Source organism: Trichomycterus rosablanca, chromosome 25 (assembly GCF_030014385.1).
Source record: "Trichomycterus rosablanca isolate fTriRos1 chromosome 25, fTriRos1.hap1, whole genome shotgun sequence".
In the NCBI taxonomy this organism is placed as follows: domain Eukaryota; kingdom Metazoa; phylum Chordata; class Actinopteri; order Siluriformes; family Trichomycteridae; genus Trichomycterus; species Trichomycterus rosablanca.
The window spans coordinates 16,764,354-16,836,442 of record NC_086012.1 but is presented as its reverse complement, the minus strand read 5'-3'; the positions used below and the strand labels follow the sequence as shown (position 1 = coordinate 16,836,442).

The window sequence follows — 72,089 nt, the reverse complement described above, 5'->3', positions numbered from 1 at the left end:
TGGGATTTGTTAGCATTCTTAAAGATAGCAGATTATTATAGTAAACTCACTGGCCTTATTATTATCTTTACTACCAGTACATCCATCAACAGCAGGAATTTAGTTTAACGAGGGCAAACGGTAATAACAACATGAACCCTCGCGCTTACGGCCCTTACACCAATGACCCGGCTCAATAAATCAGACCAAATAATGAAACTGTAACCTGCACCCAGACTGTCGACTTAATAAGGTAAAAATGAGCAAAGAATTTTTCTCATGTGCTTTAAGATGTATTTTGTCAGGGCTGAAACGAGGTCTGTGATGGTGCGGCTGGTGCTGGTGGGTTCCTAAAAGTTCCTTTCACGTCTGTGTCTTTTCTCTGGTTCCTTCCACGCTCTAAAACATGCAGAAGGTGAATTGGCTTCTCTACATCGCTCTCAGTGTAAGTGAGCGAGTAAATGTGTGAGTGCTCATTGGTTACGGTGGATTTTTGCCCCGACATTCTTCGTACCCGGTGTCTCCTGGTGGCACTGGAGCGACCCCAAGGCGTGTGGAGTTTGCATGTTCTCCCCGTGTCTGTGTGGGTTTCCTCCGGGAGCTCCGGTTTCCTCCCACGGTCCAAAAACATGCAGTCAGGTTAATTGGAGACACTGAATTGCCCTATATGTGTGTGTATGTGTGTCTGCCCTGCGATGGACTGGCGCCCCGTCCAGGGTGTTACTGTGTGCCTTGCGCCCACTGAAAAGCTGGGATAGGCTACAGCACCCCCCTCTGCGACCCTGATTGGATAAGCGGTTAAGAAAGTGAGTGAGTGAGTACATCAGTATATTGGAGGGGGGCATTTTTAGCATATCTGAATATTGGGTGGGGGGATTATGGCTTCAATCCTGGCAACCCTGGTTCAATTCTTAATTTTGGACACTGACCGTGAGGAGTTTCTCATTTTCCTATGTGGACCTTATAGGTTCCCTCTTGCAGCCCAAATCATGCAGAAGGTGGATTGGTAGATTGGCAGTAGTCCTGGGATACTGTACAAGTGTGTAAACCTTTGATTTTACTGGACGTTCAGTCTGAGCTTTAATAAGAGAAGAGCAGAGTGATAACACACACACACACACACACACACAAACCAGCCTGTCCTGTCACCCCCAGACGGCCCCCGCGTGAGTAATAACTCAGCAGCGCTCGGCTGAATGCAGGGACGGGTTCGGCGAACGCAGCACAAAGCGACCAGAATCCTCAGCGATAAGACCCGAGGCCGTGCACCACCCATACACACTCACACACTTCAAAGTGTCACACCTTCATCACAACACAAAGCCAACACAAAACCTATTTTAGTCACCTGACAGACGAGGTGTAATTAACGTGTCACGACTAAACACCGGCTGTCAGGATCGAACAGGAATCCGTTCTCAGAAAGTGATTAGTGTGTTCTGCTACCGCGCCGCTCAACCAGATGCTCGGACGCCGCCGTCGCCGTCACCTCATGAGACGGGAACAGACGTTGAATGATTTACGGGCACAAATTCTCACAGACACACTCTAAAATCTTTCACAAAGCCTTCCTGGATGAAAGAAAAGAAAAAAGGGGGGGAATGGGGGGTAAGAGAATGCTAATGTGTTACCGCAGGATTTTCTGCAGTCTGTTATTTTTCTTAATGCCCAGTGCAGACACACTTCCAGCCCCAGTGTTGGGACGTCTGGTGGAGATGACTTCAACCCTGCAATCTTCCGGACCCATAATTAACTGGAGAGAGAGAGAGAGAGAGAGAGAGAGAGAGAGAGCGAGAGAGGGAAGGAAGGATGAAGGACAAAATTACAGCTCTTCACCGAGGTCCTGCTGACTCACATTTCTGGCTTCCGATCGGCTGCTTTTATCATTATTATTATTATTTTTTAGCTTCTGTGTCTACTGAAGAGCCTTGAAGTTCTCTCACCACCTCTTCACTTATTTTGCACCATTTGATGGACTTCGAACGAGCAGATCGAACTAAACTCATGCCAGCCAGTGCAGGCAAACGGCTGCTTAATAAACCGGCCACCCTGAGACACTTTGAGACACCCTGGAACACCCTGAGACACTGGGACACCCTGAGACACCCTGGAACACCGTGGGACACCCTGGCACACCGTGGGACACCACACCCCTTCTGTACAGTCCCAGAATCATCATGTATGAGACATGTGTTTTGCATCTCTGGACGGGCAGTGGGAATTGGATCTCCTACAGAGAGTAAAGTGTAGTGAAATATTCAGGAACACACAGTCGGGCCCTGTTATTAAAGCCTCGACCGCTGGAATGCGCCCCGCCTCGTGACTACAGAGAGCGGCTCTGTTTGGAGGGTGTCGGTGTGAGAGGGAGCGAGCGCTGTGGGTTTGTGTTCGAGGGCTCGGCTCCGAGCGAGACGACGGCTTTGTGTAATTACGAGCATGACGGGACACGATGGGGGCAGGTACCATGTCGGATGTAAGACTTGGACCGAGCTGCTGTTTCTCTTTGATCTGCTGCTGCGGCAGCTCACACACACACACACACACACACACACACACACACACACACACACACACACTGCCAAAAAAAGCTTCTAGTAGCCTGTACAAGCTTCTAATGTACATCAGCCAACAGCAGGGCCGCCTGGACATCCACGCTCAGACATTTAGGTCAGTATTAGAGCGCTGACCAGTCTGATCAACAATCATTAATGCTGGTAGTTTTTATTTCTTATTTTTTTAAAGAATTTGTTGCTTTTATTTAGGAAAAAAAAAAATCAGTGTAGAAAATCCAGCGTCTCTTTTATCCTCTTTATATTTTAGCTTTTATTTCTCTATGAGTAAATTTCTAATGTTTTATTGTGACTTATTATCATAGTTCAACATCTTGTTTAGGATAATTTTAGATAATCCTACAGCTGGGATCCTGGGTTTGAATTCTAAGTGGTGCTATCGGCCAGCCGGGCATCTACATACAGACATGATTGGCCCAATTATGTGCCACAATGGGTTGGCATCCTGCCCTGGATGCGGTACTGCATCGTGCCCAGAGATCCTGGGGAAGCCGGACCCGCCAAGACCCTGACCAGGATGAACACGGTGGTAAAAACATGAGAACGAATAAATGTACTTCCAGTATGAATACATTTCATTTCCATGTCTGTGTAGACGCCCAACCGGCTGATAGCACTGATAGATTCCAACGCAAGCACAAGAAGATAATGAAGTGGCTCCTTTTTCACTTATTATACGTGTGTATGTTCATTTCCTTAAGCGTTTTATTCTGGTCAGGGTCACAGTGGATCAGGCTCCAATGTGAACGACCGGGCACAATGCAGGAACACCCTGGACAGGGCGCCAATCATCTGACATAGCCAATCATGTCTGTGTAGACGTCTGATCGACCAATAGCACTGCTTAGATTCGGACGCCGGATCTCAGCAGTAGTGAGCTGGCGTATTTCACCTTCATGTGTATGTTTAGGTCTTCATGCTACACAATCGTAAAACGGGGGAGAAAAATTTAACGAGTATGCGGTGCCCAGGATACCATTCCGAGCAGCAGTTGGCATGTCGGCTTTGTTAGACCCGCCCGCGGTGTTTTCAGGCGCCACGCTGATCTCTGTCATTCTCAAACACCCGTCCGAACACTTTAATCACGGTGCTGAAAATAAGCGCCTTCGCTTAAACAGAGGACAGAAAATAGCTGGGCGTCTTCAGAGCTCCGGCCTGTTTATGATCTGCAGTCGTGGCTTCAGGACGACGGTTAAAAGCACGCAGAGATCAGAGCTCAGATCAGATCAGACCAGATACGGTGCAGATTTTTCTCCTACAGTTTATAACGTGGTAATGATGTTTTTGTGTGATGCTGTATAAACTAGATGTTCCTTCAGAGCTGTAACATCAACATTCTGGACCGGGAGCATAAAACTTACAGTACTACAAACGTTTTTCCTGATTTATTCTACATTTAGCTTTTACACTGAACGCTTGTTTTAAATCCCTCCAAAGTTAGAATCATGAATTTCAACAATAATCTGAGAGGTAAAAGTGCAAGGCTACACTACATAGCCAAATTATTAGGTACTGATTACTGAGTCCGGGCAGAACCGGTGGGGCAGTGGGTAGCGCTGTCACGTCACAGCTCTTTCTGTGTGGAGTTTTGCACATTCTCCTTGTGTCCACATGGGTTTCCTCTGGGTGCTCCGGTTTCCTTCCACAGTCCAAAGATGTGCAGTCAGGTCAACTGTTGCTACAAAAAAAAAACCATCTTTTATTTACCTGTCTGTCTGTATGTCTGTCTGTCTGTCTGTCTGTCTGTCCACCTACCTACCTATCCACCTATCTACTTGTCTGTCCACCTACTGACCTATCTACCAATCTATCCATCTGTCTGCCTACCTACCTACCTATCTATCTGTCCACCTACCTACCTGCTTACCTATCTACCTGTCTGTCCACCTACCTACCTACCTACCTACCTACCTACCTACCTACCTACCTACCTATTTGTCTGTCCACCTACCTACCTGCCTGCCTGCCTGCCTACCTACCTACCTACCTACCTACCTACCTACCTACCTACCTACCTACCTACCTACCTACCTACCTACCTACCTACCTACCTACCTACCTACCTACCTACCTACCTACCTACCTACCTACCTATCTATCTGTCTGTCCACCTACCTACCTACCTACCTATATGACCTAAAAGAGACACAATCCATGTCATTAACATGATCAGATTATATAAATACTAAAGGATTAAAGCACATTAAAATATGATTTTAAATTATTTTTAGTCGATTGTTAGGGGTAAAACACGCTCGCTCACCAGTTCTGACACCACCTAAACCGGGCGTGTGTTAGTTACGGCCCTCCTCGTTCAGCAGTGGAGGTGTGCAGCAGACGAGGTCACGAAATGTGATCGGGTAAATTGGGTACGACCAGATTGGGAGAGAGACTGGGGGGAAGCCGGAGTAAAAATAATGTTCATGAGTTTTTCTTTCCCTCATAAATCTGACTGAGTGAAGTTTTTAACACAGGAAACTGGAGCCGCTGGAGATGAGCGAGGATGTTGAACGTGTCTTTTAAACTAAAATGCTTTTCTTTTCTTCTGAACGGGGATCATGTGTCTTCAGTTTGGGGTCCCAGCAGCAGACGACTGAGTGTTTCCTGTCTGTCAGCGAGGTTCACGCAAGAGAGCCGAACACGGGGTAGCAGTGGGGGGTACCAGACCAAAATTTACACAACACACACACACTTTATCAAGGAGTTTCTTTAAGTTAGCCTGAGCTCCTGAGATGACAAATAGAACTTAATAGTGATCTGTGTGTGGGAACATCTCACTATATAGTGGTTGAGGAGCAGGGCCCGTGTTTTTTCTGCCATAACAGGGTCCTACAACCAGGCCCCTAACCCATAACTCAGGTCATGACCTCAGGTCATAAAAGCAGGCTCACTTTAAGTACTGAGACTTTCTTGTAGTGTTACAAGAGGTATCAGGACACAAAAACTGTGATCGGGAGTCCAAGAGAGCGAGTCTGTCTCGATTCTTTTTGTGATTTCTTTTCAATTTCCATTTCAAATGCCATTAGGGAAACTTCCACCAGTTTTTAACCTCTTAGCTTAACCGTGTCGAATTAGAGGAGAGTCACCAGCGCGTTCATACCTCGATCTTTCTTCAGTGTGAGCCCAGCGCGCTCCCGCGTTAACCCACATTCCAGCCACCCGTAGTTCAAAGTGCACGCTGGCTCTGCCCAACAGGCCGGGGAGATTGGAGCACAGGCCTCCGAATCTGCCCCCCCTTAAATCCTTCCGTCTGTCACATGACCTGCTGAAAGGGAGATAATGGCTGAGGGGGAGGTGAGCGAGCGAGGCAGGGTGTTTTGAAGTGTCGAGGCTGATGTCAGACAGAGCCTGTCAGGATTCTGGTAATTGACTTAAAGAGGCATCAGTGGGTCGGTGAGGGTGCCCCCCCCCCCATCCCCCACCCCTCCCGTTGTGAACACTTTTTTCTTTGTATTCGGTCGGAATGGAGATGTTCCAGATCTGAAGTCTGTCATTTAGAGCACTTTGATATCATCTGGCGTGTTGAAGCAGGCTCGGTGTTGCACCGCGGCGTGTCGGAGTGCTAAACATTCCTGTACGTTAAGAAAGTGTCTTCAAACGCTGATGTATTTACACAACAAGGTATTTACAGGTAAACAACTGAGTATTTTAAATTCTGTCTTCTGCTTTTAGTCACATACTGACTAATTAAAACAAGTCATTTTAATTTTTTCACTTATATAGGGGTGGCATTTATCTTTTCGCATTTAGCAGATGCTTTAATCTGTAATGACTTACAGTTGTGACAGTACACAATCTAAGCAACAGAGGCATAAGGGCCTTGCTCAAGGGCCCAACAGTGGCAACCTGGCAGTGGTGAGGCTTGAACCGGCAACCTTCTCATTACTAGTCCAGTACCTTAACCACTAGGCTACAGCTGCATAGTGTTTACATCTGTGGCATCTAGCAGACGCTTTTACAATTAAAGCAATGCGGGGGTAAGGGACTTGCTCAGGGGCACAACAGTGGCAAACAAGCAGTGGTGGGACTTGAACCAGCAACCTTCTACATACTAGTCCAGTACTTTAACCACTAGGCTACAACTGCCACGCCACTCCAGCGTTGATTCTGATGATTTGACGAATCAATAACTGGTTACTCAAACACAAGTTTGAGACTCAAACCCATGCCTCTGTGATGGATGGCTAGCAAACTAGATGGCTGAGCAAGCGCATTGTTGGGGGACAGTCGTAGCCTAGTGGTTAAAGCTTCAGGCTATGAATCAAAAGGTTGTGGATTTGAATCCCGGTTCTGCCATGCAGCCACCGTTGGGCTCCTTATTAAATACCTTATACATTACTACTGGGTGCGGTACAGGTACAGTGGGTGGGGCTGTTGCCTCACAGCAAGTACTTCTGTGTAGACTTTGCATGTTCTCCCTGTGTCTGCATGGCTTTCCTCCTGGTGCTCGGGTTTTCTCCAACAAGTCTAAAGACATTAAGTCAAATTAAATGGAGCTACTAAAAATTGCCCTGTGATGGACTGGTGACCTGTCTGGGATGTTTCCTGCCTTTTTACCCACTGTGACCCTGACCAGGACAAAGCAGTGGTAAAACAGACATGAATGAATGAATGTTACAGTCAGTAAACCAAACTCTGTTTTAAGGAGCTGCTGTTGTCAGTAGATGTTCCTAAAAAAAGAAACCCTGAAGAATAACGGGCGGAGCTTCATATTCAGTGCCTCCCTGTGGGTGTAATGACGCCCTTGGCTAAGCTCACATTAAACCCATAAGAACCGTTATAGCCGAAAATATACAGAGTGCACCAGAATGAGATCCCTGTTATTACTGTCTGAAGTAAAATGCCGGCTCTTATATTCAGAGTATAAAACAAAGCCAGATCGTTCCTCCACTTTGCTCTCTGTAACTGGCTTACTAAACAGTGTGAACCATCTGCTATGCAGACACTGTTGGGCCCTTGAGTAAGGCCCTTAACCCTGTCTCCTACAGGGGAGCTGTGCAATGACTGACCAGGCGCTCTGACCCCAGATTCCAAACAGGCTGGGATATGTGGACAATGAATTTCATTGAACCGCACATGCGTAACTATATATATGACAAATACAAGCATTCTTGTTCCTTCTTCTTTAGACTGGCCTACACGTGCTTCCTGTAGATGCTTTAATCAGAAGGCTTGTTCAACCTCGCTTTATCCCCTTTAGCCACAAAACTCAGGGTGGAGGAGCATCAAGGCCCTTCTCTGTACTGGCACCCCCAAAACACCCGGATAACTCACGAAACTTTAGGGTTCATGGTCAGTTCATGAGATGTTCAGATTAGTGTTGGATACACGGTGTGAAAATCAGGACGTGAACGTAAGAGCTTTAACACTTCGCACCGCGTCCACAAACTTTTAGCACCAGCCAGCAGAGCCCCAGTCGTGTCTGTCTGGGTGCCCAGCCGGTCGATATTCAAATCCGAGAGCTCAAGATCTCAGCAATGGCTAGTGGATTAGACCTCTCTGCCACCTGAGCACCCCATGAGCATATAATTCATTTAATTTAATACATTGAATACACCTTTAAGGAGTACCTGAACTAAATAATTAGTAGGGCGTCCACGTGCGTCCACATTATTGTTAGTAGTCGGTCAAAAAACACAAGCACACCACACTGAATCTGTGTCAGACATGTAATATTTACACGAGTCAATTACACCAGCAAGACTGAGCGTCCATCTGTACAAACGTTAAAGCAGTTCAACCAGATTCTTTATACAAAAGTGCAAACGCTAACGCCGCGTCTCATTTTGGGTTCCTTCGGTCATTAGAGGTCCAGTATAAAAGTCCGTCGTCTGCTTGTGACTAAAGTAAAGTGCTTCTAGAGCAGCAACCACATGGGTGATGCCTTCAAGTGTTTCTCCTTTATCAGTCTCTCCTGTATAAAAAAATGTAAAAATTAAATACGGTCAACAGGAAACGTCCGTCAGACGTGCTCCAGCTTGCCTCGCGGTCCGTGCCGCCCCCAGTGCACCAGCGACAGGAGTCTAGGCCCGCTCAGCTCCGTCTGTCGGATCTTGTCGCAGGTCAGGCAGCAGTTTTCGTGCCCGCCCAGGGGCACCATGCACTCCAGATCCAGCTTGGCGCCACGCCCCTTGGCCAGCGGCTGCCCCTGGAAGCCGTACTGCAGGCGGGAGAGCATCTCGCTCCGCTGCTGCCTCAAGCGCCGGTTCTCGCTACGTAGCATCCGGAGCGCCAAAGTGATGAGCAGGATGAGGACGAGGCCTCCGGCGATGGGCACGGCGATGACGGCCGCACGGAACCACACCTCCTTGGCGGTGGGGATTTCCTGCACGCGGGCCACAACCTGGCGCCCGCCTTCAGTCTGAGGACGACTTCTACGATCTGTGGGATAGAAACAAGCGGAAAAAGTGAAGCTAAGGTGCATCGAATGCAACAAATAACTGTAAGGCTTTAATGCTGGGGGTTTTTTGAGGGTTGGTTCGTCAATGTACAACAAATTACAGAAAAGATGGAACAGGGACTTCTCACCTCTGTGTACAATCACCTTTACTTGTAACAATAATATGGAACTGTTTAGGAACTGAGGACACAGTTCCAGCTTCGTAACACGACCCTACGATTCACTTTTACACAGATTTAGAACCGAGTAGCGTGCTCTTACCCGGACTTCCTCCCCGGCCGTGGGTGAGATCGTGAAGACCTTTGTAATTGCACATGTCCTCGTGACAGCACTCCAGTGTGGCGGGGCCGTACAGGGTGGCACGACCGGACTCGGCGTGGCACGGGGCCCCGGCGTTCAGCAGAGGGTCGTAACAGCCGTGCGATAACGGAGATTTGGAGCTTTGCGGATCCAAGATGCGAGTGAAGCAGGAGTTCAGCTCCGACTTGCACATGTAACCCGTGGCTACGCAGTGAGGGGCGTCACAGTAACAGCGGATTTCCCCTGAGAGGGAATAAAACACAATGATTTAATCAGTAAAGTATAACAGCTTCATCAAGGTTTTAATATCAGACTAATGAAAGCCTTGCTCTGGCCAGTAGCCACATCTGGATGTGAAATCTGGACATTTAACTGCTGAAAATCTCATGGAGGAAGATGATGACCAATGAGCAAGTGTACATGATGGCCAGAACAGAACAGAGCTACCGATCCACATTAAGTCTTGCATGTTACTTGAATTTGAACATGTAATGAAGCAACCACGTTAGAAGGACTCAGAAGACGAGGAAGATCGAGAATAAGCTTGATTTACAACATCAGGACATGGATGACATTATCAGGGTCTGCTACACGCAATAGGAGAGTGAGGGCACTGGAGAAAGATGATCCATCAGTGCAGCCAACCATCACAAAGCCATGACGGTGTAGTGACATGACGTGACTGTAATGGTTGATTTGTTGATTTGTTGCTCATCTCTGATCATTTAAACTAATCAACAACTTGATTCTCTACAGTCATATACCAACAAGTATATCAGATTACTGTCCACTTTATTAGAAACACCATATAACCCTGGGTAGGACCCCCTTTTACCTCACTGTTTATTGTGGCATAGATTCACTAAGTTTTGGAAACATTGATGTTTTGAGTCACTGGTCTATGCTGACATAGTTACAAGTTTGCAAGTCACCTGTTGTTCCACATCACAAAGGTGAGATATTGGATTAATATCTCATGACTGGTGAGGACATTAAAGTACAACAAACTTACTGTCATGTTTATAAAACCAATTAATTTGAAGCATTTCCATACTAGAAGTAGCTATGAATGGATGCACACGGTCAGCAACAATACTACCAGACTATGGTATTAAAACGATATTCCATTAGGCCAATATGTCCCGAGAAAGCTTCTCTATTACACCCCCAACATCGGTCTGAACTGCTGACACAGGGCAGGTTTGGTGCATGAATTGATGCTGTTTTTCTGATATGGTTAAGATTCATATACAGTGTATCACAAAAGTGAGTACACCCCTCACATTTCTGCAGATATTTAAGTATATCTTTTCATGGGACAACACTGACAAAATGACACTTTGACACAATGAAAAGTAGTCTGTGTGCAGCTTATATAACAGTGTAAATTTATTCTTCCCTCAAAATAACTCAATATACAGCCATTAATGTCTAAACCACCGGCAACAAAAGTGAGTACACCCCTTAGTGAAAGTTCCTGAAGTGTCAATATTTTGTGTGGCCACCATTATTTCCCAGAACTGCCTTAACTCTCCTGGGCATGGAGTTTACCAGAGCTTCACAGGTTGCCACTGGAATGCTTTTCCACTCCTCCATGACGACATCACGGAGCTGGCGGATATTCGAGACTTTACGCTCCTCCACCTTCCGCTTGAGGATGCCCCAAAGATGTTCTATTGGGTTTAGGTCTGGAGACATGCTTGGCTAGTCTATCACCTTTACCCTCAGCCTCTTCAATAAAGCAGTGGTCATCTTAGAGGTGTGTTTGGGGTCATTATCATGCTGGAACACTGCCCTGCGACCCAGTTTCTGGAGGGAGGGGATCATGCTCTGCTTCAGTATTTCACAGTACATATTGGAGTTCATGTGTCCCTCAATGAAATGTAACTCCCCAACACCTGCTGCACTCATGCAGCCCCAGACCATGGCATTCCCACCACCATGCTTGACTGTAGGCATGACACACTTATCTTTGTACTCCTCACCTGATTGCCGCCACACATGCTTGAGACCATCTGAACCAAACAAATTAATCTTGGTCTCATCAGACCATAGGACATGGTTCCAGTAATCCATGTCCTTTGTTGACATGTCTTCAGCAAACTGTTTGCGGGCTTTCTTGTGTAGAGACTTCAGAAGAGGCTTCCTTCTGGGGTGACAGCCATGCAGACCAATTTGATGTAGTGTGCGGCGTATGGTCTGAGCACTGACAGGCTGACCCCCCACCTTTTCAATCTCTGCAGCAATGCTGACAGCACTCCTGCGCCTATCTTTCAAAGACAGCAGTTGGATGTGACGCTGAGCACGTGCACTCAGCTTCTTTGGATGCCAACGCGAGGTCTGTTCTGAGTGGACCCTGCTCTTTTAAAACGCTGGATGATCTTGGCCACTGTGCTGCAGCTCAGTTTCAGGGTGTTGGCAATCTTCTTGTAGCCTTGTCCATCTTCATGTAGCGCAACAATTCGTCTTTTAAGATCCTCAGAGAGTTCTTTGCCATAAGGTGCCATGTTGGAACTTTCAGTGACCAGTATGAGAGAGTGTGAGAGCTGTACTACTAAATTGAACACACCTGCTCCCTATGCACACCTGAGACCTAGTAACACTAACGAGTCACATGACATTTTGGAGGGAAAATGACAAGCAGTGCTCAATTTGGACATTTAGGGGTGTAGTCTCTTAGGGGTGTACTCACTTTTGTTGCCGGTGGTTTAGACATTAATGGCTGTATATTGAGTTATTTTGAGGGAAGAATAAATTTACACTGTTATATAAGCTGCACACAGACTACTTTTCATTGTGTCAAAGTGTCATTTTGTCAGTGTTGTCCCATGAAAAGATATACTTAAATATCTGCAGAAATGTGAGGGGTGTACTCACTTTTGTGATACACTGTATGCTTTCAATCCTGAATGAACTGTCCAGTGTCAGTGAGCCTGTGTCCACTGTAGCCTTATATTGTTGTTCTTTCACTGAAGCTGGTGTTTTCTTCCGCTAATGTTCCGCAATGTTCCTGTCGGCTCGAATCAGCTTGACCTCTCTTATTAATAAGACATACAGTAAATATGCTTGCATAAGTCTTGGCATTTTGTTTACATTAGATTATAAAATAATTAAGATTTTTATTTTTTTTATTAGTAATACCACCAAAGACACACGTTTGGTCATATTTATCACAAGTATAATTAAAAATCCAGCTCATAATTAGACTGTATTTGACTTATTGTTTATTTGATATCTATCCAGGATTTACTTCAGCTCTTACGTTGATTATTATTTACTTTACTACATTTTTAGAACAAGATCTCTAATCAAAATAAACTAAAAAAACAACAAAAGTGCTTTTACACAGAACATGCAGCAGTTCCAATGTATTTCCTTAATTTAATCTGAATGTTTCGTATAAAATAACACTGTCGGTGCATTTCAGAACACAATAAAAGGAATTCTGTTTATTTTTATTTTGTATGGAGTTATGGGACAGCACCTCACACCAAAATAGTGGACTGAATCCTTATTTCAATGATATTTAATCACACTGGACCAAGTTACCGGAGAAGTTCCTCACCTCTGGTTAGGAGCACAGCCATGGCCCAGATCTCCAACTGCAGCCAGATGGACACCAGTCGATCCATTTGGGGACACATTAGATCTTCTGGACTGCCACTTTATATCTCTCAGTTGGTCCAGATCACAGAAAGAATGCAGGAGAAGAGATCCGGACGGTAAAATCCACACACGGCTCTGCTCAGTGCGCCACTAAACATCGTAGCGCAAAATCACACCGTAGAGGCGCAAACGCGTCAAACTGCGCAACTACAGTCCGCGATCAGTGCGCATCTCTGTTCAACTTACAGATCTATCACATCCAGAGAAATCACTCCTGTGTGGCTTTCTTTGTTGGTGATATTGTCTAGAAAGAGTCCAGAGTCCGGACTGAAACCTCACCGCTCCACAGCCCGAGTGTAACACTGAACGAACACACACACACACACACACACACACACACACACACACACACCACCGAGCCAAGTCTGCTGTCTGAACAGACTCCTCCCACAAATGCTCTCATTGGCTGATTCTCTGTCTAATTTGTATATTTACGTTCATGACATCCATTCATCGTTTTACCAAAGCTTAATCCTGATCAGGGTCGCGTTGGGTCAGGTTCAGTGGGCGCGCGCACACACACACACACACACTTGGGGCAATTTGTAATAGCTCCAACTGACCTGAATGTATGTATTTGGACTTGCAGGAGGAAACTGGAGCACCTGGAGGAAACCCACACCGACACAGGGACTCAGGAAGAACATGCAAACTCCACACGAAAAGACACTCTACCAACTGTACCACTATTTAGCATTACATATGACAGTAGCAGCCTACTGGGTAGAGCTTTGGACTATCAACTAAAAGGTTGAGGGTTCCATGCAGCTACTGTTGGGGTCTTAAGCAAGGCCCTTAACCCTCTGGGGCGCCATACAATGGCTTCCAAACAAGCTGGGATACACGAAGACAGAATTTAGTCATACTGTACCTCTGTATATGTATACATGACAAATAAAAGCATTCTATTCTATATTCTAGAATCTTGGACTTTAATTATTCCACATTTTTCAGTACATCATACCGTAATTCTTGTACATCTGTACATTAATAGCCTTTAAACAATACCCTGTATATAGTATATTGAACAGATGGTGCTAGTATATATAAGTAAATGTGTGTTTTTGTAATTAATATGTATTACAATTCACTCACCTTACACACCTGTGTTAATGTGACATGACAATAAAGTAATTTGATTTTGCATTTAGCACTTTTTATTCATCCGTGTGACTTACAATTGTCACTGGACACATAACGTGACAGTTTGGGATACTTTCCCGACCTTGGTGGAACCGAGGGCGCCACACTTTGTGTTATGGACTTTTTACTGGTTGCAGTCAAACTAGCCCTAGTTATATGGGTGCTATAGCTAAACTAGCTGGAGTTCATTATAATTAACTGTTAAGGAATTGCAACACCATGGCACATTATGGTATTTTCTACACCAAATTAATCATCATAGTTTCTGTATGTACTTCTTTTACAGAAAACCCACATTAAATAAACGTATTCGTGTACAGAAAGGTTCTTTATTTGTTGAAAAAGTAGTTTTAAGAAATCACAAGACTGGTGTGTAAATACATTTAAATGTAACAGAGCTAAACATTTTTCTGTGAGACCTGCTTAACTATTATTTCGATTCAACTACAGATCATATACTATTAAAAGGGGTGTTCAGGTGGGGTCATTTCTGCCCTTCTTGACACAAAGTGTATTAATCAGCCCGAGAATGTTGTTTTGGGTTACGAGAACAGCCATTATAAGCCCTCAAAAGTGCTTTTAACTGGCCGGCTCAGGTGGCACTGCGGTAAAACACTCGTCAGTTCGAAACTCAGCTCGGCCATCTGGCTGGGCTGGGTAGCCACAGGAACAACGATTGGCTTGTCGTTCATACAGGGTGAGAGCCGGATAGGGACTCCTCATGACTGATACAATTACGACCTCTGCTGGCTGATTGATGGCGTCTGCACAGAGCAGAGGAATAATGTTGATCAGGGTGTGGCTCTCCAGACACAAAGCTGATCCGCATACTCGCCTCGCACATGTTGGATGGGGCGTGTGTTGGTCACAGCAGTCCTCAATCAGAAGTAGAGATCAGCATCAGTAGAGAGGAAGCGTAATGCAATCGGCTAATTGGATACTATAACTATATTGGGAGGAAAATTGGGAAAAATGCATTTAAATAAAAGTGCTTCCAACTATAAAATGCGTCCTACTGCTCAGTCTACCGTCTTAAAGACACTAATACAGAAATATTGAATACTCTGGAGCAAAGTGTAGAGCATTTGTGATCTCTGAGGATCAATTTGACACTGATATTAGAATAGAAGAGACAAAAATCAGACAGACGAGACGTTTTCTGATCATATAAACAGCTTGGTTTATTTCTGAGAGAAATAGCCGGTCGATATCTCTACTACAGACGCACACTCAGGATTCCACGGTGAAACCGGATTATAAAAATCCTACACGACTAGCTGTGAGGGAAGCAAACGTTTACGGACTACTTAGCGAATCGTTACACCGTTCAGCGTCTCGGGTCGAGTCCCGACTCACAGTCGGTCGACGTTCCCGTGAGACCTGAACCTGTCGCACATGCCCCGGAGATCAGTGGGTGTGCGTGGAGATAAACAGTAACCGTGTTCAGAACGGAGGAGCGTATGTACACGGAGGGCGAGGGAGGAATTTAGGGGTTCGTGTAGCAGTGACCTCTCGTGGGCTTTTCGGTTCTCCTGCTTTCGGAGAGAGAGCCCAGTCCAGTCCAGTCTGTAGGTCCACTGTTCAGAAAAGGCAGCCAGCTGCTGAGTTCCTTCTAAAATAAAAAAAAAACACAAAACAACAGAAAACCTGAACCGACAGCTTCTCAGACCATGAAGGAGTTCTGATTCTTCAGTTTCTCCAGCTCCTTGATCTCCTGTCTCAGGAACAGTATCCTTTAGAGGAGAAAGTCTGGGTTAGAATTAGGAAAGTCCATATTTTATAAGCATAGGTGTTTTAATAAGATTTAAACACATCATATAAAGGCCTGCCAAAATGCACCCAGCCTTGAGGTTATTTATTTCTTATTTTATTAGAATTTAAAATGTCATGTTTTACACACTTTGGTTACATTCATGACAGTCATGGACAATGTCTGTATCTCTGATTCACCTCACTTGCACATCTTTGGACCGTCAGAGGGAACCGGAGCACCCGGAGGAAACCCACACACACGGGGAGAACGTGCAAACTCAGCACAGAAAGGACCCTGACTGCTCCATCTGGGAACTGAACCCAGGACCTTCTTGCTAAGAGGCGACAGTGCTACCCACTGAGCCGCCCCCAGCCTTGTGGTAAAAGCAGCCTAATCTGACTGCAAACCAACTAAAAAACTATATATAGCCAAAACATACCATAAATTAGTATAATTTTATGATTATACTGCATATTTTAATTTAAAAATAGATAATAAATACGAATTATGTCATTGCGGTCATACTTGCTGAAGGATCTGAGTGTTTTATGCTTCACACTATTATTACTATTACTATTATCATGTTTACATCCAAAGCTGAATGAACCGTCCACGCTACCAAAAACCCCTTAATGCAGGCGGTCAGTGCCCTCTAGTGTCCAGCATGTTGGAGCCGTTTACCTTTGCTCTCTCAGCGTGGCCTGGATCTCACACACTCTCACCAGGGAACGAAGCTTTTTCATTTCCACACAGATCTCAGACATGTTGATGCTGCCCAGGGTGTGGAAGTCCTCGCGTGCTTTTGCAGCCTGAGAGAAGAGATACAGAGAGAACGCTAAGAGCTACAGGGCTGCCCGATAATTAAATCCATACAGAACTAAGCAGGTTGCTGCTGTTGGGCCCTTGAGCAAGGTCCTAAACCCTAAACTGCTCAGACTGTATACTGGAACAGTACTGTAAGTCACTTTGGATAAAGGCGTCTGTTCAGCGGCTAAGCAACTTAAGGTTGCCAGTTTAAGCCCCACTGTCGGGCCCCTGAGCAAGGCCCTAAACTCTCAATTGCTTGAGCGGTATTTTGCTAAATGATGCAAAAGTCAGTGTAAAGGTGTTAAACATGACGACGTGCGTGATGCTAGTCCAGCATTACCTGCTTCTCTACGTGATCTGACGGCCAGCTCTGCACATGTCTGATCAGATTCTCATTGAAGTGCAGTGCTAGTGAAGGACTGAAGGTGGTGGGAGGACATGCAGAAGTGCTGTTATTCAGCAGGCACCCGTTGGACGCCAAACTCGGAGGCCCTTGACTGCTGTAAGGAGAAAAATGGAAAGACAATAATATATAAAAAAAATGACACATAAAATAAATACTACCTCTGACCATGGAGAACTGTGACTAACACATGCTTCCTCCATCATATGTGCAGCAGTCGATCGCTTATTTTCACCTGCATATATAGGGCTCATATGGGGATCCGTATAGCGCACTGAGAGTCATAATTGCAGAAGTTATAAGTTATCCATGAAATTCCCTCTGCCTGACCAGCAAATTAGAGCCCAGGTGTCCATAAAGGCACCAAGAATGCAATGGGCTTCAACATGATATGGCTATCTGTGAGACCTTGGCAAAGGACGACTGTTCCATGTACTTTTTAACAGGTTTAGTGAAACGAGATATTTCTACTGTATGTGAAAGATCCAATCACTCGCGCACTTACTAGGAATTAAGGGGCCAAGCCCTAAAGGTGTGTATGTTTGATTCTTAACGCCATATCGGTTGCTGCTTTATATGGATGGTGTAGGGTGTTTGAGTAGCTGTGAGGGTGCAGAGTTAGTAAAATACACCGATCAGGCATAACATTATGACCACCTTCCTAATATTGTGCTGGTCCCCCTTTTGCTGCCAAAACAGCCCTGACTTGTCGAGGCACGGAGTCGGTTACCTTTCTATCAGAACCAGCATGAACTTCGTCAGCAATTTGAGCTACGGACCACACGGGTCCGCCTTCGCTCCCCACGGGCATCAATGAGCCTTGGCTGCCCATGACCCTGTCGCCGGTTTACCACTGTTCCTTCCTTGGACCACTTTTGATAGATACTGACCACTGCAGACCGGGAACACCCCACAAGAGCTGCAGTTTTGGAGATGCTCTGACCCAGTCGTCCAGCCAACTCGACTCAGATCCTCACGCTCGCCCATTTTTCCTGCTTCTAACATCAGCTTTGTGGATAAAATGTTCACTTTCTGTCTAATATATCTCACCCACTAACAGGTGCCGTGATGAAGAGATAATCAGTGTTGTTCACTTCACCTATCAGTGGTCATATTGTTATGCCTCGTCGGTGTAAGTTTAATAGAGGTGAGGACCTGGACTCCCTATAGCAGGTAAGTTATGAGTGTGTTTTGTGTGTCCTATACGGACGGCATCTTGTATAAATACAATGTACCCATCATTTTTCGGGGTATTATATTTTTTCTGGGTCTATTTTTATAGTAGGATGGCTCTCCACAAAGGTAATTGACAATACAGAATGTACAACCTAATAAATAATATAATGTGTGTACGTTTTTGCCCTTTATATTTTCAGAATACACAAAAAAGGAAGGAAAAACGTCACCCAGGTTTGAAACATCATAGAAACAAACTCTGTGCTGTGTCTACTGCTCCTACATTCATAATAAAAACACAAAGGAACCCGTAATGACGTGTAACCCGGAGCATTACTTTTGCCTTTGAAGTCGCGGGTCTTCCACTTCCGGCGTTTTATCAGTGGAGTGCTGGAACGCCGATTTCACCCCTGACTCGCAAACCTACAAGAAATAAGAGTGTTTTCTTGTTTTGTTTTGTTAAACCAGATGCCCGAGAAAGCATGTTGACATTTTATAACCGCTAACATCAGCATCACATTAACAGCCCCGGGATACTAGGCTGAAAAACAAAGCTCACGGGTCCCAGACTGAGGACATAACGCTTTATATCAGCAATGCAAAACAAACAGAGACGAAGGTCACGCCGGGTTCGTATCTGGTTCTGACCTTGATCAGAGACGGCACAGAGCTGATGGTGTTTTGGAGGGGTTTCGGGGGCACGCTGTTGGTCTGAGGAGTGCTGACTCTGGGGGACACGAGGCAGGACTTGGGGGACGAGGCGTCTGGGGTCACAGACATGGGCGACTGGCTGGGCTGCTGAGCTGTGGGGCAGAAATACATGATAATAGAAAGGATGCATTTACAGCATAGTTTATTCACATGTAATGCAGGTCAGATATTCATTAGTGTATTTTACATTCATTTCTGTAGCTCAATTAATATTAATATGTCTATATTTTATTGCTTTTACTCTGCACGCTCATACAGCAGTATTATGTTCTTGATAAATGATTACTAAGCTAGTAAAAATGCCATGATGCCTTGTATGGAAATACGTGTTTTATTTTACCATAAAACTCCTTACAAATTGGAAAAAAGTACAGGGTACATGGCTGTTGGTAAAAAAATGGGGCAGTGATCTAGTACACTAGCCCACCGCTGCAGCAATCCAGGTTCGAATCTTAGTGGTGCTATCGACTGTTCAGGTCTCTACACAGATATGATTTGCTCTGTCAAAGGATGGGTTGCCCAAGCCCTGTCTGTGATAGATTGGCACCCTGTCCTTTCCCAGTGAAACCAGTCCTGGCTGGCACAATAAATAAGAAAAAAAGATTCATTTTGCACGAATCCACTTGTATATTTACCAGCCTGTGTAAAAGTCTGCACACACCTGGTCTAATTCCAAGCTATCTTTGTCATTTTGCTGCATATTTTAGGTCCATATGCTGTTAAACAAGCTATAACCTCTGTATACATGAATTAAAATACGCTCAGGTTTGATCCCTGTATTCGACGTGTGCCCAAGGCAAGTAACGCTTGACATAAAGTGTGTATTTGTGGCAGTAATTAGGACTGCAGTGACCGAATGCTGCGAGATGCTGGTGGGATTTGAAATTTGTAGTAAAAGAGAAAAAAGAAAAACGCATCACGGCAGCGTAACTGCCCGACAGAGGTGCAGGCGTACCTTGTGTGGAGAGCTGAGCGGCTTGGGAAAGCAGAGCAGTGATGTTGAAAGCAGACGGTCCAGCAGTGAGCAGTTTATGAAGCATAGACTGTAAGGAAGCTTGGGTGACAGCGGCGGTCAGGACTGGGAGGAGGAACCATACAAAGAAGCAGACAAAGACACCGTTAAAGCAAAGTCGTAACACTGAAAGCCGGCACACAAATACAACACCCGGCTGCACAGAGCTTTAATGTTTTATACCTGTTGCCTAATCCGGAATACAAAAGTAATTGGAGTACTTGAAGTATTCAAGGATTTACAGTTCAGCTTATTACATTCATAATACCAGTAAACTACATTTACAGCATTTTCCTCACTGTACATTGACTCAGTAGGTCCGAAAAATGTACCTTGTACTTACTGTACTGTTTTTTGTCTGTACTGAGAGGAAAAAGGACAATAACAAAACTAAAACCTTCACAAAACCAACAAACCGTCCATGTGATTCCCTAGAAGGAGCACGGAGGGCGCCGTAGAGTGCTTACCCTCGTTAATTTTGGCCATGTCCACGCTGGCATTGTTAAGGTGCAGCGTGGCCTGGAGTGCAGGAAGAAGCTGCCTGAGGAGAGCCGGGTCCTGCAGGAGAGCCGAGGAGTGTGAGGAGGACGCCGTGGACGAACTGGGAGCGCTCGAGACGCTCTGGGACCCGGAGCCACTGCAGGAGGCCTGGGAGTAAGCGCCGTGTGATGCTGGCTTCTCAACCGGAGCCGATTCTGAAACAGGAGTAACGTCGCATGAAAAGACTGCATTGCTTAATCAGGCTAACGGTAAAGTGTGCAAATGCGCGATCAAAAGTATGTGGACTTACTCATAGTAGTGACTGCGTTTGCAGAAGCGGCCGCCTGCATGGCCTCCTGCCTGTAATCTCTGTCTTTGGGAAAACTGTTAACCACGACGGCCTTCGGAGCTTCCTTCTGTCGCTGTTCTCTGCATTAAAACAGCATCAGACGGATACAGGAGTGAGCCAAGCTGCACCACAATGAGTTTTAGTAACACACAGGACGCGTGCTTCTTACCTCTCCAGCCACTCCTTGGGTTTTTCCCACTGCGACACCTCCGTCCTGCAGTTGTAGTAGTACTTCTTTCCAGACGAGCTGATGTGCTCGGACCAGTCGTCAGCCGGATCGCGCTGGGGCTGGAAATACAACGGACGGCACATGGAAACCGAGGAACGATGCAAGAGCATTAAGGTTGCTGGTTTGAGCCCCACCATCAACAAGCTTTGGTAGCTCAGTGGTTAAGATACTGCACTGATAATCACAAGGTTGCCAGTTCAAGCCCAAGCACTGCCAAGTTGCAACTGCTGGACCCCCTAAATAAGGTCCTTAACCCTTAATAGCTTGAACCTCATTTAATGTAAATGTAAAAACAAGCTGCCATGGTTAAGGCTCCTGTGATTGGCTACAAGTGTACGTTACTTTGGATAAAGGTGAATGCTAAATGCTATAAATGTAAACCGCTTTAAGTTGTGGTTGACCGATAGATCAGCTGGCTAATATTTTGGGCGGATATATTTTCCCCATCCAGTGGCCCAAAGCCTAAACCATACTAAAGTGTAGTGTAGGAACGTCAACCATTAACAGGGTTAATGGACAAAGCAGGCATCGTTTGATTACTGCTGTCACCTAAAAAACAGACGAATGATCCTAATCAAACCCTTAATTGTTATTTCTTTGCATTTCTTAAGACTATACCGACAACAAACAATTAATACTATTAACTGGTGCTCACAGTATTTTTAATGAGCCTCTACCAAACAGTTGAGACGATTACAAAAATGATGAATTTTCATGGATGATTTTTCAGCTGCTAGCTTTAGGTTGACATCTAGGTTAGAAAGGCTGTTTTCTTACAACCACAGTGTCATCTACAAATATATTACACGTCAACCAAGGAGTAGACACAACCCAAACAAGACAAGCTTATTTTTACCCAAGAATTTAGACTCATTAAAGGGTTAGGAGCGCAGCTACAGCCTGTAGAGAGTCAGAACAGAAGTGAAACACACACTTACCATTTCTGCACATTTGGTTGGGAGCGAGTGAGAGTTGGCACTGTGATGGCCGTGATTGATAGAGGTCTCGTGTGGAGAAGCGCTGGTGCCTGAAAAACACAGAGATGAAACTTAAAAACGGCCCTCAGATTGAGAAGTTTACATCAAGAAAACAGACATTTTTAGAGACTGTTCGATCATGTTTACATAAATGAATAAGGGCTTTAAATCCAGGTATAAAGACGTGGGGACGCGGCTCAGCCGAGGCTTTTTCCACTGACCTACTAATTCGGACAACAGAGGTGCAAATTTAAAGTATTTTGCTGAATGAAGCAAAGTGACACCTTCTGCACACGCTCAACATAAAAGACTGCTTGGATTAAGAAGAAAATAAGTAACATGTATGTCATAGCAGTTGAAGAAAACAATAGTTTATTAAGCTTGTCATGTCATTGAATGAATGGAACACACATTTCTGAAGTAAATCATTAAAAATAAAGTATTTAAGGACGCTTGGGTGGCACATTACTGAGGAGTGTGTGAATCTCAGGTGCCCCTGACCTGACCAGGTGTTCACACAAACACTGGGCTGAGATATGCAATCTTTAATATAAAAAATATCATTCGCCTCAAGATAGTAACGGGCCTTTATATTAACCATTTAGCATAACTGTATGTGAACGTACTGCTCTCTTTATGTTGATGCATGTGGAGCGCCCTCCCATCGCCATCATTCCGCTTTCCGTCTGGACTATCTGATCTGCGCAGCATCTTATTGGGTGGAGTTTGGTCCGAGGAGTTGTGCTGTTTCTCATGACGGTGCTCGTTTGTGGAATGGCTCTTAGATTGGTACTTAAGGGTCTGTGAAGTACAATTAGAATACAGTTAGTACAAAAAAATACAAACCCAGTTAACGGATAATTTATTCAATGAATAAGCTTTGACCCTGGAAAATCCATAGCAGGGCTCCATCAAAGCCAATTGGGCCCCTGAGCAAGGCCCTTAATATATGTATGTGTGTGTGTGTGTGTGTGTGTGTGTGTGTGTGTGTATATATGTATGTATGTATGTATGTATATATATATATATATACAGTGTATCACAAAAGTGAGTACACCCCTCACATTTCTGCAGATATTTAAGTATATCTTTTCATGGGACAACACTGACAAAATGACACTTTGACACAATGAAAAGTAGTCTGTGTGCAGCTTATATAACAGTGTAAATTTATTCTTCCCTCAAAATAACTCAATATACAGCCATTAATGTCTAAACCACCGGCAACAAAAGTGAGTACACCCCTAAGAGACTACACCCCTAAATGTCCAAATTGAGCACTGCTTGTCATTTTCCCTCCAAAACGTCATGTGATTTGTTAGTGTTACTAGGTCTCAGGTGTGCATAGGGGGCAGGTGTGTTCAATTTAGTAGTACAGCTCTCACACTCTCTCATACTGGTCACTGAAAGTTCCAACATGGCACCTCATGGCAAAGAACTCTCTGAGGATCTTAAAAGACGAATTGTTGCGCTACATGAAGATGGCCAAGGATACAAGAAGATTGCCAACACCCTGAAACTGAGCTGCAGCACAGTGGCCAAGATCATCCAGCGTTTTAAAAGAGCAGGGTCCACTCAGAACAGACCTCGCGTTGGTCGTCCAAAGAAGCTGAGTGCACGTGCTCAGCGTCACATCCAACTGCTGTCTTTGAAAGATAGGCGCAGGAGTGCTGTCAGCATTGCTGCAGAGATTGAAAAGGTGGGGGGTCAGCCTTTCAGTGCTCAGACCATACGCCGCACACTACATCAAATTGGTCTGCATGGCTGTCACCCCAGAAGGAAGCCTCTTCTGAAGTCTCTACACAAGAAAGCCCGCGAACAGTTTGCTGAAGACATGTCAACAAAGGACATGGATTACTGGAACCATGTCCTATGGTCTGATGAGACCAAGATTAATTTGTTTGGTTCAGATGGTCTCAAGCATGTGTGGCGGCAATCAGGTGAGGAGTACAAAGATAAGTGTGTCATGCCTACAGTCAAGCATGGTGGTGGGAATGCCATGGTCTGGGGCTGCATGAGTGCAGCAGGTGTTGGGGAGTTACATTTCATTGAGGGACACATGAACTCCAATATGTACTGTGAAATACTGAAGCAGAGCATGATCCCCTCCCTCCGAAAACTGGGTCGCAGGGCAGTGTTCCAGCATGATAATGACCCCAAACACACCTCTAAGACGACCACTGCTTTATTGAAGAGGCTGAGGGTAAAGGTGATGGACTGGCCAAGCATGTCTCCAGACCTAAACCCAATAGAACATCTTTGGGGCATCCTCAAGCGGAAGGTGGAGGAGCGCAAAATCTCGAATATCCGCCAGCTCCGTGATGTCGTCATGGAGGAGTGGAAAAGCATTCCAGTGGCAACCTGTGAAGCTCTGGTAAACTCCATGCCCAGGAGAGTTAAGGCAGTTCTGGGAAATAATGGTGGCCACACAAAATATTGACACTTCAGGAACTTTCACTAAGGGGTGTACTCACTTTTGTTGCCGGTGGTTTAGACATTAATGGCTGTATATTGAGTTATTTTGAGGGAAGAATAAATTTACACTGTTATATAAGCTGCACACAGACTACTTTTCATTGTGTCAAAGTGTCATTTTGTCAGTGTTGTCCCATGAAAAGATATACTTAAATATCTGCAGAAATGTGAGGGGTGTACTCACTTTTGTGATACACTGTATATACAGGGGTTGGACAAAATAACTGAAACACCTGTCATTTTAGTGTGGGAGGTTTCATGGCTAAATTGGACCAGTCTGGTGGCCAATCTTCATTAATTGCACATTGCACCAGTAAGAGCAGAGTGTGAAGGTTCAATTAGCAGGGTAAGAGCACAGTTTTGCTCAAAATATTGCAATGCACACAACATTATGGGTGACATACCAGAGTTCAAAAGAGGACAAATTATTGGTGCACGTCTTGCTGGCGCATCTGTGACCAAGACAGCAAGTCTTTGTGATGTATCAAGAGCCACGGTATCCAGGGTAATGTCAGCATACCACCAAGAAGGACAAACCACATCCAACAGGATTAACTGTGGACGCAAGAGGAAGCTGTCTGAAAGGGATGTTCGGGTGCTAACCCGGATTGTATCCAAAAAACATAAAACCACGGCTGCCCAAATCACGGCAGAATTAAATGTGCACCTCAACTCTCCTGTTTCCACCAGAACTGTCCGTCGGGAGCTCCACAGGGTCGATATACACGGCCGGGCTGCTATAGCCAAACCTTTGGTCACTCGTGCCAATGCCAAACGTCGGTTTCAATGGTGCAAGGAGCGCAAATCTTGGGCTGTGGACAATGTGAAACATGTATTGTTCTCTGATGAGTCCACCTTTACTGTTTTCCCCACATCCGGGAGAGTTACGGTGTGGAGAAGCCCCAAAGAAGCGTACCACCCAGACTGTTGCATGCCCAGAGTGAAGCATGGGGGTGGATCAGTGATGGTTTGGGCTTCCATATCATGGCATTCCCTTGGCCCAATACTTGTGCTAGATGGGCGCGTCACTGCCAAGGACTACCGAACCATTCTGGAGGACCATGTGCATCCAATGGCGGTGCCGTGTATCAGGATGACAATGCACCAATACACACAGCAAGACTGGTGAAAGATTGGTTTGATGAACATGAAAGGGAAGTTGAACATCTCCCATGGCCTGCACAGTCACCAGATCTAAATATTATTGAGCCACTTTGGGGTGTTTTGGAGAAGCGAGTCAGGAAACGTTTTCCTCCACCAGCATCACGTAGTGACCTGGCCACTATCCTGCAAGAAGAATGGCTTAAAATCCCTCTGACCACTGTGCAGGACTTGTATATGTCATTTCCAAGACGAATTGACGCTGTATTGGCCGCAAAAGGAGGCCCTACACCATACTAATAAATTATTGTGGTCTAAAACCAGGTGTTTCAGTTATTTTGTCCAACCCCTGTATATACATACGTATATATACACACACACACACTTGTGTTGTGTGTGTATACAAGCATACATATGTGTACACACATACATTTATATATATATATATATATATATATATATATATATATATATATATACATATATATATATATATATATACATATATATACACAATCTACACGATTAAAGGTGTAATTATTTACTCTTAGGTGGAAGGTAGACGTAGATTTAAATCGCTAGCTATACACTGAGCCTTCAAACGGGTGGGCTGTATCTCAATTACGTCCTACATTGTGTCAAAGGTTCACTAGCTACGTATATCAATTCTTTGATATCCACCCTAAGAAGTGCACCGATGTAGGGACAGACTAGTCATTTAGGATACAGCCCTAGTTCCTAGCATAGGGAAAGTACACAGAGGCCCGGATCTTGCTAGCTTAGCACGGCTAGCTTAACAGTTTAATGTTATTTAATATAGTTCTAATGTGAGAATCTGGAAAACTAAAAGAGCGATTTGTTTTACATTTGATTATCATTTCGCGTACCTGGTAGGACTGGTAATCCCTTCGCTCGTTACACCTGTAAAAAAGGAACAAAAAGTTTATAAGGAAGCAGCATCGGGTAACTTTTGTGCATATTAAAGCTAGCGGGCTAACTTAGCACTTTCAAACCAACTAAATCACTTAAGTGAATGTAAATCTATCAGTGGGCTCAACTGATTCTGGCTTTCGCAATCATGCAGAATAAATAAAACGTGTAAAATAAATAGAGTTGAGCTGAAATGTGAATGTTTACCCATCAGTGAGTCTCGGTTGTTTCCGTGCATGCATCACCATTAAAGCCCTGTTTAATGTGGCTGCGCTACACTTACACTTGCTTAATTCTAAATAAAGTCTGTACAACTCTTATATCAGCCTATTTATCTTTACTAAACGTTTTAGGAAAGTGATCAGAAGTTGCAAAGCCACTGAGCTATTCGGGAGAAAGCCGACGGTCCATCCTCTCTAAGGTTTACACAGCAGCGCCCTGCAGCGGTGATGCACGATTCACCAGAAGAGAGTCGATTCACCTTTGATTCAGCTTTGAACAACTCCTTAAAAACTGAGTGGGGGAATCGATTCGCAAGCAAGAATGAATCGGTTTTATTTTTTTTAAATTAATTTTCTACTAAAAACTGGGCAAAATACTACGGAAATGTGTACTGACACTCTCCTAGACACGACCTTAAATGTATTTAATAAAATATTCTGTCATTTAAAAAGAAACATAAGGGTTTTATGAAGGGTTTTGGGGATTATACACTCCAAAGGAGTTGAGGCGGCGAACCAATGGAATGTTGTATTATGATCAGAGAACACAATCAGACAGAGATATGTTCCTCATTAAATTGCTCTTTTAATACAGCTTTCTTCGAGAGATGGACATGGTTGCCGTAAAATAGCTGTGTAATGTTACTCAAATGCAGTGTTCGAATGCTGTTTTCAAATACTGTGTTCTAATGTTGTGTTCAAATACTGTGTTCAAATGCTGTGCTTGAATGTTATGTTCAAATACTGTGTTTAAATGCTTTGCTCAAATGCAGTGTTCGAATACTGTGTTCAAATGCTGTGTTCAAATACTGTGTTCGAATGCTGTGTTCAAATACTGTGTTCGAATGCTGTGTTCAAATACTGTGTTCGAATGCTGTGTTCAAATACTGTGTTCGAATGCTGTGTTCAAATACTGTGTTCGAATGCTGTGCTCAAATGCTGTGGTCTACAAGACACACCAAACATATATTTATTTCGAAAAGGCTTTATTTTAATATGAGCTATTTTAAGATGACACTTTATAAAACGATTAATTTCAAATATTCAGTCAAAATTACATTTACACAAACTGTCCACGTTGCCAGATTTTCAGCGTCACACTGTTGAACATAAAGCATCGATTCTTTTGTAAGTCATAATACCTCATTGTAGTCTGATTCACTTCAAAGTTTGTTCGAAAGAATCGACTCAGTTAAGTGAGTCAAAATCCCCATTACTACATGTACAGTACATTGCAGTCCATGTTGTAAGGATGCTGACCCACCTGTCAAATCTGGCTGCACCATGAAGATATTAAGATACACTCTTTGTTCATTGTTAGACATAATACACTCATTTATTTATTTATTTACAATCATTTGTATTCACACAATCACTTACAAGTAGGAGCAATTTAGAGTAGGCAATGAAAGTCAGTTCTGCAGAAGAATGTAACACAGCGACGATAAAGGCATTAAATCACTTATTTGTGTGTGTTTGTGTTTGTGTGTGTGTAATATTATTTATTGCTTGAAATATTATTATTTTCTTATAAATTCCACTGACCAGTTCCAGTGTTTGTCGTTGTCCCTGTTACATGTTCTGTTTACATCAGTGAGCTTTATTGATGATGGGGTTGATGGGAATAGATCACATGTTCTCTTCTCTTCTGCTCATTTAGGTCAGTATTGATAATCGTCTATACAGCAGCACAGCTGCAGGTCTGCTGGATGGTTGTGGTAGGTTCTTGTTATATCCTCTAATTTACTGTATATTGTATATTTATGTGTTGTATGTTAAGTTAAGGTATTTAAATGATTTCTGAAACGTGTCTGATTCTGTGACAGAATGATTGAAAGAACTGAACCCAATCGTTTAGTCACAAAACAGAACAGATACAGAAATTGTCAATATCCCAAAACTGCCACGACATACATGTTTTATTTACGTTTCAGTGTTTCATTTAAACTCATGATTTGTTCAGAATAATGTAAATACATTTTGCTTTAATGAAAGGGATTTAAAAGGTCACATTTTTCTTATCGATTTGAGACTGCGGTCAAGCCAGCCTTCACTTCGAAATGCTCAATCAAATCAGTCCCCACGTTGTTATAAGGATGTGCCTATACTAAACATTACAGTAATAGCGTCTGGTAAAACTACTAAAAAAAAGTCACTGACGACCTGAACGTGACTTTATCAGTTATAAATATAGAAATATATCAGTTAAAATATATATAAATATATCAGTTAAAATATATTAATGTATCAGTTAAAAAATATATAAATATATCAGTTAAAAATATATACATATATCAGTTAAACAAAATATATACATATATCAGTTAAAAATATATATACATATATCAGTTAAAAATAAAAAAATAAATAAACCCATTTCTTCCTGCAAACTGTTTAAGGGATACAATTTCAAGCTTTGAAAAAAAGAGTTGGTAATAACCTGACAGCATTTCTGATGTGTCATTTCTAAATAAAGTCCTTTTATATTATCAAATTTCCATTATTTTCAATATAGACTGTTATTGAAAGGAATTCTCTAGTTTCCACAGAATAATTCCACTTCATAATGATAGTACACCATCTGTAGTTTACACTCAGTTAATATCAAAACAATTCTGATGTGTCATTTCTAAATAAATGCCTTTATATTGTAATATTTGTATTATTTTCACTCTAGACTGTTATTAAAAGGAATTCTTTAGTTTCCACACAACAATTCCACTTCATAATGATAGTACACCATCTGTAGATGTCACCCAGTTAATATCAAGCAATTCTGATGTGTCATTTCTAAAATAAAGGCCTTTATATTGTAATTTTGTATTATTTTCACTCTAGACTGTTATTAAAAAGAATTCTCTAGTTTCCACTGAATAATTCCACTTCATAATGATAGTACACCATCTGTAGATTACACTCAGTAATTATCAAAACATTCTGATGTATCATTTTTAAATAAAGGCCTTTATGTTGTTATTTTTCTATGATTTTTAATCTAGACTGTTATTAAAATAAATCCTTTTAAATCCTTTTGTTTCTCAGTTAATTTCAAGAAATTCTGATGTGTCATTTCTAAATAAAGGCCTTTATATTGTAATTTTTGTATTATTTTAACTCTAGACTGTTATTAAAAGAAATTCTCTAGTTTCCAAAGAATAATACCACTTCATAATGATAGTACACCATCAGTAGATGTCACTCAGTTAATCTCAAGAAATTCTGATGTATCATTTTTAAATAAAGGCCTTTATATTGTCACATTTCTATTATTTAAAATCTAGACTGTTATTAAAATAAATCCTTTTGTTTCCACACAATAATTCCACTTCATAATGATAGTACACCATCTGTAGATGTCACTCAGTTAATATCAAACAATTCTGATGTATCATTTTTAAATAAAGGCCTTTATGTTGTTATTTTTCTATGATTTTTAATCTAGACTGTTATTAAAATAAATCCTTTTGTTTCCACACAATAAGTCCACTTCATAATGATAGTACACCATCTGTAGAAGTCACTCAGTTCATATCAAGCAATTCTGATGTGTCATTTCTAAATAAAGGCCTTTAGTAGTGTAAACTACAGATGGTGTACTATCATTATAAAGTGGAATTGTCCTGTGAAAACTAGAGAATTCCTTTTAATAACAGTCTGAAAATAATGAAAATGGACAATATAAAGGCCTTTATTTAGAAATGATATATCAGAATTGTTTTGATATTAACTGAGTGTAAACTACAGATGGTGTACTATCATTATGAAGTGGAATTATTCTGTGTAAACTAGAGAATTCCTTTCAATAACAGTCTATATTGAAAATAATGGAAATTTGATAATATAAAAGGACTTTATTTAGAAATGACACATCAGAATTGCTGTCAGGTTATTACCAACTCTTTTTTTCAAAGCTTGAAATTGTATCCCTTAAACAGTTTGCAGGAAGAAATGGGTTTATTTTTTTCATTTTTAACTGATATATGTATATATTTTTTAAATTGATAAATGTATATATTTTTAACTGATATATTTATATATTTTTTTAATGATACATTTATATATTTTACCTGATACATTTATATATTTTCACTGATATATCTATATATTTTAACTGATACATTTATATATATTTTAACTGATATATTTCTATATTTATAACTGATAAAGTCACGTTCAGGTCATCAGTGACTTTTTTGTATCAGTTTTACCAGTGTTTAGTATAGGCACATCCTTATAACGTGGGGGCTGATTTGATTGAGCATTTCGAAGTGGAGGCTGGCTTGACCGCAGTGATTTGAGCTACTTTTAACCTGATACCCACTTTTTCTTTTTCCCACTTGATGTAGCCTAGTAATTTAGTGGAGGTCATAAATATGAAGAAACTTGTGAAGTTATTGATTTTCTTACTGTTTACTTGTGTTTAAAGTTTTCAAACCTCACCAACCACTAAAATCATTTACTGCAGAACCTGATATTTGGGAGGCTGAAAGGGGTCCAAAGTGGCAATGCCAGTGTAAACCAACCCATGATACTCAGACAAAGTGTACTATTAATACTGTATAATGTAATAATATTAATGCACTAAACCCCTTTCTAAGTACTCTGCTTCTCACTAAATCCATAAATTATTAATTTTATGAGGCATGTAAGATAATCGGGGTACAAAGTGTTTACATGTGCACTAAAGAACTGAAGTAAAGCACTTTGAGAACGTCAGAACTTTTTTGGCTGGATGATTTCTTTTAGATCACGACAGGACAGGACAGGACAGGACAGGACAGGACAGGACAGGACATGAGTGTCTCCACCAGGTGGAAGCACAATCACAAAATACAAAGGTAAAAAAATCAGATCAACTCTTCCTGTAGGGCGGGATACCATATTTTACTACTTCTAACATCAGAAATGCTGCATGATGCCAAACCAATATGTTGAAAATGACACTAAACAATAAATAAATAAATACAGACATACAAAACTGGACCAGTAACATTACTGTGTTATATTTCAGTTTAGTGCAGCCAATTCACCTTCTGCATGTTTTCCTGTCCTCTTTCTCCCCTGAGCAAAACAGGTCAGTAATCTCACAGAGATCTCAAAAATGTCTCACAGATCTGCCAAAAATAAAAATAACAGCTAAAAAATATGAACATTTCACTGATAGCTGATATTTTTAATGCAGCAGGAACATTTGATCCAATACACAGCAACTGAGCACCAGTCACAGCGTACACTTAGACTTAAACATGTATTAATCTACTGTTGTTATTAATAATGTGCTTCCACTTGATGTTAATTTACATTTGGGGCATTTAGCAGATGCTTTTAACCGACTTACAGTTGTAACAATACAATATCAGCAATTTAGTTTAATGTTCCTTGCTCTGGGGTCCAACAGTGGTGACTTGACGATGATGGGGCTTGAACAATTTACATTGAAACATCCAGAAGAACTTTAAAATGTTTGATTTGTCATTACATCATTACAGTGTGTTCTGGACCTGAGCTCTGATCCATAAACCTGAATTCTTCCATCGGCTGCACTTTCTGATGTTTTACTCGGTCAAGACATGCTGTGTCCATCCACCAATCCTAGAGGTGAGTATTCACTCAAGCAGTATGAGGTTATGAGCTAATAATATAGATAAGAAGCTTTTTAAGAAAGTCGGAACTCATTTATATGATGGTATCTTTAAGCGTAGAAGTGATGTGACGTGTTAAAGGAATAAAACAAACACATTAATGAATATAAATCATTTTTTAATAAAGTTCCATCTTTAAATCACTCATTTAAATCTAAGGATTTGATCAGGTTGACCGCAGATGGATCAATCTGTGCTTTAGATGGCGACCCACAACACAGTCCTGCACTGGGGAGTAAGAAAAAATCCAGTGTGTGTCGGGAGTTCAACCAAATGTTCACTAACTGAAGCTGTAAATCTGGTTCTTTACATTTCTGTGGCACACACACACACACACACACACCTGCTCAGTCAACGCTACACTCAGCATACATGTTTATCTGATGCAGATTTACTAGGTATGTTAATGGACAGGATTGTTGTGTTTGGAAGCTCCGGGGCCATCTGGAGGTTCACGTTCCAGCCGAGAGTGGCAAATCTGGTACAGTTTTCCTCAAATTAAACTTAATAATCCAGGGAAATGATTGGCAGCCATGCGTTCCTCTACATAACGATTTATTTCTGTCCCATGAACGATCCTCTCATGAGCTGGTTTAATGAAGACCGGTCCAATTTTCCTTTTCCTCAGCGGGTGCGCCGTGAGCTCCTGGAACCATGATGCTCTGTAAAATGTGGTGACAGGTGCTCATGAGGTTTCCATCAGCTCTGTCTCTTCGCTTCATATTTTCAGGTGCTTGCAGGATGCTGGTCACTCTGCTGTACGAACTGGAGTCTCATCTGGACTCCACAGAGGACAGCAGCTTCTTACAAGAAATGCTGATGGGCAACACGCTGCATGTGCTCATCAAGGTAATCTATCTACCTGTCTGTCTGTCTGTCTGTCTGTCTGTCTGATACAGAATTCTTGCAGTGCAAGTCATCTGTCTAAGTTAAAGACAGCAAAATGCAAAATTAAGTTATGCAGGAGGACGAGGCTTGCGGGGGGGGGGTGGGGGGGGGGGGGGGGGGGGGTGGGGGGGTGGCTATACCAGCATTTTCAAGGCACACAGTAACACTCTGGATGGGGTGCTAGTCCATTGCAGGGCAGACACACACACACACACACATACACACGCTCATACACACACCCATTCACCTATAGGGCAATTCAGTGTCTCCAGTCAACCTGACTGCATGTTTTTGGACTGTGGGAGGAAACCGGAGCTCCTGGAGGAAACGCAGACACAGGGAGAACATGCAAACTCCTCACACAAAGGACCCGGACCGCCCCGCCTGGGGATCGAACCCAGGACCTTCTTGCTGTGAGGTGACAGTGCTACCCACCGAACCTTAAATGAAGTTGTAGCCTAGTGGTTAAGGTGCTGGACTAGCAATCAAAAGGTCACTGGTTCAAGCCCCACCACTGCCAGGTTGTTACTTCTGGGCCCTTAAGCGAGGCCCTTAACCATCAGTTGCTTAGACAATCACTTTGGATAAAAGCGTCTCCTAAATGCTGAAAATTAAAATGTAAATGTAAATGAATAAATAAAAGTGGTGTCCATATATTATGCCGTCTGTGTTCTGTACATGCACACACCTGCTGCCGGACCCCTGGAGAGCAAGTGTTTACAGCGTTCAGAGGTTCTCGGGAGGCCAGCAGGGGAATTATTTACAGCCTGAACACTTTAGTCCGAGGCTGAAATATATAACGTTGATATAGTGTAACGCTGACATACCCGCAGCCCGTCTCAGCCGAGAACACAAACATGCAGCGTTACGCTCTGTCTGCAACCCCCCCCCCCCCCCCCCTCCCCCTCCCCAAAACGAGTCCACTGTCATCTGTTTGTAATAGAACTCATGAGTCTGTAGGAACATTCGGAACAATAACGCCTGGAAGATTCAGTGGAAATGAAGCTTTTTATAATCATCATCAGGAAGCAGGTGACATGAATTAGTGCACTGCTGATCGGACTGGAGTCATGCGGTCGCCATTGTTTGTTATTATTATTCATTTTTGATGAGTTTAAATGTTCATATTTACTCATCCCTGGTTCACTACATCGTAAACATCTGTATAACATCAAGAATACAGCTGTGTGGTTTACTAGGCAGAGACTGGCAGTAAAATTGCTCACAATAAGAAGCTTGGTGACTTTCTATAATGTCAGGATTAGGATGCTGATTTATTCCAAAATCTCAGGTCATCACGCTTCTGATCCCAGAGAAATGAAAATGTCTAGGTTTAACAACAGCTCAGTTCAGAAACTATCTGCCCTTGGTTGCAATACTTACTACAGGGTTCCAAACTGCCCCTGGAAGCAATAGTAGCAAAAGAACCATGCAGTAGGGTTGGTTTCCTTGGCCATATCATCACCTAGTGCAGTGCCAAGCATCTTTAAATTGATATTGCTTCAATATTTGTCTGTTATACCACTGTTCATCCTGGTCAGGGTCGCGGTGGGTCTTAATCATAGGGTTAAAGGCACAAAAGACCCCAGACAAATCACCGATTTGTCACAGGCCAGACACACACACACACACACACACACACACACAAACACACTCTTGTTGATTTTTGGTAGCACTAATTAACCTGACTACAGGTCTTTGGACATGGTGGGACTTTGTGGGACTTTATGGGACATGAAGGTTTTCTAGAAGCTGACCTTCCGTACTCCTCCGAATTCAGAGAGGCCACACAAGACAGTTTTGATCATATCATGACTTTGATGGCTAACCACAAAACGTCTGTCCTCACAGATCCACGACAGGTTGCAGAGGTTTGGCGTCCAAAGACCTGAACCATTCCAGCTCCACAGTCAACGTCTAGCACAAGAGGTGAGTGACCTCTTCTAGATCTTACAAAAATCTCCTAGATCTTATAGACCTCTCCTAGATCTTACAGACCTCTCCTAGATCTTACAGACCTCTCCTAGATCTTATAAAAATCTCCTAGATCTTATAGAACTCTCCTAGATCTTATAGACCTCTCCTGGATCTTACAGACCTCTCCTAGATCTTATAAAAATCTCCTAGATCTTATAGAACTCTCCTAGATCTTATAGACCTCTCCTGGATCTTACAGACCTCTCCTAGATCTTATAAAAATCTCCTGGATCTTACAGACCTCTCCTAGATCTTTTAAAAATCTCCTGGATCTTACAGACCTCTCCTAGATCTTTTAAAAATCTCCTGGATCTTACAGACCTCTCCTAGATCTTACAGACCTCTCCTAGATCTTATAAAAATCTCCTAGATCTTATAGAACTCTCCTAGATCATATAGACCTCTTCTAGATTTTATAGACCTTTCCTAGATCTTACAGACCTCTCCTAGATCTTATAAAAATATCCTAGATCCTACAGACCTCTCTTGGATCTTATAAAAATATCCTAGATCTTATAGAACTCTCCTAGATCATATAGACCTCTTCTAGATTTTATAGACCTTTCCTAGATCTTACAGACCTCTCCTAGATCTTATAAAAATATCCTAGATCCTACAGACCTCTCTTGTATCTTATAAAAATATCCTAGATCTTATAGAACTCTCCTAGATCTTACAGACCTCTCCTAGATCTTATAAAAATCTCCTGGTCTTACAGACCTCTCCTAGATCTTATAAAAATCTCCTGGATCTTACAGACCTCTCCTAGATCTTATAAAAATCTCCTGGATCTTACAGACCTCTCCTAGATCTTATAAAAATCTCCTGGATCTTACAGACCTCTCCTAGACCTTAAGCCTCCCTAAGCCTCCAGAAATAAGTAGAGATGTTAGAAGATCTGATGAACTTGTTGTGCTGATCTCACTCGTGTCCCTCGGAGGAAATCATCCGATCCTCAGATATGAATCTCGGCTATGAACAAGCTCGTTCATCTTACTGCTGTACCTTGCAAAATCAATCTGCTTTCTGGCACGTCGCTGCTGGTATCACTTTAAATCTGCAGTGATGGTGGAAGCAGGATCAGAAGATTATCTCCCGAGCGTGATCGCTGACTCTTCCTTTAAAGCACTCGCTCCATATCGAGCCAGATCACTTTTCACTCGCCGCTGAGCGAGAGGACGGAGGATGTTTTAGTGGAGTTAGCTGTTAAATCCATTTCCTTGATGTCTTGGCTGTGGGCTGTGCTGGTGTAATGTATGTTAACGTCAGGTCTGGTGACGTTAGGCGAGCCTGGCTGGAGCAGAAGCTGCTTAATCTCCACTTTCGACCTGCAGTGTAAACACTGGCAGTGTTTATACACGAGCTTCGGACGGCCGTGTCGCCCCCGGGCAGGATGTGGATAAAATAACACGACGTCTTTAAAACATCATTGTTTTTTTTATTCATTGGTGACTTTGTGCTGAGTAGAAAACAATGCAAATGTTATTTGTATCATTAAAGCACAGCATGAACTCGCTGGACTGCTGGACTGCTGCCTGCTTCACTGCTTCTTCTGTCATTTTGTGTATAAAGCATTTTTATATTTATCATCAGTGTTTATGACAGACTAATGACTTAAATATGCTTTTACTTTCCTTTTTTCCATCTTCTAGCTCTGACCTACTAAAGAAGAACTGCTTGGTTCTGTTATTATGAAGTTTGAATGCGACTTAGTTTAAAGATGTATAAAATAAATCTCGTTTATGATTCAATCACGGCTCATATTTGAAAGATCGTGGTTGCTGTTGGTAAAGAATTACGGTGTTATGAAGCACCTGCGCATTTACCACCGGGGGAAGTGCGCCTAGGGTAGAAATGACGGGATAATTCACAGCATCGGGTTTGGACTTGGATCATTGTTTAGTCTGGATGTTCCTGTGTTTCCCATACAAGAACGGCTTTGGTTTCATAACAAAGCTCTTAAGGATCTGAGGAACCTTTAGGGTTCAGTTAGGGATCCATAAAGAACCCTTTGTGCTGTGAAGAACCATTAGGAGTTGTTCTATGAACAAAAAGAGGTTTTGTTTTCCTAAGAATACGAGGAGTTCTGTTTAGAACGAGAAGAATCTGTGTGGCGTCAATCCAAAACAGTTTTTAAAAGAAGCTTTCTTTAAGAGGGACCCTTGGGAAACCAGAAGTCGTTCCAGTTTTGCTCCAATGAACTTTTTGTTTTGTTTTTATTACATAACTGAGTCTTACTTACTGTCCATAAGAATCAACCAGCGGATAAAAACAGGAGATTTTGGGTCCTCGCTGGAACTATTTAATTTATTGCAGCTTGTTTGCCAATATTTAGCTCTAAAGCGCTATTTGTTTATAATGCATTACAGTTAATAGCTGAGCTGCACAATCTGGAGACCAGATCAGAGGTTCAAGAGTTGCTGTACGTTCTATCTAAACCTCATGTTCAGGTAAGGAATGGATTCTATGGGTCTCTCACCTCCTTGTTTCTACACTCACTGTCCATTTTATCAGCTCCACTTACCATATAGAAGCACTTTGTAGTTCTACAATTACTGACTGTAGTCCATCTGTTTCTCTACATACTTTGTTACCCCCTTTCATGCTGTTCTTCAATGGTCAGGACCCCCACAGGACCACCACAGAGCAGGTATTATTTAGGTGGGGGATCATTCTCAGCACTGCAGTGACACTGACATGGTGGTGGTGTGTTAGTGTGTGTTGTGCTGGTATGAGCGGATCAGAGTTTTTAAACACCTCACTGTCACTGCTGGACTGAGAATAGTCCACCAACCAAAAACATCCAGCCAACAGCGCCCCGTGGGCAGCGTCCTGTGACCACTGATGAAGGTCTAGAAGATGAGCGACTCAAACAGCAGCAATAGATGAGCGATCGTCTCTGACTTTACATCTACAAGGTGGACCAACTAGGTAGGAGTGTCTAACTAATAGAGTGGACAGTGAGTGGACACAGTGTTTAAAAACTCCAGCAGCACTGCTGTGTCTGATCCACTCATACCAGCACAACACACACTAACACACCACCACCATGTCGGTGTCACTGCAGTGCTGAGAATCATCCACCACCTAAATAATACCTGCTCTGTGGTGGTCCTGTGGGGGTCCTGACCATTGAAGAACAGCATGAAAGCAGGTTAAAAAAGTATGTAGAGAAACTGATGGACTACAGTCAGTAATTGTAGAACTACAAAGTGCTTCTATATGATAAGTGGAGATGATAAAATGGACAGTGAGTGTAGAAACAAGGAGGTGGTTTTAATGTTATGGCTGATCAGTATATATACACTGAAGATCCAAACGTACCACAGAAACCATTAAATGAATCCACCTCTCGTGTGTTATTATTATTATTAGAGTAGCTGGATGGTGCTTGTGAAGTCATTAATTCTGAGCTCAATGTGCTTTTGCTGGAGAAAACACAAACACAGCGAGGCTGAGAATAATCTGACACACGACGGCCAATCGAAACATCACTGAGAATATTTTTAACCTTATTAGATACTGGCAGAGCTTTGTGTACAAAAACGTTACCTGTGACAGCATCATTTATTCACTAGTTTAATGTCACGATTGCACTCGGAGCCTCCGGTCGGGTCTTTAAATCAGAGCTCACCTCCAGTAATCTCCAGTAACCTCCCTGGTGTGTGCTGGTGAGAGTGTGATGGTTTGGAGGGAACGTCCAGGTTCTTAATGTATCACAATTTATAGTGATAGGGCGGCATGGCACAGGAAGAAGATCCAGGGTTCGATTCCCAGGTGAAGCGGTTCAGAACTTTCTGTGTGGAGTTTGCATGTTCTCCCCGTGTCTGTGTGGGTTTCCTCACACAGTCATGCAGTCAGGTTAAGTGGAGATACTACATTGTCCGTGACTGTGTTTGATATTAACGACTTGTAAATCATGACGTTTAAATCCTAATAAATAAATAAATAAATAAATATATTTATAGTAGCCTAGTGGCAGCCACTGTTGGGCCCTTGAGTGTGGCCCTTAACCCTCTCGTTTCCAGGGGGCTGTAGGATCTCTGACCCTGTGCTCTGACCCAGAGATGGGGACTCGAGTCTGCGAGTCGCACGTAAGTCGCACACACAGCGACTTCAGACTCGACTCGGACTCGTTTCAAATGACTCGTGACCTGCAAAAAATGACTTGTAGACAACAAAAGTCTGCAGCATGTGTTAACATTAGTTACATGTGACAATTATATATATATATGATCCGACATCATTCTGATCGTGTCATTTTCTGCTCTCTAATAATAATAACGCTCCGGCCGACTTAACCCGCAACGCACGCAATGTGTAAATGTTCCTGCCAGCTTCCGGCGTAGTGATGAAGCGTCGCTCCCTACTCCCTCCTTTGGATTCGAATCTCACTTAAAATGGTGGAATTGGTGCTAATGGTCGGAAGAACCGCTTTCTGAACCAATCAGACCTTCTGATTGTAATTGTTAGTAAGAAATGCTGTTATTTGCATTTATTCAGTTTGCGTCACACAGATGACGTGTCAATGAAACACTTGATTGGCTTTCTAACGGAGGTTTTTAATTCTAAGCACATTTACAAAATAAAATAAAGGCATTCTATTCTATTCTATTCTATTCTAATATTATATTCGACTGTCTTCTAGGAACTTCTGTGGGTGCATGACACCGTGGCCCAAAAAAGTTACGACCCTACGCTCCCACCCCTTCCTCTCCAGCACGACCTGATGGAAGATTCAGTCAGGATTATTCGTCTGATGAAGAGTAAAGAGTCGCTGGTCAGTCTCACTGAAACCATATAATACAAATTTTGCATGTTCTCCTCGTGTTTGCATGGGTTTCTTCGCAAAAATAGTTAAAATCCTATTAAATAAATAACAAATGCCTGAACTTGGTAGTTAGCCGCGGTGTTCACGATATTTATCTACTTTTCAGGATAACTTGTTTATTACCGACCCACCATGCAGCACACGTCTGGATTATTATAAAGCTTTATTTAAAACACTGTGATTTCTTCTCATCATCACATCTGCTTTAGACGGTTTGTGGGAGAGCTAGTCACTTCTGAATGGAGCTTCATGACTTCCAGGGTCCGAACGGAAAGTCGATCATCACGTTCTCTCCCCGTGTGCCATCTACACGCCCCACTGGCTGCCCCCCCCACTTGTTTTTTTTAACCACGGTTATGATTGGAACGGAGGACGAGGATGAATCACTCCAGGGCTTCGGTTCAGTCATCAGATAATTAGGATCGCACCTCGTAAGTCAGGGCGCCGAGAGACGAAAACGAGACGAGCGTCTGCGACACGTTCGATGGAGTGAATAATTGAATTAGTGTCAGTCTGAAGCTGAAATATTTGAATGGAAAAATGGACTGTCTCGAAAACGTCGTACCGAAAGAGTGCCAAAAGTATGTGGTCATCATGTCTAGTGTGTTTAGCTCCTTTATACACAGCTGAATGGTACATACTGACACGCTTTTATAGGTTTGCTTTAGGACGCCACCTTTCCAACATGTCAGTTTGTTGAATATCCTATAATATCCTATAATAAAGCTGCACCAGTCAACAGAACAAGCTGTACTTTTTAAAGTGGAAACATCTGTGAGCAACAACAGCTCAATAATGAGTCAGTAGCACTTACATTTGCACGGATCCCCAATCGGATCCCCGATTGCTGTTTATGTGGGTATATTGCTGCTCACGCCTCCTCCGACTAGCGTGCAGCCCTTAACGGAACCCTTCTCCACCCATGCACTCTGCACAGGTGCCTCTCTATCTGCTAATCAAGGTCCTTACACGGCATTTAAAGACCCCACCCATATAGTCCGGTGATCCCTCCCTACAGGCACTGCCAATTATGCTCGCTAGATGGCGCCCAGCCGACCGGTGGCAACGGCGAGTTTCGAACCGAGGAGTTCAGAATCTCAGTGCTGGTGTGCTAGTGGAATATCCCGCTTCGCCACCTGAGCGCCCTACATTTGCACTTGTAATTTTTAGGGAACTGTTTGGTACCGGTTTTAAATCTTAAATTAAACCTTTCCTTTTCAGACTTTTAGGATGAACTGGAACGACGACCGTAAGCCAGATTGTATCAGCCAGCATCAGTTCCTGATGCCACTGGATAAATGAATCACTTTGTTTATCCCAAATTTGAGGAATTAAAGGTTGAACCCTGGGGCCCAACAGTGGCACCACTGGCTGTGGTGGGGCTCGAACCGGTGACCTTGTGCTCTTGTGCTCCTGTGTCTCAGTAGAAGTGAGTAGTATCCCTGCAGTTACTTCCAAAAACTAATGAACAGTCCTCCAGAACAGTAAAAGTTGCTCTAAAACAAACAGGAATTGACATCATGAGCTCGTATTATTAATCATATTAGTTTTAATCATATTAAAAATAAAAAAAGTGTGATATTCAGGTGTCCGAATACTTCTGGCCAGGAGTGTTTGTCCTACAGCGGTGTTAGAATTGACCCTGACGTAGAATCAGCGTGTAATGCCGTTATTCCTGTACAAATCTGCTAAATGGATGAAATTTAATAAGTAACCAGCAGCGGGAATCTGAGCCAAAAAATATACGTCTCCAATCCTCACCAGCGGGTCTCCTCGCTCCCCTCGGGTCTCCGGGAGCTGCCAGGGGTGATTAGGTGTTTTAAAAAGACCGTCCTGGACATCCATATGGGTTTCATCAGCCCGCAGTAAGAAAACACCGGCGATTCTAACCGGCGGTCAGTAACTGAGCGGCTGTGGGTTAAAACGACGGCAGGACCAAAAGTCTCTACCAAATTAATACGATTTAAAACCTTTAAGACCAGATAGTATTTTTTTACTTAACACCAGTGTTAAAATAGTAAATATTCAGATGAAATGGCTTCTAAAGGACACACAGCTTATTATTTAGTAGATCTGTTGGTCAGTACGGTCAGTTCTGTCCACAAAATAAATAAATAAAGGTTTTTAAAGCGTAACTGGCTTTTCGTTCGGTTCTCTTTTCTTCTGGTATCAGCACCCAATTCTGCCCAGAATGGCTGGTCGGGGTGATGGATGATGGACGCTGGATGATGAAGCGGTTCTCCAGACGTTCTGCTCAGACTGAAAGGCTGAAGTTTCTCTCCACAGTTTGTGCGGTGGTTTATTTTTAGAGCCGGTCTGCTTGTTGACGTGTTTTAGGGGTTTAACCTAAACTGTTGTGGTTAGGAAGGGCCGCTGGCAGGGGGGACTACACGCGGTTCAAGTTTTCGTACACAGACGTGTTACGAGAGGTCACGTGACACGGGGTCGTGCTAACGGATGTGGAATGGATGCTAGTGTGTTTTATTAATCAGACCAGAGTTAGTTAAGCTCATCACAGCGGGTGCTGATGTTTCTTCTCATGTGGCTTAAAGGTCATTAAATATTTCACATTTTATGTCAACAAGCTGGGTGAATGAAACAACGGCTTCCTTGTTTGAGTTTGGACGTTTAAGAGCAGCATTACTGGGTATTTTATTATTCACTGAATATCCCACTCATGGGCAATATTATGGATTCCGCCACACACCCCCAACCCTGTTCTACAACAACCTCCTTTCTTTTGGACTGGCTCGTCACAAAGGGTTTGGGGAGTGTGGGGGTTTGTGCATTCAGTTGCAATCCACATTCTAGTTCACCCCAAATATATCCTGCTGGGTTGAGGTCACAGATCTGTGCGTGGCCTGTAATTAGAAGGGGTGTCCCAAGACTTTTGTTCATATGGTGCAGCTCCACAGATATGCTGGTATATGATAAATATCATTAATATTCGGCCTGCTATCAGATCTGTCTTTACGTGCTCAGATGGTCCCTCCTTGTTACAGGGAGCCACTATAAAACGGGACGTGGTGACCGGTGCCATCGTGGTGGCTCGGATCATGAGAGGAGGAGCCGCGGACAGAAGTGGTGAGCAGCAGGTTTTAATTAGGTTTCTATAAAAACATGAATATGGGGAGTTTAATCCCTCTGAATGGTGCAGCCAGTAACATGTATGTACTAGTATTGGTTTATCAAGTTACTGAGGCCTTAATTTAGTTTAGGATCAATCATGTGCTCTCAGATTTGGTAAATGTCCCAAAACCTTGGTTTCTGTTTCCCTGAGCTTCTTTGTGTTTCTTTAGGTCTGTATTTGTGTTTTAAATTTTACTGCAGTAACAAGTTAATTCCCCTGAGGGGATCAATAAAGTCTTATCTTATCTTGTCCTGTCCTGTCCTGTCCTATTCTATCATCATATCCTATCTTATCTTGTCTTGTCTTATTCTATCTTGCCCTGTCCTGTCCTATCATCTTATCTTGTCCTGACTTATCCTATCCTATCCTATCCTATCCTATCTTATTTATCTTATTCTATCCAATCCAATCATCCTATCCTATTCTGTCATCTTATCCTATCTTGTCTTGTCCTGTCTTATCCTGTCATATTCTATCCTATTGTCCTATGTTATCTTATCGTCCTGTCCTGTCCTGTCCTGTCCTGCCCTTATCTTATCTTATCTTATCTTATCTTATCTTATCTTATCTTATCTTATCTGTTATCTGTATACCCATGCTTCCAGAAATCCACAACTGCTTAAACTGGTAGAGGACCCCCCCCCCCCCCCTACAGATCAAGAACAATTATGCTTTCTAGGATTCCCAGTCACTAATAGCAGTGATACTTTCTCCTGACAGTAGAGTTGAGCTTTACCTTTGAGCCACTAAGAAGCAAACGTTGACTAATGTTCATGAAAAACATGTAATATAATAATAAAAATGGTTAATCTGTTATTTTAGTGGATTCACAGTGTTTTTATTTGTGTCAGGTCTCATTCATGAAGGTGATGAACTCAGGGATGTCAACGGCGTGCCAGTGGAGGACAAGAACCCGGAGGAGATCGTTCCCATCCTGGTACATTTTACTCCAGCGCTTCATTCTGAATGTTCCTCTGTTCCACGGCTCTGTTTTCTGTTTAGTCAGAATGAGGAAGTCCAATCTGTACCGTGTACGCCTTCTTTTTCATAACGCCATCCAACTTTTACTTCTTCCAGGCTCAGTCAGATGGGGCAGTGACCTTTAAAGTGATACCAGGCTCTAAAGATGAGCTGGAAGCTGCAGAGAGCGAGGTAATCCACATCCCTGCACGGAAATTTCAACGTTTGGAAGGAGCACTTATCTATAATTCAATTTGCACCACTGGATAATTGAGACCAAATGGAAACGGCAATTTGGGGAACATGAAAGGCTTGTTTTTTCTGTTTTAGGTCTTCGTCAGAGCGCTGTTTGACTATGACCCGAAAGTTGACCCCGCTATTCCATGTAAAGACGCGGGTTTGGAGTTCAGGAGGGGCGACGTGCTGCAGGTCGTGAGCCAGGAGGATGAAATCTGGTGGCAGGCCAGACGGATCGGTGACGGGAAGCCGAGAGCCGGACTGATTCCTTCCAAACGGCTTCAGGAAAGGTGCTAATAAAAAAACTGTCCATAACTAACCAGTTTATAAGTTGATTACCAGTAATTAATTAGGGATTTCTTTATGAATTTCTATGGAAATTAAATTAATTCTATAATTAACTATATGCACTATTTTTAGAGCTGGGATGGTTGGCAGAAGAGACTCATCACTTCCCTGATTGTTTCCAACGTTCATGTCAGTAATTATCTAAATATGTATGAATCTGTAACAGGGCTTTTGGATCACGAGGTGAATCCTCACATCTGCAACCCAAATGCACATGTTTTAACCAAGGTAGAATGGGCGGCACGGTGGATAATTGGATAGCACTGTCGCCTCACAGCAAGAAGGTCCTGGGTTCGATCCCCAGGCGGGGCGGTCCGGGTCCTTTCTGTGTGGAGTTTGCATGTTCTCCCCGAGTCGCTGGAGTTTCTTTATAGAGCTTGCTTTTGAACCTATACATTCCAAACTTAATGGGTGTCCCAATACTTTTGTCCATATGGAATAAAAATGAAGCATTCCAGCTCCAGCACAGCATCCTCATTAACATTTTTAGAGCTCCATACATTATATGAGAACGGATTCGCACCGGCAAGCAAACAATGAGTGGAATTCTTTCTGAACTTTTGCCCCGCCGGTGGAGTAATCGGACGCACTGACGGCGCAGGTGCTGATGCACTTTGGACTCGGACTGGATGGAAAAATCACGCGGCGCTCACAGGCGACGGATGATGTGCATCACAGATCTGAGGTCTAGCGACGCTTTCTTGGCGGAGAGTCGGAGCTGTGAACTGTGGGTCGGGCCCTTTGTGTTTCGGAGGAAGTGCGGGGTGCGTTACGAGGAGGGAAGGTCACCGGTTTGGCTGTGAGAACGAGGGTTTCAGGTTCGGTTCTTTGTTCTCTCTCTGCAGGAGAGTCGTTTTGCAGAGACCTGAAGTTCTGTTCCAGTCATCGCGAGGACTCAAGTTAAATACGGGTAAGATCTGGCGTCCATTATAATGGAAAGAAGAGAAATACTGGGTGGCCAGATATTCCACTAACACACAGCGCTGTATTTCAGCAGACAAAATCGACCACTAGTCTGCTGGGTGGGAAAAGACCGGACTAAAAAAGCAAGCAAGGTCTTTAATGCTGTATATGGACCCTGTTTAGTAGCCTGTACTGAAGTGGAGGAATGTGGAGATCAGTGCGTGACTCTTCATGCGCGAGACTGGCCTCACATGCGAAACCACCGGAGTACGGGCGAATAAGAAGGGTAAAATACATCCCTGGACAGGGCGCCAATCCCTCTCACCCCCTGAGACATAGCCAATCACGTCTGTGTAGACACCCGGCCAGCTGACAGCACTGCTGAGATTCGAACCCGAATGGGCTAGCCCTACAGATTGCTGCACCACCCAAGTGCCCCTCCTGAACAGATATGTGTCTTTTAACAGTAATCGCCCACTACTGCAGGGCGCCAGGGTTTGAATCCCCGGCTGCACTATCGGCCGGTCGGGCGTCTATACAGACATGATCGTCTATTTCTGAAGCGGTGGGGCATAGCTAAAGTCCTGCGATGGATTGGTGCTCAGTCCAGGGTGTGTTCATGCCTTGCTTGTCTGTTTACCAAAGCTTCATCCTGGTTACGGTCGCTGTGGGTCTAATTCATTAGGAGAAAGGCAGGAAACACAATAGACAGGTCACCACACACACACACACTTAGGACAATTTCTAGTAGATTTAGTTGGCCTGACTGCATGTCTTTGGAAACCGGAGCGCCTGGAGGAAACCCACCCGGACACATCGAGAACATGCAAACTCCACACAGAAAGGAATCAAACCCAGGTCCTTCTTGCTGTGAGCTGACAGCGCTACCTTGTCCGGGGTGGATCCCTGCCTTATGTTCGACTCTGAAGGATAAAGGATTTAAAGGATTTGAATATATTATAATATGCAGGATATTGAATTATGAAATATAAGAACAATTCCTTCTTGTTTGCTGAATTGAAACGGGTCCGAATGATTCATCCTGAAACTATCGAAGCGAACACACGTCCTGTTTATCCTCGAGTGTTTTTGGATATACGAGCCGGCGCTCTGATGGAGGTGAGCGTTCCGTCCACCTGTGTTCCATCTACGTTCAGAATCAGCGCAGTGGAAATGCCAGCGATTCCGAACAAAACCGCCGAATATGAGAGAACGCTTTTAGGCCTGGTGAGGTTGAGAAGTTGGCATGGAGAGAAGGTGCACAAAAACAGGGTGATGGAAACAGATTTTTGGAATGAAGGATGATGTACCACGCGTGTTCTCCAGACTTTCCGTGACTGTCTGATTGCCTGGGGTTCTTTACTATCATATTTTGGTTTTTATTGTCTAATATCCATAAAAATAACCTGTAACCTCATTACAATATAGAAATGGACCAAGATGGTGATGTGTGAGCACTGGGATTCTGGGTTTGGATCCACAATAATAGCCCACTACAGCAGGGAGCCAGGGTTCGAATCCCTGGCGGTGCTATCAGCCACAAAGACATGATCGTTTATGTCTGAGGATGTGGGGCGTGACTAAGGTCCTGCGATGAATTGGCGCCTGGTCCAGTGTGTGTTCTTGCCTTGCTTGTCTGTTTACCAAAGCTTCATCCTGGTCAGGGTCGCTGTGGGTCTGATTCATTGGCCGGACAGGTCACCACACACACAGTGTGTATCCTATCGGTTGTTCGTGATTGGCTAGATCTAAGGAAGGCTGTGGGTCTGAGGCTCTGGGATGGATTGGGATCCTGTCCAGGGCGTGTTACTGCATTGCGCTAGTGTTTCCCAAGAAAACTGGACCCACCGCGGCTCTGACCAGGTGGTAAAACATTAAAACAAGATTCATATAGACACAAGGTGAGAAGCAAAGGTACAATTTAATATTTCCATTTTTAAGAGTTGGAAGGTGAAATGAGGGCATCACGGTGGCTCGGTGGGTAGCACAGTCGCCTCACAGCAAGAAGGTCCTGGGTTCGATCCCCAGGTGGAGACTCTACTGATGCCGCTGATCAGGTAGGTAGTAGGAAGCAGGGCAGGTCACCAGGTTTGAGACAGACCCGTGTGTACGTTCGGGACGAGAGGAGCAGGAATGACCCGATAGCGCTGAAGGAAGCGCAGTGAATCCCAGCAGCTCTGCTGGACTCATTAAGAGTTTTACTGTGTGTGAACGACACATCGACGGCAGAATCCCACTAAAGTCTGGACGGCTCTGGGATTAGAGTTACGCTGCAGACAGGACCCATCACGGCAGATTTAGTCCATCATTTACAGATAAACACTTCAGCCTGGAGTCACTTAGGAGCAGTTTAGAGCGACTGAACTCCCTCACCACGGCACCGTCTCCTGCTAATGGTTGTCAGATGAACCGTCTTTGTTTTAGGGTATTTCTGTGTGTCCACTGTATGGCTAGAGCTTAATGGACGTCTCATTCCTTCAGCATTAATATGGAGTCCATCCTCAGCTCAGCCTCCAGTGACAACAATGTTGAGTGTGTCTGTGGGGATTGGTGCATGGTCATTCAAGAGTATTTGGACAGAATGGACAGAATATTGGTTTGTAGTGGACAGTGGTGTCTCAGAGGTTAAGATACTGGACTAGTCATCAAAAGGTTGCTGGTTCGAGCTCTGTCACTGCCCAGCTGCCACTGTTGGACTCCTGAGCAAGGTTTGCATTGTTATTGGTTTCACTGATAAACAGCTTTGGATAAAAGTCAACAAAGCCAAATGTCATACATTGAAGCTTAAGTGTTCCAATTCATCCCAAAGTCGTTCACCTGGGTCAGGGATCTACTCGCTGCTCACTACTGGAGTTCCTCCATACCAAACTCTTCAAACCATGTGTTATTGGACCTTGATATGACAGAGACGTGCCAAACTGATGCCACAAATTTGAAAGCATCTTTATTTTAGGTACTAGGCTGCTCCAGGTATCGGCTGGTATGTTGAGGGGGTGGCCGATAGATTGGCATCCTGTTCGGGATGCATTACTGCATTGTTCCCAGTGTATCTGGGAAAACCGGACCCACTGTGACGCCGACCAGGAAGGAAAATTAAACAAAGGAGCCCAGGTTGCACACCAGCGCTGAGATTCTGAACACCCTGGTTCGAATCTCAGCTCTGCTACCGGTTGACTGGGCGCCATCTAGCGGGCACAATTGGCAGTGCCTGGCCACCGAATCTGTGGGGAGTGGGTGGGTTCTTCAAATGCTGTGTAAGAACCCTGGTTAGCAGACCGAGGCGCCTGTGCAGAAGTAGATGAGCCTTATGTGCGAATCCATCAAAGCACGGTAAAAAAAAAAGGGTTCGAGGTACTGCACATGTGTCGGAAGGGGCATGGAGGGGCAAATATACCCTCCTTGAATGGAATCAGGATCCCCAGCAGCGGAAGACTAATTGGCTATGCTCAATCGGGGGCAAAAAGGGAGAAAATGCAGAAATAAAGATAAAAAAAAGGAAAAGAAAGAAGCATGCCGTCATCCTAAAGTCACCTGAGATGTTTCAGAGTGACGAGCTTCACTATAAAACCAGCATCTGTGTCCAGTTACTGTCCAGTCTGACACTGCAAAGTGAGAGAACACACACAAACACACACATGACATCACCGAGCCTCTGCGCCCCACTTTGACCTCGTTCTAAAAGCTTGTGTGCCACAGGACAGGCTGGCTAAATTGTAGGTAAGGACACGATGGACATGGTTCAGCTGGACCGTGGACGTCTGTTTTCCTCCTGCATCATGAAACGTCGGAGGTTTGAACCTCTGTAGTGGGTCCTCTCGCTCAGGCCACCCACACACACCCCTCAGCATGAAGGCACGCTCCTCCGGCTTTAAAAAGCCACTCAGTGTTTTTGTGTTTTTAGGAAACGTCCCTCACAGACCCGTCTGTCATTATCGTGTTTACATCCAGGACGCTGGGTGGACGGGAGAGCGGTCCTGTCCGGGGTGTTTGGCCGTGTTTCGTGTGTTTAGCGTGTGTTTAGCTGACGCGAGGTTCCAAATATAGGCAGTAAAAGGCCGGCCGCTGGCACCCTGATTACACGGCCGGGACTGAGTGATGAGGTGCTCGACATGCCGCCGTTTCCTTTCATTTCTGTGATGAATAATTCACTTCAAATCCGGACCGACTTTGATGTCTGACAGTCAAAAGTTTACACACGATCCAGATTATTCTCTTTATTTTAATCATTCTGCAACTGTTGTTTTTTTTAAACCTCGATGATTGAATGATTTAGTGTTTATGAAGATGCTTTTAATAATTTAAGATCTTAAACACATGGTATGGACAAGTACTGGGACACTAATTCACTAATTCTAATGTTTGACTTAATGTATTTCACCCACACATGGAAATGTAATATATGACATATCTGCCCCTATATCAATGTTTTTTTTTTTTTACATATGTTAGCTATACACCGATCAGCCATAACATTAAAACCACCTCCTTGTTTCTACACTCACTGGCTCCACTATATAGAAGCACTTTGTAGTTCTACAATTACTGACTGTAGCCCATCTGTTTCTCTGCATGCTTTGTTAGCTCCTTTCATGCTGTTCTTCAATGGTCAGGACCCCCACAGAGCAGGTATTATTTAGGTGGTGGATGATTCTCAGCACTGCAGTGACACTGACATGGTGGTGGTGTGTTAGTGTGTGTTGTGCTGGTACGAGTGGATCAGACACAGCAGCGCTGCTGGAGTTTTTAAACACCTCACTGTCACTGCTGGACTGAGAATAGTCCAACAACCAAAAATATATCCAGCCAACAGCGCCCCGTGGGCAGCGTCCTGTGACCACTGATGAAGGTCTAGAAGATGACCGACTCAAACAGCAGCAACAGATGAGCGATCGTCTCTGACTTTACATCTACAAGATAGACCAACTAGGTAGGAGTGTCTAATAGAGTGGACAGTGAGTGTTTAAAAACTCCAGCAGCGCTGCTGTGTCTGATCCACTCATACCAGCACAACACACACTAACACACCACCACCATGTCAGTGTCACTGCAGTGCTGAGAATGATCCACCACCTAAATAATACCTGCTCTGTGGGGGGTCCTGACCATTGAAGAACAGCATGAAAGCAGGTTAAAACAGCATGCAGAGAAACAGATGGACTACAGTCAGTAATTGTAGAACTACAAAGTGCTTCTATATGGTAAGTGGAGCTGATAAAATGGACAGTGAGTGTAGAAACAAGGAGGTGGTTTTAATGTTATGGCTGATCGGTGTATGTAGATGTAAGCGTACTATAAGTGCATAATTATGAATTTTCTCTTCCTCACTTCACTCCCTCGCTCACACTGGACAGATGTGGAAGGTAATCCTGCATTCTCTCAGCTTTCAGTTCTCAATAATGTCTGATGTGTTTCATTATTATATTATTATATTATTATACATACTTATATACTGTATATTATTGTTATTATAATGTAAACTTATATTTCTTTCTCTGTATTAATTCCATGAAAACAAGATGCAGACTACAGGGCCATACACGGAGTTCACATAGGTGAGGATTTTCTCATTTTGAATCTTTGCTCCTCCATTGAGACGAACTGTTTGATATGAGGCGATAAAAGCGACTCCGGCCGTACGAACAAAACTTAACGTGACGTTTTAGTAAAACTGCAAGTGAGGAATTTGATTAGTGGAGAGTTAAGCTTTATTTAGACTCTGGGAGAAGCTGATTCTGATTCCCACAATTTCTCAGAAGCTGGAGCTGTAACACAAGTTTAAATGTGAAACAGGGAGGAAAATCCAGATAAACACAGATACATGTGGAGCTGAAACACTGGATCTGACGCTCATTCCACACAAATGCCGCAGCGCCCAAGCACCTCACCGCTCAACCCGTCCATGACGGATATGTCTAAATGTCTAAAGAGTCATTTTCTAACATGGCTACATCTATATTAGTGTGGACAAGACCTATAGGTCACATACTTCATCTTCTCTATGGCACAAATCCACCTCATGTAACATTTTTGGACATACATTTTACAGTTGCTCCTAGATGTTCATTAGTTTTAGATTTGTGACGATCTGGTTAAATGGTCCATGTTTATTTAAAGTGCTTTTATAGCGCCGGTGTGGGTCATTCGCTCTGGTCCGCCGGTGGTCGAGCGAACCAGCCAGGCTGCAGTATGAATAAAGCAGAAAGCAGTCGAATCTTTTTTCTCCCTCTGGCAAAACGTCAGCAGGCATGATGGCTGAGCTAGCATCGATTCCACCGATCCTTATTTAAAAAAAAAACATGCTTAAAGTATTACGCTGTGGCCGAATTCTGACTGGCTCGTTTCGGGTGAGCCAGAAGCTGTAATTTATCACACTGATGCTTTACGTGATGGAAAACTAGAGGACGATTCTGCTGTTTTGGTAAATCTGATGCGTTGGGGCTGCGTTCACCATGAACAGGCGGCCGGACCTGACCAAGAGGATTCTGGGTGGAATGTTAAAGTGAAGCAGACCTGGTAAAGGGATCAGCCGAGCCCAATAAGATCCAGACGTAGAAAGCAGGGAGACGTTAAGAATATTTACAAACCAGATTATTTCATCAGTATGCTGTTCCACGGGCCAGCGGGAGCCAAGTCGCTGATGCCGGATTGCTTTTCCTCCAGATCTCTTCGGACGTTTCAGCGTCAGGTAGCCACAGCTATGAACCAGACGATTGGTTTACCATACAGGCTGACGTGACCGATCGGTTACACTTGTTGAGACGTTTATCCCGAAGCCAGCGACACGCTAGATGGGCTGCGAGTTCATCGCATGGACTTTGGATTCGGACGTAACATTCGATACAGTTGCATCGTTCCCCGTATTTGCGAGCCAGACCAGATCGTGCGCTTTGATATCTTGTCTTGGTCTTGGTCTGCTTCGACTCTTAATATCTGCGCTAAATTGCTGCTGCAGGCTCCACAGGACCCGCCAGAGATGTTATCAGCGGCCCAAACGGCTCGCGGGTCGAATTATGAGCAAGATCGCGTATAACATCCATCATGGCAGCTGTTTTGTAGCGTATTGTACGTCCTGCTTTTATAGGGAACTGGTTACCTCGCCAGTAAACGCGGCCTGTTCACTTAATACACCAGCACAAGAAAGAATTTGGGCTCATGAGGTTCAGTGTTTAAAGATTTAGCAGTTTAGTCTAGCGGTTAAGGTACTGGACTAGTAATGCCAGGTTGCCATTGTTGGGCCCTTGAGCAAGGCCCTTAACCCTCAACTGCTTAGACAATATACTGTCACAGTACTGTAAGTGGCTTTGGACAAGAGCGTCTCCTAAATGCCAAAATGTTAAAGCGAATCAGCAGTAAGGAAGGACAGTCTGGTCAGGATTTATTTAGGGCAGCTGTAGCTTAATGGTTAAGGTACTGGACCTGTAATCGAAAGGTCACTGGTTCAAGTCCCACCACTACCAGGTTGCCACTTTTGGGCCCTTGAGCAGAACCCTAACTCTCAATTTCTTAGACAATATACTGCCACAGTATTGTAAGTCGCTTTGAATAAAAGCGTCTCCTAAATGCCGTAAGATTATCGTCCGATCATCACTCAGAATTAAAGCACCTCAGTAGGAGCATTTAAGGAATCTAAAAATGTAGACACGCCCTCTTCTCAGGAGCGTAGGATGATGTAAACTGCGTCTGTGTAGACAGATCACCAGGTCTTCCGACAGACCGGTTGTGTTTGGAAACTGGTCGTGTGCCCTGGTACCAGTATACGTTCTCTGGAAGCAGAAAAGCTTCTCCGTAGTCGTGATCATGTCAGGATCGACGTTTCTCGGCTGTTCTGAGGTTTCAGTGGATCCAGCATGTTTTCGTTGCTGATGCTCAGCTTTCATTAAACGAGGTGGAAAAACGCGATCACTTACCCCGTCTGAGCGGAGGGTTTACAGATGGTGATGCCCTCGTCCTCGCCGGTGCCTCTCAGACACAGTAAACTTGTGACAACTTAAATGTTTCTCCAGTCCTTCGTCCCGGCCGTTTGTGGTTCGGTGTTTTATGTTGGTGTCTAATAGACGAGGAAGTCTGTAATGGAGTCAGAACGCTAGAGTGGTTTTCCATGTTGGGCTTGTTTTTCAAATATGCTGGAATATAATATTTAGCTTTTATACGATTAGCTGTTCTGCATGGACAAAAGTATTGGGACAACCCTTCTAATAACTGGTTATCTAATTATCCTGATGATCCATTACATAAAGGAATTGATAAAGAGGTTGTTAATTTGTACCCATGGATGGTGTCAGTACATGAGCTTCGTGATGCTGATGCGTCTGCTTTCACGTTACGAACAGCAGCAGAAAGAAAAGTGATGTTTCTGTTTCTGTTCGAGCTTTAGAGAGTTACAGCCCGCTGGCTCCTCGACCACTTTTCCACTCTTGTGTTTGTGAGACTCAGGGTTCCTGCACTGGCCAGGATGAAGTGTGTATCAGATGCCACGTCTGTAGAGAAGCACCGCTGTAATGGTGGCACATCGCTTTGTGTTGTATGTAGCAAACTAGCTCCTGATATGGATGCCATCCATGGTGGTGATGTGGTCAGTCCAGCTCTTCTAAGTCCTGTCATAACGCTGCATCTCATGTCATCATTACATGCCAAAGTAACGTAACTCACAGGTCCTAATGTGGTTCAGTGGCTCCTTTTCTATTCTGATCGTTTTGGAAAGATGCTCAGTGGTCGTCATCTTCCTTTCTGATGCAGTTTTCTGATGCACTTGTTCTCAAAAGCCTGAATACTTACATTTTTTAGGTGCAGATCTAGTTGTAGTGCAGTTCCATACACATAGTAGCTCATTATTGATTTACACATTGTAAACACAGGAAATTACCAGGCACAGTACTACTTTCTATGATTACTACTGCTACTATTATAACTGCTACTATGATTACTACTAATACTATTACTATTACTGCTACTACTACGGCTACTATTAATCCTACTACTATTACGACTACTACTAGTACTACTAATACTATTACTATTATTACTACGGCTACTGCTACTACTGATACTATTCCTACTACTACAATTATTACTACTATTACTACTACTATTACTACCACTAGTATTACTACTACGGCTACTACTGCTACTACTACTATAACAACTATTACTAATACAACTGCTGCTATTACTAACACTACTGGTACTACTGATACTGCTACTACGGCTTCTACTATTACAACTATTACTAATACTACCACTAATCCTATTTCTACTGCTATTACTACTATTACTGCAACTACTACTACTATTACAACTATTTCTAACACTACTATTGCTACTACTATTACTACTACTACTATTACTACCACTAATACTATTGCTACTACTACTACTACTGCTATTACTACAACAATTACTACTACTACTGTTACTACCAATACTAGTACTACTACTATTATTAGGACTACTACTATTGCGTTTATTACTAATACTTCTACTGCTACTACAATTATTACTGCTACTACCCATGCATACTTGTTTAAAAGAACACCAATGTGAGCAGTTTTTGGTATGAATTGTTACTAAATGCACCTATACAGTTGATGTACCTGATAAAACAACACTAGATCATGCTGGTACCTGGTCGGTGGGCGTCTTAACTTTTTGTCTGTGTGTAAAACACAAACTGTGAATGAGAGGAGCTGGTAAAAAAACACTAAACTGATCCTGACCGTTTTTCTTCAATTAGGACTCCGTCGTAACATATCATAACTGGATCTGAAAATCTGTTTTGTCGGCTGTCTGAGCGATTTTCACGGAGCGTGACGCGATCTCGAACTCAGGCCCGCTTTACCCGTGTTGTTTCCTAACATTTATTCCCAGCGCGGCGGCTGTCGGGGAGCAGTTTGACGTTTGTAGCACTTATTGAAAAGCTCCCGTCTGGGTGCGCTCGTGTAAAGAGCCGGATTATCTCAGAACCACAAGTTATTTTAGAGGAAAAATGAAAGAAAGAGAAACGAGCGTCTGGAGACTCGGTGCGTGAATCCGTCTGCAGATAAAAATCCTCTTTTTTGGGGTTTGGGGGTGGAGGGGGGGTGTATCGGTTTAATTATTTTGCTGTCAGGTCCGGCTCAGCTCTGATTTATTTGCACAGGAGCCGTTTGGCCTTGGGGCCGCTTATTACTCTCCACGCGGGACTCAGATGTCTGGAAAAGTTTAAGGGATTTGGTTAGATTGATATCGGTGTGGCCAATCAACCACGTATTTGTACTGCGGCTACTGCATCTGACGCTCGCTGGTGGTGGTGGTGGGGGGGACGCGCTCCATGTGTGTTCGTCAGCCTGAGAGTCAAAGTGTTATGATCACGTCTTAAAACAAAGAGCTCTGATCAGCACATTTATTATTTACTCATGATCAGTATCCTAGTTTCACTTTCACTACGCTTTAAATACTGATTTACTAATACTAATTACTACTAGTACTCTGACTGCTACTACTACTGCTAGTAATACTACTAATACTACTGCTACTACTATTATTACTAACTACTGCTACTGCTATTACTACTAAGACAACTACTAACACTACTGTTACTACTTCTACTACAATTACTACTACTGCTACGGCTACTATTACTACTATTGCTACTAGTACGACTACTACCTCTACTACTGCTACTACTATCAATACTATTCCTACAACTATTAGTACTGATACTACTAGTAATACTGCAACTACTATTATTACTATTAGTACTCTGACTGCTACTAATACTACTACTACTACAATTACTTCTACAAGTACTACTACTACTGCTACTATTAACACTACTGCTACTACTACAATTACTACTACTATTACTACTACTTTTACTACTGCTACTACTAGTACTCTGACTGCTACTATTACTACTACTGCTATTACTACTGCTACTGCTATTAGTACTACTACAATTACTACTACTCCTATTGCTACTAGTACGACTACTAGTTTTACTACTACTACTGTTTCTGCACACAGTTGATGTTTGGCTTTCATTTGTGTGAGATTGTTTCAGCTTGAGTTTCTTGATGCAGCGGTAGACTGTGTTAAGTGAAAACGGTTTTCTAAAGCACTCTCAAGCCCATGTGGTGATATTTACACCGGTTTCTCATGCAGTGCTGTTTAAGGGCAACACGCCCAGGTTTGTTTTGCCCTCCATAAAACAGATCACCAAAATGAAATACTAAATATTAGTAACACAAAACTGTGAGTCCAGCAACTACACGTTTCGTTTATATGTCTGACACTAACAGTTCATCAACTTTTCCTATGAATCAGGAATCTGGGATGCTGCCCTTGGTTTTTTTAGCCGTGTGCCGCATGCTTGTGGTTTGTTTACGTTATGGAAAGTATTGCAGTGATTTGGAGTTACTTCCTTTCCATTTTGAAACCGACGATTCCTGAAGGCAGACGAACGATCTGTACTGCAACGGTCTGCGCCGTTATCGTTCAGGATGTCGGTCCAAGTCCGAACGCCGTTTTTTCTGCTGCTGTATGAATGGCAGCCATGACGTTCCTGTCAGAAGAAAAACAGTCAAAACATGTTCGGCAACGGGAAAGTGATCCAGCGTTTGGGTGGAAACAACATGGAAAGTCCAGGCCGTTATGAGACCCTTCAGAAATATACGACACATTAATAAGAACCATCGTAAATCGCTTCGTCCTCGTCCAAGCGGTTCAAGTTAGTGGAACATGCTCGACTAGCAGTGTGAGCTCTGATTAAACTGTTCTGAGATCAGTCGGTGTAGGATTTTCCATGAGCTTGTCCTGTATCTGAATAAAACCGAGCTTTATTTCTTTATTTCTGTCTAGCTGGTTTGAGGAGAAGTTTCCGGCGGAGCAAGAAGGAAAGATGGAGAAACGTTGAATCCTGCGGTGACGAGCAAATTCCCAGTTACCAGGAGGTGGTTCCTTATGTGAGAGAGCCAGGAGATCCATACCGTCCTGTGGTGCTGGTTGGTATGTATAGAATGTACACTGATCAGCCATAACATTATGACCACCTCCTTGTTTCTACTCTCACTGGCTCCACCATATAGAAGCACTTTGTAGTTCTACAATTACTGACTGTAGTCCATCTGTTTTTCTGCATGCTTTGTTAGCCCCCATTCACCCTGTTCTTTAATGGCCAGGACCCCCACAGGACCACCACAGAGCAGGTATTATTTAGGTGGTGGATGATTCTCAGCACTGCAGTGACACTGACATGGTGGTGGTGTGTTAGTGTGTGTTGTGCTGGTATGAGTAGATCAGACACAGCAGCGCTCCTGGAGTTTTTAAATACCGTGTCCACTCACTGTCCACTCTATTAGACACTCCTACCTAGCTGGTCCACCTTGTAGATGTAGTCAGAGACGATCGCTCATCTATTGCTGCTGTTTGAGTCGGTCATCTTCTTGACCTTCATCAGTGGTCACAGGACACTGCCCACGGGGCGCTGTTGGCTGGATGTTTTTAGTTGGTGGATTATTTTCAGTCCAGCAACTCCATCGGCGCTGCTGTGTCTGATCCACCCATACCTGCACAACAAACACACACTAACACACCACCACCATGTCAGTGTCACTGCAGTGCTGAGAATGATCCACCACCTAAATAATACCTGCTCTGGGTCCTGTGGGGGTCCTGACCATTGAAGAACGGGGTGAAAGCAGGTTAAAAATGCATGCATGGTAAGTGGAGCTGATTAATGTTATGATATGATTAAACACATCGTCAAATCTTCTTTAATACAAACTTCAGTACAGATTTCAGGTATTTTCACCTGTTTAGCGTCTCTAGTGTTTTGTGGGTTTAATAACCTCCGTATCCACAGAATTTGTTCCTATTTTATTATAAACGCTCTACTGTGTGGCCTCAATAAACCCAAGCAGCTACTGAAGTGAGCGCTGAACCCCCACCCTTCTCCACGGACCCTTGAACGTTTTTCAATTACACTCCCGCTCTTATCTACAGTTGTTAGATTTTCTTCTCTTGAATGGAACTGACCTTCTGAGAGCCGCTCATGGATCCTTTTACAGTCTGGAAAGTTGCAGCACAGATCTGTTTTCATTGCTCCGTCTGGACTTCGCCTCGGCTCTGCACAGCGTTCCTCCCGATGGCACTTCCAATGGCGCGCTCCGAACGCTTGTCTTCTGAATACGTCCGTCTCATTTCTCTTCGCTCGCTGTTTTCTCTCCAGATCATTTGAGCCTCCTGTTGCCAAAGTTCATCAAATCCAGGATCATTACTAAACCAAAAAAAACACCCGACTTTCTTTTTTGTGCGGCCAGCAAGAAAACGTATCGCTGCAGATCAGACGGAATCAAATTCATTCTGTTTCTGTTTGTTCTCAGTTCATTCATTTCTTTTCATGAATTCTGTATCACAATAAGCAGATCTCAGGATTGTTGGCGTTTCGGGGAGGTATCTAGTCTTGTAGAACCAGCTGTGATCTTTATTAAAACACCTTTGCATTACCTTTCTAGGGTGGAACTCCAAGGGGTCACCAGCCCCCAAACCCCAAACACCAGAGCCATGCATCCTTGGTGTAATAAGATCAGTTCTTGGGGTTTTGGTCTGTCGTGGTTCCTCTGTTCTGGAGCCAGAAGATCAGAAAGAAGACAGTGTCTATCTATCTGTCCATCAATCTTTCTGTCTGTCTGTCCATCTGTCTGTCTGTCTATCTATCTATCTATCTATCTATCTATCTATCTATCTATCTATCTATCTATCTATCTATCTATCTATCTATCTAATTATCCACCTGTGTATTTATAATCAAAAATATCTATCTATCCATCTGTCTGTCTATCTATCTGTCTATCTATCTATCTCTCTCTATGTATGTCTGTCTGTCTATTTATCTGTCTGTCTATCTATCTCTTTGTCTATCTATCTAACCAACTATCAGGTTATCCATCTGTCTGTCTGCCTGTCTGTCTGATCAGAAAAAATATTCATCTATCCATCTGTCTGTCTGCCTATCTATCTGACCAATTATCTGTTTATCCATCTGTCTGTCTGCCTGTCTGTCTGATCAGAAAAATATCCATCTATCCATCCCTGTCTGTTTATCTGTCTGTCTGTCTGTCTGTCTATCCATCTATCTGTCTGTTTATCTATGTCTTTCTGTGTATATATTTATCTATTTGTCTGTCTGTCTGTCTATCCATCCGTCTATCTGTCTGTCTGTCTGTCCATCCATCCGTCTATCCATCCATCCATCTGTCTGTTCATATGCCTGCATTTCTGTCTGTCTATCTAACCAACTATCCATCTGTCTATCTATCTATCTATCTGTCTGTCTGTCTGTCTGTCTGTCTGTCTGTCTGTCTGTCTGTCTGTTTATCCATCTGTCTGTCTATCTGTTTGTCTCTCGGTCTGTCTATCTATCTGTCTGTCTGTCTGTCTATCTGTCTGTCTGTCTGTCTATCCATCCATCTATCTAATTTATTCATGTTTTATTCATGTTGGTTCTGGTACTGAGATGATTCTGTCATGCTCTTTAGGACTGAATGTTTTACAACCTGTTTGTACCTATAAATGGATAAAACGTTCCTCAGAAATGATTTTAGTCACATTCCTCACGTCCTGACATCTGTACTGAACTCTGAAAACATTTCCGCTGAACTTTTTACAAATCGAATTATTTAAGCTCAGAAATACTTGAAATCCATAAAAATCCTCGGCGTGACACGACTGTGTTTGATTCATCGTTTGAACTCGAGTTGATCTGGAATCGCGGCCCCAGTATATCTCACTCGCGCCGTCGTCCTCTCGTTCGCTCCGATCCAATCTTCTGCACTTCTCCTCGGGTCGCCGGAGTAAAAATGTGCCTCCGTGACAAATTTATAGAATTCTTCTCTCGATACATCAGAGGTGAGAACAGGGCTTGGCGGCCGCTCCGGGACAGATGTAAGCTTTGTTTGGTAAAAACAACAGAGAACGCGCCGATACCTCTTCCAGCGCTCGAAAGGTCTTTAAGGGAGCCTCGATCCGTGCCAGAATATTCACCGACTGCACGGTTTTATTTTAAAGCAGCTTAATCATCTGGGAGGTCAGAACCTGTCGTGTCTGCTGTTGAAATTTAGAGGCTGAGCTCCACGTTTTGCACATTTGAGAAGCGGTCGAGACAGATTCCTGGATTTGTCGCTTGGTTTTACGGCTTCCCAAAGAGAAAAGAGTCAAAACATTTTATATCAGTATCAGACTTTTTATTTTTATCTGGCGGCAAACAGCTCATCATGTTTTCTACCCATCAGAGCCACCTTAAACATTGCTCAACTTTTTTAAATGAGCAGCTTGTTGTGCAAATTGCTGGTTTTGCTCTTCCGTTGGCCTCAGACACATGGCATTACCTTCCAAACTGCCCGGCTCTTTGATCTCTGCTGGCACTCATGTGCAATATGTAAAAAAAAAAAAATAATAAAGAAAATAAACTACAGCTTCCTCAAGAGACCACAGTGCTTAGAAATACCAGAAATCATCTCCCATTATCTCCGGTTTGTTTACTGGATGATTTCTGGAGATCCGCTGGCACTCAGGGAGCCAAAATTAGGTCGAACATGAAAGTTTGCATTGTGTAGCATTAACGAGGTATGTAGACATACCCGAAACTATTCTGTGTATGATTAAAATCACAGACGTTCGGTCTTCATTCCACTTGGATTCATTCTGAGCTCCTGAAAATGTTTCCTGAGAGACCCGCATGTCTTTCCACGTCTCACTACCAGACTGAGTCTTTTTTAATGATTTTTAGGCAAATCCGTCATCGCCTCCACGCTAACTTGGTGTTTCCTTCCTCCTGGGAGCAGATCGGCTCGGTGTTCTGCTGCTCTGGATGTGCCGGAATGCCGGAAATCATCAATACAGGGAAAATCAATACAGGGAAAATCAATACATTCAAAATCAATAGTTAAAATCAATACAGTGTGATGCCTTTTGGTTTATATTTATACCCCCTTTATAACCCTTTTATATGCTGACACGTGCCTGGCTATATTATTGACACTGAGCTGGCCCTGTTTTGACGCTAGAACAGTCTCAACTCTTAAAATCAGTGTCACAGTGTGTCAGCATTTTAGGTGTGTTGTTACTGTAGATAAATAAATAAACGCATGAATTATTAGCTAGATTTAGATTTTTGTCTGAGCTGTCTGGACGTCATAACAGCAGCGGTGGTCACTTTTCTGTCGGAACAGGACCCAGCGGTGTCGGTGTAACCGAACTGAAGAAAAAGCTGCTGCTCTCGGACCCCGAGCACTTCGCCGTCCCAGTACCAGGTGAGTTCATCTGTTCTAATACCGCGGTACCTTTCCCATAAGGATGTTTGGTAAACCTGTTAATGCGTCCCATGGTCCCGTGGAATGCATATATTTCAGGTTCATGTAAAATAATTGGGTTGTTTTTGATGGTTATACACTAAAAATAACACAAATATAATATAAAAACACTGAAATACAATTAAAAACAGTTAGAAATCAAAGAAAAGTACAATCACACACACGTCGAGTTTAAGGGCACAAATGTCTCGATGAAGGGCGTCGAGCTTTAAAGATTTCGAGTTTAGAGGACGTTGAGTTACGAGGACTGTACTTTCTAAAAGTTAAGTCTTTTCCCACCTAATTTCCACAGACACCACCCGCGAGCGCAGACGACATGAGAGAGACAGCGTGGACTACTGTTTCATCTCCAAACACGCCTTTGAGAAAGATATCCTCCACCACAAGTATGTTTAACACCCCTGACCCACCTACAGTCTGAAAACCTACTGAGCTGCCTCGCTGCCTCAGTAGAGAGGATTCTAATAAGACATCGAACTCATAAGGCAGATTATTTAGACGCTCTACTTGTAGCTTACTAAGCTAACACAGTTAGCCTCAGGCGCTGACCAATGTGCACCAGTTAACTGACGGACGGAGCGTCTATATTGAGCCGAATATCCATCTGTACGACAGAAACCATTCGATGTTTTATTTTGAGCTCATTGTACTTGGACCGTCCTCTATAGCAGTATATGTTCCGTTCACGTGGATGTTTTGTCTATGATGCCTCCATTCTGAGTGATTCTGAAATCCTGAGGTTTGGAAACCCTGTCGATAGGTGATCCATGCAGTCGTGAAACGGGGGTCGGACGGTCGACTTCGAGGCCCGCGCTGGCCGAATTAAAGGCAAACCTCTCAGTTTCAAATCTGATAATCCACAGATTGGGATGCCAGGCGTGATCTGGCTTTATTTTCGCGCCGAAGTGACACTCTTGTGGAAAGCGCCGTGCTGCCAGGCTTGATCTCCCCCCCGAGGTTTTCGGTACGAGCGCTGGCGCGTTTCCCCCCCGGTGTTCCAGCCGACAGGTGGCTCCAATTTAAAGCGCAGCGCTGCAGATCAGATAAAGCCGCGCCGTGCCAGAACGTCTGAAAGCTCCATCTCCTGAAGTACGCGGGTTCACTTCAAACGGTCCTGCTGTTATTATCTCGGGGTGGAAGATGAGAGGGGCGCGCTGTGGTGACGTGAGGACGGTTCGGGGTGGCCTCCCGTTTCACCCTGTCAGACTGATCAGGCCCTTCATTTTCTAGAACAGATTATATAAAAATATTGACGCAAGTTGGCTGTACTGGCTTGTACAATTATCGGGTGGCATGTTGTCACCTCACAGCGAGAAGGACCTGTGTGGTGTGGAGTTTGCATGTTCTCCCTGTGTCCATGTGGGTTTTTGCGGGCATAATTACTATACTCAGGGCTGTAATGACATACAGTCCCGTACGTCTCTTATAAGTGTATTTTAACTTCTGACTTCGAGAGAATGGTGTCGTTATTACAGCTCCTGCTTCATCCACAGGTTTATAGAGTACGGAGAACACGGCGGGAACTACTACGGCGTCAGGCTGGATTCCGTCCGCCGGGTCCTGATGGAGAACAAGGTCTGCCTGCTGGATCTGGAGCCTGGCGTAAGTTCTGAAACGCAGCGTTAGTCGGTTATTTCTGCATAAGTCGTGTGGCACGATGTTGTATTATTTAATAGCTGGTATTACAGACTGGCACGCGTTGGTAACACGAGCGTTCTGATCGTGACGAGACCCCCGAATCCTTAACAACCCCACAGGGAGAAAGCCACCGTATTACACGTCGTGTTTGTTGACTTTGGAGCCGAGGGCAGGCGCTGGAATGAAGTCATCTCGGACGAGGAGCTTCTGTCAGCTCCAGCTCCGCTCAGGTCGGTACGTTTCCTGTGGGGTGATTATTTTTCACCGGGGCATCGCTCCGGGCGTATTAACAGACCCGGGACACAGACACGCATATGAAACGGCGCACGACTGAGGCCCTCAGGCTCACACTGTGTCCTCTGGTCAAATGTTCCATCCTGAGGATTCTTGTTTGAATATTTTGGAGTCGGAGGATGAACGAACGCAGCGGTGGCAGCACTGACGACGAGCGGAGCGGGGCCGAATGGAAACAAGCGGCTCTCGTCAGCACAGCCCGTGCCAGTTTAATGATTTAATGACTGACTTTTTCTCCTAATGTGCTAACCAAACTCTTGTCTTGTCTGAAGGCTGTGGAGACTCTGTACACGGCGGAATTCAAACCGTATGTCGTGTTCGTCAAGCCTCCAGCCATCGAACAGCTCAGGCTCAGCCGGAGAAAAGCTAAAATCCTGACCGGCCTGAACGAGTCCACGGCGGTTAGGACGTTTTCGGTAAGAACGTTTATCCCTACAGATCGGTAAATAACGTGTCAGACGTGCTGAACACCAAACTGTCTTTAATTTAATGGTCTTATTTTTTATTGTTATGCATTTTCTTCCCATTTTCCTCCCGATTTAACGACTCAATTCTTGTCTTCCGCTGCTGAGAGATACCAGATTGCATCCGAGGAGAGCACGTCGCTGTACGCCTCTTCCGACACGTGTACAGCCCTCCTATTCTCACCCCTGCATTCTGCACAGGCGTCTCTTCCACCAATCGGGGTCTTTACACAGCGTATGAAGACCCACCCACCCACACATAGTCCGGTCCCCACCCTGCAGATACGGTGGCCAATTAGTATCTGCTGCAGGCACTGGCAATTATGCCACCAGATGGCGCCCAGCCGACCGGTGGCAACACCGAGTTTCAAACCGAAGAGTTCAGAATCTCAGTGCTGGTGTGCTAACGGAATTATTGATCAACATTCACCAGGCATGAGGGCCGTTCCACCGAATCGGCCGTTCAACGCTGAATCTAGTAACACACACACACTTACACTACTCAAAATGTGTTTTGGTGACCAGTGTCCTGCAGAGAGCTCTGACCTCAGCCCTACTGAACAGCTCTGGAATGAACTTCAACGTCAACTGAGGCTTTCTTGACCAACATCAGCGCCCAGCCACGCAAATTCCCGAACACAGACGTACTTCAGAGTTGTTGTTCTAGCCGAAAGGATCACATCGCGGTCGCTCTATTTTAATACTTGATGTCCGACCAGCTCACGGTCAGGTGTCCGAGTACTTTTGGTGGTACGGTGTATTTATGAGCGAGATGTGTTTACACGGTGGACGTTGTGATCGTTGGACTCTCGTCTGCTTGTGTAATAGTCTGAGTAAACTAGATACGACGAGTCTTTAACATCAGCGGCCAAGCCAAGGGCAAGTTTTACTGTTTAAATCATAAACACGTTCTTCTGTTTGGTTAAATCGAAGCGTCTAAAGCGCTGTGCTGTGTCATGTTTACTCATGTTATTGCTTTAGAAACTGGAATTTGGAATATTCAGAGGGTCAAAAGTCTAAGACCACTAGTGAAAGTGCTGCTATTGAGGATTTTTGTTCAAATATATTACAGCGTTCATTATCAGCTCATCTAATCAGCTTAACAAGATTAATAAAAAAAGCTGAATCTTCGAATCTGCTCCCGTATTTAGGTGTCGGCACAGCGGATACTAGACGTGGCACAGTTTTTGCGCCGGATGCCCTTCCTGACGCAGCCCTCCTATTTCTATCCGAGCTTGGAACCCGAATGTTAGTTTTATGCTGTTGTATTGTGCTTGAGGTGTGACTGGGAGTCTAAAGTACAGAGATAAGCAACATGTCTGTTGTAAGCAGATAAGAAACTACAGTTAGCACTGAACGGAGGTTCCAAAGTCCAACACCTAATGTGATATGGCTAGAGCAGTATCACGAGAGGCCCACAGTTCTGTTCCTTGCTCTTCAGCTATTCCACTGCTGTAAGACCAACTGTAATCAAACTGGAACATTTGTAAATGTTCTTTATTTTTTTATCATCTGACTTTATTTTTCCAGGTAAGACTAGGAGGTTTCGGGCACCTTTCTCAGACATTATACAATCACGTCCATGTAGATGTCTGACTTGCTGATAGCACTGCTTAGATTCGAACCCTGGGTCCCCAGATCTCAGCAGTAGTGGACTTGGTGAAATGTAATTGATTCATTCGTACAAAAGGTGTGATTCCCTTGAGTCTTGACGACTTTGAGCAGGTGAATTAGACCTAAATGTAAAATTATTTATATAGAAGCTGTTTATTATATTATTATATCAGAAGCTGTTTTTAAGGGATGTATTTTTAGTTGACATACTGTATAAGTTAGAAAGGCTGTTTGCTTAAAACCACAGCGTCATCTGCCAATATTTCTGAGTTTAACGCACATCAACCGAGCAGTAGATGCGACCCAAACCAGATGATTTAAATACAGCTTATTTTTACACTCAAAGTAAACTAAGACCATTAAAGGGTTAAACACTGAGCTACCAAGATATTGTTAAGGACATTTAATGCTAATGCATTATAATTCTTTTTAATTTTACATATCGTAAAATCATATATTTTAAATCCTACGTTAAAATTGAGATCCAGGAAAAAATGTCTGGGTCTGTGGCTCAGTGCCTCATGAGTCTGGATCTGGTCACGTCCCTGCTACACAGTAATCTCCATCAGTATGAATAAGAATGAATAATGAATAGCCGCCGGCTACACAGTTTTCCAGAAACCGTCTTTTTTTAGTCTGTTTGCTAATTGCTAAGCTAACAAAGACCCCCGAGTACAGATGTGTACAGATGTGAAACTCATTTGTGAATCTGTATTTCGCAGGACGAGGACTTCGAGGCCGTGATTAACGCCGCCTGGACGATCGAGGACAGATTCGGCTACTTGTTCGACGGGATCTTGGTAAACGACGACCTGGCCGCGGCGTTCGGACGGATCAGAGCCGAGCTAGCAAAGCTGGAAACGGAGACAAACTGGATTCCAAAAACGTGGACTCGGCTCTGAAAGAACGTGCAGCAACCGGACCGTAGGTTTAACTGGTCAGACTGGAACACAACCTCTCGTAACGGGTTTGTGCCTCGATTTGTGTTATGTTTACATTTATGGCATTTAGCAGACGCGTTTAACCAAAGCGACTTACAATACTGTCACACGATACAGTCTGAGCAATTGAGGGTTAAGGGCCTCGCTCAAGGGTCCAACAGCAGCAACCTGATTGATTACTAGTCCGGTACCTTAACCACTAGGCTATGGCTTAGGATATGGTGTTCGAGCAGCTCGAGGTCGAGCCGTCGTGTCCAGCTCAAGCTCACGTTCGGACGTTAATTGCAAGCAGACGTGGACTCTCCATCACACGGGGCTAAAGCGAGGCCGCGGTCATCGTTCTTGACTCGTGACAACAGCGCTGAACTCTGGCTGATGCCTCTGAAACACGTCCTCATGAAACGTCTCCACCGGAGCGCGAACGCGGCCACGGTCCGTCCCCGACGCCGAGGATCACCGTGATATAAACGTCTCTTTATTTATCGATCCGTTAGTTTATAATTTATTAGTAATGGAAAATAAAAAGGGGTCAGTTCCTCCTACGCTTGTGATCTATTAGGGTTTTTTGGAATCAGTGCGACTCTTAAATGAAAAGTTTGTTTTATTTATTTATTTATTTATTTCACCTCTGAGTGTATTGAAGCGTTATTAAAGAGAGACGGGAGGCTTTCGAAGGTCGCCTCGGCCATCCGCCTTGGCGGGACAGTAAAGAGAACGTTCAGTCCACCCTGACTTTTATCCCAGAGCAAAGCCAGAATAAAAATTATCATTATTATTATTTTTTAATAAAGAGATTATCATTAATATTTGGGTTGAGGTGATTCAGACAGTTTGTGGAGCGCATAGCAAAAATGTATGATGTATAAAAATGATAAAAAGCTCAACATCTCTTGCTATTTTGTTTGAAATGTGTCTGTTAATGGTAAAAATGCACAATTGAGGGTTAAGGGCTCAACAGTGGCAACCTGGCAGGGGTGGGGCTTGAGCCAGCAACCTTCTGATTACTGGTCCAGTACCTTAACCACTAGGATACAACTGCAGCTGACATGTACATTGCATTTAGAAAGATCTATTTAAACCCCTGGTACACTGTGTCTTGTGCATTTGAAGGAAAAATGCAACACAATACAACAACATTTTGACTAAATGGGCACAAATCCCCACAGCCAGATTCACAAAACTTCAAACGTACATTTCTGACTGTGGTTTTCTTTTATTAGAACGTCCAACGTTTACATTTTCATTATTTAACAGACGCTTGTATTCAAAGCGACGTACAGTATACAGTCTAAGCAATTCAGGGGTCCTGGCAGTGGTGGGGATTGACCCAGCAACCTTCTGATTACTAGTCCAGTACCTTAACCACCTGTCCATCACAGGGAACACACATACATACACACACAGCAATTCTAGTAGCTCCAGTTGACCAAGACTGCACATCTTTGGACTTGCACACACTGAAAGGAACCTGGTGTGGGAATCGAACCCATACCTTTCTGGCTGTGGCAGTGCCACCCAAGTAGGCACGTCAAGCTCCCGAATCAGCTAGCACTGCTGGGTAAATAATGACTCACACGCTAACGGCTTAATTACGGACCCTGGGCCAAGCGTAACACGTTAGCTGGGCCGCGTGACAAACGGCGACTGATTTTGAAACCGTGCTGTAAGACGTGCCGTGATTGGTCGAGGCGCTTTACACGTGCCTGTCATCGATCGCGCCAGTGGAACTGAAGCGCAAACCACTTTCAGATGTGCTGATGGCCGTTAGCGGTCCAGCTCTTACACCGAGCGGACCGGTCAGCGGTTAAACACGCTTTCTGCTGGACGGCGTAGCGGGTTTGGCAACACACTTTATATATTAGATTTTAATATTATATGTTTATGATATTTTTAATTCATCAAAGGCAAATGGTGTTCCAATTCATCCAAGGACTGACCTCACTGACCTTTGTGCACAGGAAAAGAAAGTGTCGAATAGTGCCAGATAGTTTTGACCACAGAGTGTGCGGTCAGCCGTAAAGCACGCTTTCTGCTGGACGGCGTAGCGGGTTTGAGCAAAAAGTTCCTGGATCAAGTATCACAAGCTTCGATCAAAATAAAATGACCGAATAATGACCGCTTTTATGTGCAGCAATTAGTAGACGCTTTTATCCAAAACAACTTATAGTTATGACTGATACAGTTTGAGCAATTGAGGGTTAAGTGCCTTGCTCAGGGGTCCAACAGTGGCAACTTGGCAGTGGTGGGGATACCTTAACCTCTGAGCTATAATTAGAACGCCTTTATTTGTCATATATACAAATACACATGTGCAGTACAATGAAATTCCTTCTTCACATATCCCAGCTTGTTTGGAAGCTGGGGTCAGAGCGCAGGGTCAGTTCTGACCCCTGGAGCAGAGAGGGTTAAGGGCCTTGCTCAAGCGCCCAACAGTGGCAGCATGGCAGAGCTGGAATTCAAACTCTCACCTTTCATTACTGCCATGTGACCAGACCAATTCATTTGGGACAGTGATGGCTTGGGACAGTGGGTAAATCCGAAGCTGTACATAGGGCAGCTGTAGCCTAGCGGTTAGAGTACTGGACTAGTAAGCAAAAGGTCACTGGTTTAAACCCCACCACTGCCAGTCTACCACTGTTGGGCCCTCCAGCAAGGCCCTTAACCCTGAATTGCTTAGACTGTACACTGTAAGTCGCTTTGGATAAAAGCGTCTGCTAAATGCTGTAAATGTAAATGTAAATCTCTGGACTATTAAATGGAAGGATGTGAGTTTGAATCCCAGCTTTGCCATGCAGCCACTGTTGGGCCCTTAAGCAAGGCTCTTAACCCTCTTGGCTCCAGGCTCTGACCCCAGCTTCCAGACGAGCTAGTATAAGCAGATAAACGTCTTCATTTGTTCGTGGAAAGTTTGTAAGCTTCAGGTTTGTAGGGATTAGAGGTTAAGGTGCTGGACTAGTAATCGAAAGGTTGCTGGTTCAAGCCCCACCAGTGCCAGGTTGCCCCTACTGGGCCCTTGAGCAAGGACTGTATCCTGTCACAGTCCTGTAAGCCACTTTGGATAAAAGTGTTTAAATCTTTTCTCTCATAATGTCAGAGAACCAATAACATAAAGTTGAACTGTACACGGGCGGAGGATTTATTTTGGACGTTCACATCTTTCATTCGAAGCGCTCGGGTCTGCACACACAGGGCTCTTTTGTTTCGGTGCAGTGTTTTATTTAGGAACGCCACACACTCGCCACACACTCGCCACACACTCGTCACACTTGCGGTATCTGTGTTGATTCAGCGCAGAAGCTGCTGGGTAATTTCGGTCCTCTGAGGATGACTGAACGCGGATCAGCTCGAACCCGGTGACTTTTTTGGGACTTCAAAGCGTCCCGTGACGATGCCGAACGGTGACGAACGTTAACGTTTACTGGTTATGTGCTGCCCCGTGATCCTGACCAGTTAAAACGCTGTTTAGCTGCTGGTACTAAATCAGCCGGGATGTTTTTGCAGGTGTTAATGCGTTTTAAGGCTGTTAGTGTGTAATAATTAACACCTCAGTGCAAAAACACCGAGTGCAAATGAGTGTTAAATAATGCTCAGTGATGGACTGCAGCTCCATCCTGAGCCTGGGGTTTCTGGGAAAGGCTTCAGAATCACATTTACCCTGACCATTTATTTGTTTATTTATCATATGAACTGATTCATCTGGATCAGGATTACAGTGGGTGCAGCACAGCCTCTATGCAAGGGCACGAATACATACCGGACTTGGGAACATATACATTTACACATGTAGAGTACAATGATATTCTTATTGCATATCTCAGCTTGTTTGGAAGTTGGGGTCAGAGCGCAGGGTCAGCCATCGTACGGCTCCCCTGGAGCAGACAGGGTTAAGGGCCTTGCTCAAGGGCCCAACAGTGGCTGGATGGCAGAGCTGGGATTCAAACTGTCAACCCTTCGATTGATAGCCTGAAGCTCTACCCACTAGGCTACCACTGTTCCAATAAATAAATAAATAAATTAAATTAAAAAATAAATAAATAATCAATAATTTATTAATTTTTATAATTTTTTATAAATTTATTAAATAAAATAATAAAATATAATACATTAATTAAAATATAATAAATTAATAAAATAATAAATTATATATATTATAAAGAATAAAATAAATAAATAAATAAAATACAAATATAAATATAAATAATTAATAATTAATAAATTAATTAATTAAAATATAATTAAATAAGAAAATTTTAAAGTATATATACAATGAAATATAAAAAATATCTAATCAAATAATAAATAAAATAAATTAATAATGAATTAATTATTAAATTAATTAATAAAATAATAAATTGTATACATGTGTATACATTATATAATTCAATATAATAAAATGGGTAAAAACATCGTTTCAATTCTTAGATTCCTTAAAATGCTCCTGCTGAGGTGCTTTAATTCTGAGTGATAATCTGACTGAATAACGAGGGAGCGCCCGACACTTCCTCAGCGCTAAAGGCAAAAAATGACAAAAAATGACAAATATGTCGGACGAATGCGGAGCAACCAACAGAGTTCTATTCAAATGTAAATAAATTCTCATTGATGTTTAATTTGTATGAAGGTAGAATTTTACAAGTGTCATTTATTTGTAAATTTGGGCTCGTCAGGGACAGTTTAACTGTTTTCAATACACGGGGGAGTTAGCTGGCATGCTAGGGGGTTGTGAGGCCGGAGGCTAACTGTGTTAGCTCAGTAAGCTAAATCTGCGGTGACGTCTAAGTAGAGCGTCTTAATAATCTGCCTCAGAAGCTGATCAGGTAGGCAGCAGGCAGCTCACTAGGTTTGAGACAGACCCGCTGACTCTCCGTATTGGCCGGTGAGCCCTGAAGTTCGTTTAAAGCCCTGATTGACGTAACGTTGTTGACTCCACGGGTTCGAGAAAGCTGGCGAAATGCTGAACGAGCGTGTAATTATTGTGACAGCCAGACATTCTCAGTTAATCATAAGTACGGAGACGGAGGAGGAAAACAAGTCACTCACTGGCTCGCTCTTTGAAATGTGAGCGCAGAAACTCTAAACACGCTCAGATTCAATTAGGACGGATCCAGGATGGGCGGAACCACCTCGGAGCCGACCGCACGAGTGCTGTAACCCATTAGAGCCTCCATCACGTCCACATCGGGGCTCATCTTCA

General features: G+C 43.5%; 3 protein-coding genes across 4 annotated transcripts; 1 reads left to right on the top strand and 2 right to left on the bottom strand.

The window, feature by feature from the left end:
* Positions 1-8,204: 8,204 nt before the first annotated feature.
* bambib (BMP and activin membrane-bound inhibitor homolog (Xenopus laevis) b) lies at positions 8,205-12,881 on the bottom strand. Its single transcript, XM_062988122.1, has 3 exons — positions 12,815-12,881; positions 9,201-9,492; positions 8,205-8,920 (listed from the first exon to the last, which is right to left on the bottom strand). The coding sequence occupies exons 1-3, from the start codon at positions 12,879-12,881 to the stop codon at positions 8,512-8,514; spliced, it is 768 nt and encodes a 255-aa protein (XP_062844192.1). The 3' UTR covers positions 8,205-8,511.
* Positions 12,882-15,213: 2,332 nt separating this feature from the next.
* On the bottom strand, positions 15,214-26,895 carry wacb (WW domain containing adaptor with coiled-coil b). 2 transcript variants are annotated; one of them, XM_062988105.1, is made up of 13 exons: positions 26,669-26,895; positions 26,419-26,452; positions 22,582-22,756; positions 21,917-22,005; positions 20,919-21,037; positions 20,711-20,829; positions 20,388-20,615; positions 19,864-19,986; positions 18,846-19,000; positions 18,535-18,620; positions 16,959-17,118; positions 16,493-16,620; positions 15,214-15,791 (listed from the first exon to the last, which is right to left on the bottom strand). In XM_062988105.1, exons 1-13 carry the CDS (start codon positions 26,707-26,709, stop codon positions 15,722-15,724), a joined length of 1,527 nt encoding a protein of 508 aa, XP_062844175.1. In that variant the 5' UTR covers positions 26,710-26,895; the 3' UTR covers positions 15,214-15,721. The 2 variants fall into 2 exon arrangements, with proteins under 2 accessions (XP_062844175.1, XP_062844176.1); XM_062988106.1 differs by lacking the exon at positions 19,864-19,986.
* Positions 26,896-32,252: 5,357 nt separating this feature from the next.
* On the top strand, positions 32,253-66,856 carry mpp7b (MAGUK p55 scaffold protein 7b). The gene is made up of 18 exons (XM_062987282.1): positions 32,253-32,280; positions 33,055-33,173; positions 35,064-35,141; positions 37,559-37,639; positions 39,838-39,969; positions 43,023-43,104; positions 44,002-44,087; positions 44,228-44,302; positions 44,441-44,637; positions 45,541-45,605; positions 48,729-48,743; positions 51,115-51,150; positions 57,434-57,580; positions 61,804-61,884; positions 62,237-62,330; positions 63,438-63,546; positions 64,149-64,292; positions 66,677-66,856. Exons 1-18 carry the CDS (start codon positions 32,253-32,255, stop codon positions 66,854-66,856), a joined length of 1,749 nt encoding a protein of 582 aa, XP_062843352.1.
* Positions 66,857-72,089: the final 5,233 nt, after the last annotated feature.

Coding starts and splice junctions, on each gene's coding strand:
- bambib (XM_062988122.1), bottom strand. CDS start 12,881: ATGGATCGACTGGTGTCCATCTGGCTGCAGTTGGAGATCTGGGCCATG. Junction 9,493..12,814: donor GGCTGTGCTCCTAACCAGAG/GTGAGGAACTTC, acceptor ATTCCCTCTCAG/GGGAAATCCGCTGTTACTGT. Junction 8,921..9,200: donor GGAAGTCCGGGTAAGAGCAC/GCTACTCGGTTC, acceptor AGATCGTAGAAG/TCGTCCTCAGACTGAAGGCG.
- wacb (XM_062988105.1), bottom strand. CDS start 26,709: ATGGTGATGCATGCACGGAAACAACCGAGACTCACTGATGG. Junction 20,830..20,918: donor CCCAAGGAGTGGCTGGAGAG/GTAAGAAGCACG, acceptor GTTTTAATGCAG/AGAACAGCGACAGAAGGAAG. Junction 17,119..18,534: donor CCGCGACTTCAAAGGCAAAA/GTAATGCTCCGG, acceptor TTCTCCTTACAG/CAGTCAAGGGCCTCCGAGTT.
- mpp7b (XM_062987282.1), top strand. CDS start 32,253: ATGCTGTGTCCATCCACCAATCCTAGAG. Junction 57,581..61,803: donor CCGTCCTGTGGTGCTGGTTG/GTATGTATAGAA, acceptor CTGTCGGAACAG/GACCCAGCGGTGTCGGTGTA. Junction 64,293..66,676: donor CGGCGGTTAGGACGTTTTCG/GTAAGAACGTTT, acceptor TGTATTTCGCAG/GACGAGGACTTCGAGGCCGT.